Here is a 69,032-nt window from a genome sequence, read left to right on the forward strand (position 1 = left end):
AAGGCAAGCGTACAAAGTTACATCAGAGAAAAGGGCCTTTCCACCATATGAGATCATATACGGGTCTGATTCTCACATGCAAATTACCCTGGCAAATTACCACATCGCGATCGATGAGTACCTCGGTTCAGCCTCTTAGTGATCTTAGACGCGGAGAGACCGTACGATACAAAAATTTCGTTTACAGAATACAAACTGTCGGCCAGATGAAACGCGAACATCGGTAAGTCAGTGCTGAGTATAATTCCGACGCGACATACGCAGTTCGAAGGCTTAACGCAGCCCTTTTGTTTCCTAGCTGGCATTGCTCAGACTGTTCTAACGACGAAGATCCAGTCCTTTGTGTAGAGGGCGATTATGAGGCTGTTTTAGAAAGTGATAGCATACCGTTCGCTGTTTCGAGCCTGGCTGAAGTATCGGCCATAAGTATTGATTGTGACGCTACACGAAATATTTCACTAGCAGGTATGACTGGCATTACAAGAGCTCAAATAGGACGAATGCAGAGGTTTGGTAGGTGCCACTCTCTACCACCTCTGCCTTCGTGTCTCAAAGAACTATGTGTGATCAACGTTAAGGAAAACAACATTTTAACAGCAATAGAGAGGCAAAAAGAACTACGCTCTCTAACGATAAGAAAACCAATACTCGATAAGTGCACCGCGCTTCAGCTTGAAAGTCTGCCTCCAGAGAAGTGGTCGAAACTAGAAAACCTAGAGAAACTCACAATGACTTCGTCTAGCTTGAAAAAATTTCCCAAAAGCGTCACAAAAATTACAGCTCTGAAGAAGCTTGATTTGAGTGACAAAAGTGAATTAAAAAGTCTTTCTGAAGATATAGGGTCAAAACTAAAGTCCCTGGAAGAACTCTACATGAGCTTTTGTGATCTACAAAAAATTCCAATCAGTTTCGGTAACCTAAAGGCACTAAAAAAGCTTTCTTTGAGTCACAACACTAAATTAAAAAGTCTTCCTGAAGATATATGGTCAAAACTAGAGCACCTGGAAGAACTCCACTTGCGGTGTTGCGGTCTACAACAACTTCCAATTGGTTTGGGTAACCTAACTGCACTGACGAAGCTTCATCTGAGGGGAAACAGTAAATTGAAAAGTCTTCCTGAAGGCATATGGTCAAAACTAGAGCACCTGGAAGTATTGGAAATGTGGGGGTGTGGTCTACAAAAACTTCCAATTAGTTTGAGTAACCTAACTGCCCTGAAGAAGCTTGATTTGTGTAGAAACAGTAAATTGAAAGATCTTCCTGAAGATATATGGTCAAAACTACAGAACCTGGAAGAACTCGACTTGCGGTGGTGTAATCTGAAACAACTTCCAAGTAGTTTCAGTAACCTAACTGAACTGAAGAAGCTTGCCTTAAGTGGAAACAGAGAATTAAAAAGTCTTCCTGGAGACATAGGGACGAAACTACAGAACCTGGAAGAACTCGACTTGCGGTGGTGTAATCTACAACAACTTCCAAGTAGTTTGAGTAACCTAACTGCACTGAAGAAACTTAATTTGAGTGGAAACAGTAAATTGAAAAGTCTTCCTGAAGATATAGGGTCTCAATTACAGAACCTGGAAAAACTCAACTTGAAGGGGTGCGACCTTAAACAACTTCCAAATAGTTTGAGTAACCTAACTGCACTGAAAAAACTTAATTTAAGGAGAAACAGAAAATTGAAAAGTCTTCCTGAAGATATAGGGTCTAAACTACAGAACCTGGAAAAACTCAATTTGAAGGGGTGTGACCTACAACAGCTTCCAAGTAGTTTGAGTAACTTAACTGCCTTGAAGAAGCTTGATTTGAGTCGAAACAGTGAATTGAAAAGTCTTCCTGAAGATATAGGGTCTAAACTACAGAACCTGGAAAAACTCAACTTGAAAGAGTGTGACCTAAAACAACTTCCAAATAGTTTGAGTAGCCTAACTGCACTGAAGAAGCTGGATTTGAGTGGTAACTGCGAATTGAAAAGTCTTCCTGAAGATATAGGGACTAAACTACAGAACCTGGAAGAACTCAGCTTGTGGGAGTGTGGTCTACAACGACTTCCAAATAGTTTTTGTAACCTAGCTGCCCTGAAGACGCTTGATTTGAGTAAAAACGGAGTTGATCGCACCTTGCAATTCTTCTACAGCAGTAACGAACTCAAGCCCTCGCGAAAGTTGCCCGAGTGCATGAGCGATATGATATTTACCGGCGATCTACAGGATAAACTCGTGCTTAACGCCAAAGTGACGTCGATCGCCTATACGTCGTCAGGCGTGACGGTGACAACGGAATCCGGTTCGATGTACGAAGGCGACTACGCTATAGTGACGTTCAGTCTCGGCGTGCTCCAGCGTGGCGTGGTCGACTTCAAACCCCAGTTACCGTTTTGGAAACGTCTCGCCTGGAGCGAGTTCAACATGATGACGTCGACGGTCCTCTACGCCGTTTTCGACACAAAACTGTCGCTCGCAAAAGAGCACTACACGTACGTGACGCACGACCTCGATAACAATTGGATACGCGACATGACGTCGACTCTGAGTCACTTGCCCGAATACGCCAACAAGACGGTCTTTCACTTCTACGTCACGGGACGATACGCCGAACGACTGATAGATCAGCCTCTGAGTAAAACAGTCGAAGACGTCACGATCATGTTTCGAAACATGTTCGGCGAGGAGCCGTCGAACGTCTACGTGGTGTCAGCGGGAAAGGATCCGCTTCTACTCGGGGGCCATCCCGTTTGGCCCATCGGCACGTCGTGGGAGGATTTCGACGACGTGCGTCGACCCGTCGACGATCGACTCTTTTTTGCCGGCGATTTGTGCTGGTACTATCGCGCGACGCGTTCGGCGCTGATAAGCGGCGAGGAGACGGCGAACGTCGTGACGTCGTGCATGAATGGGGGATCGTGCGCCTATAGGCAGTTCGCTCAAACTGCTTCGAGTCCTCCTGAAGAGTGCCCGACAACATGTAACTTAGACTATTAGGTAAATTGATAGTTGTCGTTTCTGATGTCGTGGTTTTGTTTCTAGCGGGAGAGCGACGAGTTGGTGGTGCTGGACTGATGATGGCTGTTGTTCTTTGTCTGATTGTCATGTGGCATGGAATGGAACAATGGTCCTGAGAAAGCGCTTTAGGGAACACGGATTTTTTTCCTTTTTCTTTTTTTTCTGTTGTTGTTAATTGTTGTCTCAACTGTTCCTTTTGTTTCTCTTCTTGCCTGCACCTCGCGTATTGACGATTTACGGTGGTGTCACGTCTGCAGCAACGAAACGAGTCTCTTGGACTATAGGTACCGGTCACGCGAGAGAAACGGCGCGATCCGAGCGAGCCGTCTCCGCCCACGTACCCGCGACGCGTCACTCACCGAAATTGTGAAGAAACTCGCCTCGATCAGCCCATCCTTGCCAGCCGACTCCTTCGAACGGGCTCTATTCGATCGATGTGCGACCCTCGCCGCCTCGTCGAGCTTCGCGTTGACTTCGTACGGTCGATTGAGAGACGAAACAAGAGATAGCATACAAAAATACGGGACTTCTAACTAATCGTTCTATGTATTCTGCGCTGCCTGACAGCAGAAGCTTCGTTTCTTCGCTCGGATTCCTCGAGGCGCCCTCCTCTCCTCGCCCTTTGACATCCCTCAGAAAGACGAGAACAAACGACGTCGCAAAAATCTGTGACCAGACCTTCTCCCTTGACCCGTTAGTCTATACGGTCAGAGGCTAGCTTTTCTCTGTGCGTGCATAGGGAATTTTCCCTTGCACTTACGAATGTTCAAGTTACCGTCGAGTTGTCTTGCTCGACGCGTCCTGTAGATCTTCAGGACTTACGACGTCAGCGTTATTGAGCTCGATCTGACGAGAATTTGCAGAGGTGGCCGCGCTTGCTCTCCCAAAGTTCCTTCAGCGACATTCCCTCGACATTCCTAGCTCTCACGTGACGGTCTTACGGTACGTATGGGGAGCTGTGTAAAAGAAGAGGAGCGATTGCGTTCGTTAGTTCAATGCACAATTAGTTGTTGAAGGACGGACTACTGGCCTTATAAGACTGAAGCACTTGTCATCATTTGTTGGCAGAAATCTGAGTTTTTCCCATATATAAAGGGGCGTGTTTCAGAGACGACTAGTACTACAGCGTCAGTTTGATGAAGGGCCACAAACGATCCGTAGTATATTCGTGATTCAAATGGCACGTCAATTGACTCCGCGCTTTTGAACGGAGGCAAGCGCTGAAGATCGCCTTTTGCATCGACCCAACAATTAACGCAAATATCTCACACTCATCTGCAGCTTTGAGAAATGACTACTGCCTTCCATTCAATTCAACGTAGACTTTCGAAAGCTGTTTACGTACTTCCAATCATGGCTATATTTGGTCGGCAACTCCTCCGAACTTTCGACTTCCCACGCGCTCTAGGACACGCCTTGAAAGAGTCTCTCAATTTGCACGACAAACCAGTTGCGAGTTTGCCGCTCTGCCGGTCGGAATGGCGCGTCAGAATACCGTTCTCGACATGATTGACACAACGACTGCTGAACAGTCTCTAAAACTTGCTTTTAACGTTAGGGCGGTCAAAGCAATTGCTACCGTTCACATAAAGCTTCGAGAGATGGCTTCAAGATTCAGTTCGTCGTCGACGTTTCGAGAAAATCTTTTGGAACTTTCAAGAAAAGCGGCACTGCTTCGCCACGAATGTTACTCTTCCGCAGAGAAATCAGAAAAATGCGTTGCTTTGATCTTCAACGAACTAATACCAAAAATCAGGAAGGGTGAGGATGATAAAGAAATACTGATGCTCTTAGAACGCTTGCACAAAAAAATTGAAGAAACGAAGAAGAACGCAGAGGCAAACTTATATCAAACCATGACATTCTGCAATGACGTCGATCGAGTTTCAACAGCACGCAGCAAGGAATCAATAGATGGGGAAAGCAGAGAGCGAATTTTGAGAAAAAAGAAACTTGAGAAAGATTTTTGGATAGCAGACCAAAGCGTTAAAGAAACGGACAGGACTCTTAGGAGAGTAGAAAGAAAAAGATACGAAGCAAGAGAGAAGGCAGAATGGGCCGATTCAACATCATCTACTGTCTACGGGTTTCTATTTACGCCATTTCTGGTAGTGTATGAATGGCACCATAAAAAAAAAGCGTATGCCTTAGGTGCTACTGCTCAAGGTAGGCGACTATCCAATAGGAATTCTGCAAAATTTTACCCACAGACTTTAGACCTCCAAAAGGATCTGGCGGAAGAAGAGAGCATAGCTGCAGAATTAAAGGCCGAGTTTGAACAAGAGAAGAGACTGATAGAGAAGCTACGCAATGACATAGAAATTGCCGCGAACGAAATAAAGGATCTAAGCGGTCAGTACAATGCTCAAGCGGACTTCTGGAACTTCGTAAAGGAAGACTCATACGGCGCTAAAAGTAGCCTGGAAAGGGCAGCAACACTAAAATTCACTAGTAAAGCCAGAGAGCACAGGTTGAAAACGTTGGAAGAGAAGTGGAAACGTCTTGAGAGAAACATTAGCCAGTACAGGGAAGCCCTTGCAATGACTAGATACTAAAGAGCAAGTGAAAATATAAAGGCGGCTTCTTTCCTAGACCGCGGTGTTGCATGATATTGTTTTTCTGTAAAGAAGTGATGCTTGCTACATGTTTCAAATCAAGTGATTTCTTGAAACTACTTGTGCACGACGTCGTCAGGCCAGGGTATGCCTATTGAGGTAGCAATTAATGTTATTTAGAGTAGGTTAGGAAGACCAGCCGATGTGATGGATGGTTTCCCCTGCTAAAATATATCATTACTGTATCATCTTCATCATCCTCATCTCCTCATCATCATCATCGCGCAGTGTGCCAATCACCGCGCACTGACCGAGTCGACTCCGTGTTGGGAATCGTGAGTGTGAGGGTTGTTTATTTCTCCTACTTTGACGAACTTCGGAAGAAGGACAACGCCACGCCCACGTTGATACAGTAGAGGACAATATGCTGTACGCTCTGCAGACCATGTGCATGCTCTGTGAAGTGTCAGCCTTCTTCAAAACCCTTTCTCCGAGGCCAAATTTGCAGATAAATATGACAACAAAGACGGCGATACTGAAAAAAAACCCAGCTGCTTCGAACCTTTTCTCAGAGTCTTCTCTTCCTGTCAACGCTCGTTCCAGCAGCTGTTCAACTCCATGCATGGCGGCAGTCATACAGTACGTGTAACTTTTCCCTCGTTACTGTCGACAAGGTTCACGCTACAAACTCGATCCGCCCATGCATTAGAGGTATGACGTTCTCTGCCTTATACACGGGCATGTTTGACCATATCATTTCCATATAAAGGGGTGTAAAGGGGCATTTCCAAAAAACGGCAGCTTTCTCAGAAGCGCAGCCCTCGCTGAATTAGGATGCAAATAAATGCATTTGATAAGACAGCGTTACTCGCGCTTGACACAATTCGTGATTCGAATGACACATCAGCTCATGCTCGCAGTGCGTTTGAACGGATTTCCATAAAAGGACGCACTTCCAAGCACGGCTATACATGGACATCTGCATCTGTGGACGGCGTCTCCTCCGAATTGTTGCACGTGCGCTCCAAGACACGCGCCTTGCTAAAACGCCCATTCCATTCGCACAACGAATCAGTTGCGAGTCAGCGAGTTATCCGATCGGTGGGAATGGCGGATCAGAGTACCGTCGTTGAAGCAATCGACACAACGAGTGCCGAGAATTCGTTAAAACTTGCTTTTAACGTTGAGGCGGTAAAAAAGGTTGCAACCGTTCACGTAAAGCTCCGGGAGATGGCTTCGAGATTCAGTTCTTCGTCGAAGTTTCGAGAAATTCTCCTGGAACTTTCAAGACGAGCGGCAGACCTTCGCCGCGAATGCTATTCTTCGGCAGAAAAATCAGAAGAATGCGTTACAATCATCGTCGACGAAATAATACCAACAATAAGGGAGGGTGACGACGACGACGACGACGATTTAGATGAGCTCTCAGTCGAGTTGAACGAAAAAATTGAAGAAACGAAGATAAGAACGGATCGTAACTTGGATGAAACCAAGAAAGTTATCGCCTTTGCCGATCAAATTTCAACACATCGCCACGTAAAAGAAGAAGAAAGAGACCGAGTTCGGATGAAAGAGACAATTGAAGAAAAACATTCGATCGCAGAGCGAAGTGCTAAAGAAACGGAAAAAAGTCTTAGGCAAGCAGAAAGAGAAACAACTCACTCAAGACGAAATGCGGAGTGGGCCGAGGAAACATCGTCACCTGTCTATATGTTTTTGTTTAAACCATTTCTGACAGTGTATAAATGGCACCATGAAAAAAAAGCGTACGCTTCAGATGGTACTGTTCAAGGTAAAACAACTATCAAATAGCGATGGTGCAAAATCTTACCTACAGACTTTATAGACCTCCAGAAGGACCTAGTGGAAGAAGAGAGAATAGCTGGAGAACTCAAGGCAGAGTTTAAAGAAAAGGAAGAATTGATAAAGAAGATAAGCGGAGAGATAGAAATAGCAGCGAACGAAATTAAGGATCTAAGCGGTCAGTACGATGCTCAAGCGGACTTCTGGAAGCTCATTAGCAGCAAAAGCGCAAACACAAAAGATGTTGATAGGATTACGAAAAAGGCAGAGGAGCGAAAAGCCAAGGGTCTTAAGACCCTAGGAAAAGTCGGGGAGAGAAAGTTGAAAAAGTTGGAAACTATGTGGAGAAATCTCGGAGAAAATATTAGAAAGTACAGCGAAGCCCTTGGAATGGACAAATACTGAAACGCAAATGATGAGAGAAAAAAGACATGCATATCGTTCCCAAGTATTCTCCTGCAGCTTCTTCCCCTGAACTGTGATGTTGCATGTTTTTGTTTGTCTGTGGAGAAGTGATACTGTTCGTTGAATTCAAGTGATTTCTTTGCATATAGAGTATACGTACGCGAGCTTGCGCTGTTTAGGCACGACGTCCATAGAAGTCGTCTCAACAACCGATAAACCGGAATTCCAAACTGTCCGGAACGTCATCGCTTCGCAGGACTCGCGTACTCGAACGTCAAACAAGGCGTCCCTATAGGGAACCTCTACTACTAGGCATCCTAGCTGGCAGCTGGCAGCAAAGCATATGCTGCATTCGTAAGGTTACGGCGCCCTTCTCTTCTAGCACCGTCTTCGTTTGAGAGAACGACACATGAAAACTTCTGTGCATGCCACGTACCGATACGCGACCCTTTTGGGGCAAGCACCTGAAAACTGCTGACTCCAACGCTGGCGCTAAGCTAAACTCGTTTTTTCTGTAGAAAAGTGATTGCTGTTTGGTGAAGTCACAAGTCCAGTGATTTATACTGCAAGTGAACCGTACTGTTCATGCACGACGTCGTCACGGGCGCTCTGAGGATATAAAAATATAAAAGCACGTTACCTGCTCTCGTTCGGGACTCCATCTCATTGGAAAGGAAATTGCTCACATTCAATACATTGTGCTTACGGCTATATTAAATCCTAGCTAGGATGGTGAGAAGAACGACAGCTTTAGACGATATCATAGTTGCACAATCAGGTCTTCCTGGCGAGGAAAACTGCTGTCGATGAGAGGAATCGGTGCTGCGGAGACAGATGGCTGCGCCAACGACGGATGCTATCGCGAAAGAAGTAGCACGCATGCGCTTAGCATGGACGATCGCCGAACCGTGGAAGAACAGCGACGCAACGTTGATAGTGGAGGAGCGGAAATTTCACGTCCATCAGACGCTGCTAACACTATCGTCACCATTCTTCGAAGCCCTCTTCTCCGACACCAATTTCGCCGAAGGAACGGTACTCATTACACGGTGGAAAATGCGCCACCGTCGACAATGTTTATCGACTGGACAAAGTCGTTCTGCAGAGAGGGCGGCTGCGGCGCTTGCGTCGTCACTCTGACTAAACCCGACGGCAAGTCGATCGCCATCAATTCGGTGAGCTAAACAATCTAGTTCGCCGGATGAAGGTCTTTCTTGTTTCGCACGTAAAAAGCGGCTAATTTGGTATAGGTGCTGCGGCACTTCGTTTTCACCCTAGAGGGTGGTATGTTGGAACGTCCTAATTGATTGATTGCTACCGCTGCCTGACAGCAGAAGCTTCGTTTCTTCGATCGGATCCCTCGAGGCGCCCTCCTCTCCTCGCCCCTTGACATCCCTCAGAAAGACGAGAACAAACGACGTCGCAAAAATGGTAATAGCTAATCCCCAGGCAGCCCAATTAAAATTGGCATATTTAGCGACAGCCGTACCGCAAATAGGACTGATAACAAAACCGACCCCAAAGGCCGTACTGAAAAGCGCATAGACGCCACCGTACGTGTTCGAGTAGCGCTTCTCGACGACCTCACTGAGCATAAGACTCACAACCAAATCGACGACAGCGTAGAAAAACCCCAAGAAAAACAAGGGAATAATCGCATAGTAAAGATTATGCGACCGAGGAAAGGCGACAAGGGGAAGCAGCGCGAGACACACTGCAACGCGAGACACACTGCAACGAGTATTTGAGAGAGTAGAGCGTCAAGCCAATAACAACGTCTCCCGGAAAGTCGTCCATAGATAAATGATCCAATCGAATAGGCGAGACTAACGGCGAGCAGAATCAATCCCAGGGAATACGTAGTCGGAGTTGGGTGTCGAAACGTCGCCTTCATCCACACGGGCAACAGGGGCTCGGTGAACGCCAACGACGAATAGGTCGATACGAGCGACACGAAGCCGACGAGTACATAGGGATCGCATAGTAAACGAAGCATCGACGGTCCAGATGATTCACCTCGCGTTCTCTCCTCCCCCGGGGAGACGATCCCATAAGTAAAGCAATGAAGGCAGTCGTCAGAGATAGGAGACCTGTTGTGATAAAAGGCCATTTCCATCCGGCGTCTATTTCCCCTGGTACCGCTGAAAAGGCGCCCCCAAATGGGTACCCGATCACGAGACCGATGCCGGCGGCGGCGAAGGCGTTTCCCATCGCCTTAGCGCGTTCGTCGGGGCGCGTGTACCAAACGGCGATCATCGATAGACTGGCGACGACGGAGAAGGCGTCGCCGACTCCTTGAATGGCGCGCGTGACGAAGAGTACGATGTAGGTCTTCGTTAGGTCGTTTGACGCTATTTGTTTTGCGAATGCTGATACGAAGGAAGCGGTCGCGTAAATGAGAAGACCGCCCACGACGGGGATTTGGTAGCCGTAGCGATCCGTGACGTAGGCCGCGACGGGATTGACGACGATCGTTACGAAGGAATTTGCGGCGAGTAGGGCGCCGAGTCGAATTTCCGTGCTCTTGATGCGAAGGTAGTCGGGGACGATGGGGACGATGAACGAGTTGAGGATGCAGAGGAGGAATAGGGACAGGAAGGCGACGACTTGGACGAGTGGACGAAACGAGCGAATTCGATCGCGGAGACTGCGACGTCGCGGAGATTGCGAAGGCGCTATTGTTCCGTATTCCATTCGGCTTGACTTTTTTAGTCGCTGCGCATGCGTTTTGTACAGGTATGCATATCTATGCATACCACGGATTTCTCTTCAATCCGCGGGCGCATGTATGCTGAGGTATATCCAGGACTAATACATTGCACGTACTTGATGAAGTGGTTGTGTCTTCAGCGTAAAATAGAGGCGTACGAAGAGAAAAGAATCTAAACTTTTTTCCTATGCAACCGGCCGGCGGCTTACTTGCTTTGTTTGGCTCTCTCGCCTTTTGTTAATGTCTCTGCGCTCTCATCCAATGCGTAGATCAAGGAACAGTGGCTTTTGAAGGTCTTCGAATTTCGCGCGCTAAGATTCAGATAGTGCGCGCGTTACGACGCCGCCAGACAAGCGAAATCGCGACCATTCAACTCCGCTGGCTTACATACGATCCAATCACGAATACATGAACTCTCATACATCTATTTCTACTGTGGGCAAGCTTGTCGCTATCCAAAAAGAACGCTCTTTTGCAATCCTAGTTGGAGATCGCCAAATAATAAGGCTAGACCAACTTCTTAATTCTCAGGCTGCATGGTTGGTTAAGGAAACTAAGACTTCGAAAACAAGGCCCGCAGTGCCAAGTTGAAGCGCGATCGAGATTTAGATAAGAAACTGGCTCCGCTAAGGCGAAGAGTGACGTCAATTAATAAAGAACAAAACCGAAGACGCTGCCGACACCGTGGAATCGATTGAAGACAAATCGTCTCGAGTGTCGTTGAGAATCAATGCATGCGACTCGTACTTCAAATCGTTCTTCGACACGGTCAACGGTGCCACCATACCTGACGTTCTAGACGCGTCCGATCCTAGCTTTATCATGGATACGCTGAGCGGATTTGTCAAGACGCTCACAGTGGAGGGTTACAGCGTCAAGGACGTACTGATGGCTATCGACTATTCTATTGGCTAATCAATATGGCACTGGACGCTCTCGGAATGACTTAATTAAGACATTCCGTTGCCTTCCCTACCGTCGCTAGACGTTTCTGATCTAATTGACGTTCCCACTGTCGACTTGAGTACATTTGACGTTAGCTGCAACAGACTCACGGGAATAATCCGTGGATGGCAGGGTTTTCAGTACGGATGCTATATCCATCACAATGGTATAAAGATTGACACCGGCCGGTGTTGCGCATACACTGTACAAATGCTGTACAGTAGCTGGAAACGTCATTACTGTAGAAACAAAGAAATAAAGGCGAGAACCTCGATGACTTCTGCGCTGCTGATCGAGCAGCAGCATCATGATCGTGTGATGCTATACTCGCGATGCCTGCATGTGAGATGTTCATAGAACTTTGCGTGGCTGTTCTGCTGTAGCTGAATAAATAATAACCTTTTTCCGCGGGTACAAAACGGAGTCAAACGACAGCTCTAGTTGCACGATCAGGTCTGCCTTGCGTGGTAACTGCTGTCGATGAGAGGAATCGGCGCTGCGAAGCGCGATGGCTGCGCCAACGACGGATTGCAAAACAGCCATCGCGAAGCAGCACGCGCACGCGCACTGCACCCCGAAGGAGCTATGACGGAAGACGACTTTCCCGACTTCGCCGAACCGTGGAAGAACAGCGACGCCACGTTGATAGTGGAGGAGCGGACATTTCACGTCCATCAGACGATGCTAAAACTATCGTCACCTTTCTTCGAAGCCCTCTTCTCCGACACCGATTTCGCTGAAGGAATGACAAAAACGGCGACACTCAAGAACAAAAAAGCGGCAGACGTGTGCGATTTGCTCCAAGTTCTGTATCCTCCGCACAAGAATGTAACAGGTAATGTCATAATAAATATTGATTGGTGGAAAAAAGTGCAATTGAAAATTTCATTTCTAGTGGAAATGACGGACAGAATTCTGCCTCTTGCGGACGAGCTTCTCATGTGGGGAATAAAGAATCAATGCGAGAGAGCGTTGCTTAGCGCTGGCAAGTTCACCTTCAAGTCCGTTGCCATGGCCGATCGCTACAAGCTGCGTCATCTGAGAGAGTATGCCGTGAATTTCATAACGGTTCGCTATCCGTTTCGCACGCTTTTGAATTCCGATGCATTCACCCTGTTGGACGACTCGACTCGACTCAAGATACTCGAAGGACGAATACGCCACGTCTATAGACACCTTCCGGGTAGAATCGAAGCGCTTCTTTTGCTCTATAAAGATCAAATAAGAGCGCGTGTCGTCGCCGGCATCAAGGACTCGATGATTGAAAAGTGCGATTTATCGCCTGGGCGTGGAGGTGATGCCCTGTGAGAGCAGCTCAACTCTTGTACAGTAGCTTTGTTTGTGTAGCGCTACGGTACTTACATATTGGTTACATAAATACAATTGTGTCTAACTCACGTGATCGGTCAACCTTGATATAACCAATACCTCATTTCTTAATTAGTCAACTAAATAAGCTGCCTTTGGTGACAGAGATCAACAGACGATAAAAGAAACACAAGGGTCAAACACGCACCACATTGAATAGTACATACATATGCCAACTCTAACTGCCACCATTAATTAATTTAGGGAAAACGGATTGTTTTCCTTTACGTGTATCTTTCTTTCTGTTGTTGTTGTTGTTGTTGTTGTTGTTGTTGTTTTCTTGGCTGTGTCCCTTAACCTTGCATCTCGTATTGACGGTGGTGACACGTCTGCAGCGACGAAACGAATCTCTTGGGCTATAGGCATCGAGAGAAACGGCGTGATCCGAGCGAGCGTGGGTCTCCGCCTGCGTACCGGCGATGCGTCACTCTCCAGCAAATACGGAAATGGTGAAGAAACTCGCCTCGATCAGCCCATCCTTAAATTGCCAGCGGGCTCTGTTCGATCGGAGGGCGACGCTCGACGCCTCGTCGAGCTTCGCGTTGGCTTCGTATGGTCGAGAGAACGAAACAAGAACTAAGCATACATGAATACGGGACTTTTTCATAACTAATTAGACAAACTGCTACAACCAAAACTACCAAAGCAAAAATAACACAATTCAAATGCTACACAGTACACACAAGTCATCTAGAATTGCCTTCAATTGCTAGCTCAACATATCGCCTCAAGAAGTACATATCAAAAACAAAATCCTTGGTTCCAGCAGGAACCTGATGGCCGTAGTATAGCTTCACCGCCGAAAACGTGTAGCTGCAAATTCCGAATGAAGTGCAATTCTTTAAATCGAATTTTTTTGGAATTAGACGGTTAGGCGCGCTGTTATCATATATTCTAACTGAAATATCAGGCGTCGATGGAGTACCGTAGGTGAAATTGCTACCAATGTTCACTATCACGATGTACTGCAGGTCACTGAGGGATTGATACTCAGACACTCTTGATTCGTCAACGGGGTGCGTGACGGAGATCTCGATGACTACTGTCGTCTTGTTTGGGCGATTAATGGGCCCTGCAGCAACGTCAGGAATGACACGAAAACTGTCGTCATAATCGATGACGTGCTCGGTAGACGTCCAAAAGGTGAATGGCTTCCTCCACGAACCGAATTCCATGGCGAAAGCCTGCCCCGCCTCTTGGTGGACGGAGCCGCGCGGCATTCTAGTGAAGACGTATTCTTCGGCGATGCGTTCCACTCGATACGACTTTTCTTCGTGCAGTTTTTGCCTCAGTTCAGCAAAGTGCTCGACGGCGATGGCGCTCGACGGAATTCGATGTTGCGTTTCGCAGAAGACGAATTTTTCGTTGCGAGTCGTGACGGTGACGACGTTCTAAGCAAGACGAGGCAGAATAAGTAGGGGATCGAGCCCGAACCATATTTTCACGCGATTTCGTTGCAATCTAAGCGATTATCCGCGACTGCATAGGACACGTGCACGACTTACGTTCGACCGGTCCAACTTGACAACGAAGTCGCGATCCGTGGAAGATCTTTTGACCAAAGTCGAAAACGGCAGCAGAAGCGACGACGGCGGAGAGCCGTCGGAGCGAGGCGACTCTGACTGAGTGAAATAACCGGATTCTGAGGACTCCATTATCAGGGATATTCGGAAACCCCCGTAGTCACGTCGCGTGACATGAATCGAAGTACTGTATTTTTCAATAGTTTTACAGATACGTAGGTACACACAAACAAGCTACTGTAGTCAGTTGTTTTCACAGCTGCCCAGCCATTTGATAACTCACTCTTGGATCAACGCGTCCTTGATGACGCAGACAAAACGCTCTTCTAATTTATACAGCAAAAAAAGCACTTCAATCGCATCCGAAAGGTGTTCATAGACGTTGCTGACACCGTAGTGGAATTGGCGTTGAACGTGTGCCGCAGTGAACTCAATGCGGCCAAAGTGAATATTCGAGACATTGTCAACCCGTTCAAATCGTTTTTAGACACGCTGAACGGTGGTGCTATGTTCGACGGTCCCATCACGTATGGATTTTCAAGAAACTCACAAAGAAAATTCATTGGGACTACAGCGTCCTGAACGCTACTGACTATTTAACCATATCTGTGATTTGACCAGCTGGGCAGATTGGATGGCACTGCATGGACGCCATCCGTTGCCTTCCCTGTCGCTACTGTAGACCTTCCTGATCTAATTGACATTCCCACTGTCGATTTGAGCGATTTCTTAGACAAATTCGATGTTTCGACCGTTTCCCTTCCTTAGCTGCTGCACAATATTAAGACTCGCGGGGAAAGATGTGTACCGTAGAGGTTTTGAGTACGGGTGCTACATCTATCTATAGAGATTGGCACCGACCGGTGTTAGGCGGCGTGTTAGGCATACAAACGCCGTAGCTGGCGCCGTGAAACGTCAGTAGAGAAATGTAGGCGAGAACATTCTGCGCTGCTGCATTATGATCGATCGTGTGTTGCTATTCACGATGCCTGCATGCTTACTGCTTGTGACGTTCATAGAACTTTCTGCTGTAGCCTGAACAAAAAAACCTTTTTCCGCGGGTACGAGGAAAATGACAGCTTTAGACGGTGTAATAGTTGCACGATCGGGTCTGCCTTGCGTGGCAACTGCTGTCAATGAGAGGAATCGGCGCTGCGAAGCGCGATGGCTGCGCCAACAACGGATGCAACGGCTATCGCGAATGGCGAAGTAGCACGCACGCGCACTAGCTGGCAGCTGCACTCGGATCGGTACACCAAAGGCGGCCTTCCCCCCGATTTCGCCGAACCGTGGAAGAACAGCGACGCCACGTTGATAGTGGAGAAGCGGAAATTTCACGTCCATCAGACGCTGCTAAAACTATCGTCGCCTTTCTTCGAAGCCCTCTTCGCCGACACCAATTTCGCCGAAGGAAAGACGAAAACGGCGACACTAAAGAACAAAAAAGCGGCAGACGTGTGCGACCTGCTCCAAGTTCTTTATCCTCCGCACAAGAATCTAGCAGGTAATGTCACATGGTGGAAAAATTACAGCAATTGAAAATTTCATTTCTAGCGGAAATGACGGACAGAATTCTGCCTCTTGCGGACGAGTTTCTCATGTGGGGAATAAAGAAACAATGCGAGAGAGCGTTGGTTAGCGTTGGCGACTTCAACTTCAAATCCGTTGCCACGGCCGATCGCTACAAGCTGCGTCATCTGAGAGAGAATGCCGTGAATTTCATAACGATTCACTATCCGTTTCGCACGCTTTTGAATTCCAATGCGTTCACCCGGTTGGACGAGTCGACTCGACTCGAGATACTCGAAAGACGAATTCGCTACACCTATCAACACATTCCGGATAGAATCGAGACGCTTGTTTGGGGCAATAAAGAAAAAACGTTACGAGAGCGTTGCCAGTGTCTCAAGGAGACGTTGATCAAAACGTGCGATTTATCGCCTGGCCAGACAGCTGATCCCCTGTGAGAACAGCTCAACTCTCTTTGTACAGTAGCTTTGTTTGTGTGGCGCTACTTACATGGATATGGGTTACAATATTTCCAATTGTGTCTAGCTCACGTGATCATCAACCTTGATAACTAATAATATTAGTCAAGTAAATAAGTTGCCTTTGGCAACAGAGATCAACGATTACGATAGAAATACTTGGGAGCATTGACGGTGAGCAGAGTCCAGTGCCTTGAAAATACTTATCATAAAAACCTGAGAGAAAATTTTTCGTCGTGATTACGTACAAAAATTATAAATCAATCAAGCTTTTTTGTTCTTCGTCGTTGTCGTCGAACTCGCATCACTCCAATGTCTTTTGACGCGGAGATGGACTTGCTGGAGCCCCTCTTGACGCGAGAATTTCTCGTTCAATTCTCGCGTACGACTCGTTGTTACCATCTGCCAAACATCATCAGTAATATTACATATACACTGTATATATATTTAATCAAAATTTACCAAGACAAATAATGCTAACAATTGGCATGTACGTGTAAAAGCTCGACTCGACTCCACCACAGACAATGACGTCAGCACTCTCGTCTTCGTTCCGCACGCAATGACACGTATGATCGCTAACGTTTCCAAATTCTGGATCAACGTCCATCTAAAAAAACTAACGGTCAATAAATAATATTTAATTAATTAAAGCATCCTGCATAACAACCTGATACGCTTTGGAATTGTCACAATCTAGAATGTAAACGTAGTCGGACTTCGCTTCGTCGACCATTACACCGCCAACGAGAAGACAAATCGATTTATCTTCTAATTCTTCGGTCACTATTTGACAAAGCGTGTGGGCGTGTCTTGGCGACGGTTTCACATTGAAATCGACGATCGTCCAAGTCTATGAAAATCTATAAAAAATATTTAATTTCGATTTTTATAAGGTTTACGTTTTGAAATAAATTCATCAAATGACAGTGACTGTCTTCGTTCGCATCCTTTCCGTGAAGTAATGCTCGGTGTTCGTCGATGGTTGCCATGGCAGCGACCAGAAGAGGTTTCGGTCGCGTTCCGCTCAATTCCAAATCCAACCAATTTCCTAATTAATTTTTCGAATTTATACGAATCATGTACATGTATTGCACCTTTTTCATTTCCTTCTTCGAATTCAAATTCGTAGACTTCATTGCTCCAGAAGAATCCTTCCTGAATTGCTCCAGCCTGGAGTTGGTCAAGAGGAATCTTATAGGCGCTCCTTCCACCGTATATAATCAGTCTCGATCCAATCGCGCACAGACAGCAGAACAGACGTTCGTGCGGCTTCTTTCCTCCGATGGGCGTGGCTACTTCGATCCATGCCATTTCCTTCGAATCGAGACGATAAACGTCTCCTAGGTAACGACCCTTCTCCGTTTTTCCGCCGTACGAGTAGATCATCTCGTCTATGACGGCGCATCGCGCTCCCTGACAAGGCGGAGGAATCGTTCGGCCTCGAGTCAATCGGCCGATCCATTTCTTTTCCGCTCTTCGAACGTTCGTCGACCAGATTTTATTTCGAGGAAAGCATTTCGAGTCGTCGAAGCCGTTGAAGATGCAAAGATCGTCGTCGACCAACGCGCATTCGTGATAACGCCTTTTCTCGGGAGAGACGTCGTTTTCGCGACGAGGCGATGTCATTTATTTGTATAACAACGACTGCGCACGCGTAAACACAAACTCCCAATACATGATTCTCCAAAAATTGCGCAGCATTCGCGAATTTTTGCTGAGGCTTCCTCTTTTGTCGTTTTGTTTGATGTTCGCTGTTCTGCTGAAATAAATGTTTACCGCGCTGCTTGCATTCGATCGTCATATCGTCCCCAAGGTTTGCTAGTAAAATCATATTGGCTATTAGCTTTTGTTCTTAGACTTTGAGGGATATCGCTGCATCGTTTAAGATTAAGAGAATCGGCTCTGGATTACACAGTAGCTCGTTGGTGTAGCAACCGTTGGTAAACTGAGCAGTGCCCCATGCACTCGCGGTATCGGAGCCGTTCGCGTTCTCTCTCGCTTACCTAATGGACGAAGAAGCCAATTCGTATTTGTATCTCTGGATCTCATCATATGTCGTCCACCTCGTCGCGATTGACCGGGGAGTAGAAAATGATGCATGTCATATCTATTGCAGCTGCATGATTACAGAGATAAAACACACACAAACGAAAAGAAAGACTTTGCGAGCGTCTCTGCAGCAGATAACATCATAAGTGAACAATCATGCATTTCGATCTACGTCTAATTATGCTTCATATCATCACACACTTGTATACGAGTTTTCAAATACCCCCGCCAAAGTTTTAGCTCTATAGTCTTATAGTTTAATAAACGCCAGAAAATGCCGACGTTGCTCCTCTTTGATTTCACGCAATTTCTCCTTTGCTCTTTCTTCGTCTTTCGTCTGTTGAGCGAGCAAAGAATCGATAGATTTACTCGCCAAATCGAAAACGAAATCAGTCATGAACTGAGTAGTTAAAAAAAGAAATCCTCCAAGTCTTGTGAAAGTTCCTTCTGCTCTTTCAGTCACTGATACAGCTTCGTCAACCGTCGCTTTCACGAGTTTGCGATCAAAAGGACGCGGGTTGGACCCGCTTAGAGAATCAATGAGATTATTTACAACCGATTTGGCTTCATCTCGTATAGGTCGTAGCGTCTTTTCGACAATTTCTTTAATGATTTCAGGTAAAGACGAAGAATCATAATCATTTTCTGACCTTGAACGGTAAGTCTGCAAAGTCACGTACTTAGTCCAGCTTTTGCCCGAGAAAAAACCGCTTTGCTCAGACTGAGGCATGGATGCGACTTCGTACTTCGCGCTTGCTGCCACTTCAACAAACAGTTCCTGGACTTCTGCTCTAGTATCTGATCGTTTAAGTCTGAGTTGGACTATCGCTTTTGGCTCAAATGCATCCCACCGTTTATGAAACAAATCTTCCGCTTCTTCCGCTGATATCCCTCGTCCAGATTCTTTTCTCTTAAGCAGTTCTTCAGTGATTTCACATAAGAAGTTTGAAGTGACTTCGAAATAAAGTTCTTGTTTTCTGTGTTCTTGTTGCATCTGGAATCTTTCTTTTTGGAAATCGTACTCGCGCTTTATATTGTATTCAAAAACACCGTGACGCAACGAATTTTCAAAAGACGCTTTGACCTCTTCACCCTGCTTTTCCTCTGCCATTAGATGATATTGTTTCTTCAAACGCTGAATAACAGATTCCATTTCAACTTCTGTTTGTCTTTCAAAGTTTCTGCCTATGTGATCAATTTCTACTTCAGTTTCTGCCTTGCTCAGTTCTTCATTGAATTTTTCGAACGATAACCTCGCGCGTATTTTAGACCTTCTGCTTTCATCATCAAATAGTTGCATTGGACTCTTTGCGGAATTTCCTACACCTTTCATGAACGAGTAATAATCTCTCGAAGGCAAAGCATCTCCGATTCCGCGGATCTCATGCGGTTCCTTTACAACTATCTCCGTTTTTTCAACTGTTGCTCTTTGCGAGCTCCTCCTACTGAAGACAGACACTGAAACATAAGGAAGGTCGCCAAAACTAATCTTTGCCGACTTATCTACGTCAAGCAAAAATTTGAGAAGCTCGGCATTTTGACCGAGACCAACGAGCATACTGATTAGGCCTTGACCAGGAGCAAAGAGTGTCAATGTAATGGAGCCTTCAGTGACGTATATTTCTAAGTCAGATTCTTTCAAATCCATGATCCTGCATAGGTGTGCCTTAATCATTGCGTCGTTAGGCTGAAACTGAAAGCAGGAAACATTGGTATTCGGAAAGAGTATCCTGATCTTCACTTCAGCGCCAATTCTAAAAGTCCGCTTCCGACTTATTTCAGGAGGAAAAATAGGCTCAAGTTCGATTGGTTTAGAATACGCATTTTTCAGGCAGTGCAGCACAATTTCTCTAAGTGTCGATTCATGCTTCTTAAATTTATCTTCCAAAGACCTAACAACTTCAATGATGATAATCTGACGAGGAGCTTGGAGAGATTCGCCTCGGCGCTGACCATCTGGTTGCATCTGAGAAGGCGAGCTACTAGTAGGCGTGTGCTGGCGGCGATCGCTGTCTGCGCGAAAGGCGTTGACGCTCGAAGTTTCATCTTGTTCATGAGCGACCTGAACGGGAACGCCTTCGGTACCGGGTCGGAGATGGTCAGCCATAGATGGGTCAACGAAGTGTACTCTGACGTCAAATGAGTCCGAACTAAGGGGCGTGTCTCGTCTCTCGAGGCTCCGAAGATCGTTCCCACCGTCTATCTCGGTGCCTAAGATGATCCAAAACTCGTCGAAACTTGGACGCGGTGCGTGCCGAATAATTCGGAGAAGATCGCGAGCTGCGTCGTCGTCGTTTCGTGGGCGTATGAGACAGTCGAACTCATCAGACGTTAGTATCTTATTGGAACAAAGGCGGGACAGAAGACGGGGGAATCCAAGACGGCTTCCTATCAGGTCGGCGAGACGGGCTTCTAAGTCTTTCCAGTTGGGAACAGCCTGAGTCTGAGCCATGTCGTAGAAGATAAAAGCGCATGCGGGACTATAGCTAAACGTGTACAATTCTGATTGGCTCGCGAATTTGGCGAAGGGGGTGCTACCCACGTGCATCACCCACGTGCATCACGTTCCCTGCGATTATAAGCGTCTTGACTCGGTGCCTGTTAGTATGTACAGAAATCTGAATTCAGTCGACGGAAATAAACTATCCCCTGCTAGACGTAACTCGGAGACGTAACTCGGAACGGCGTCTTCTGGAACCCAACTTGGCAAATTATTCATGGCCGTCGAGAGCAAAACACAATGGATCGAAGAAAAGATAAGCCTATAAAGAGCGAGTGACGCAGGTGTCGATTGGAAGAAACGCGAAAGTGTTGACAAGGCCGCTCTGTCGTACGAGGGGATGCGCTTGTACGTGGGTGTAGCCTTGTTGACGGCGACAATGCAAATGTCTGGACCCACTCGAACAAACTGCTCTCGCGGACTGCAGACAGCCAGTTTGTCGTTGGTTGTTCGTTCTGCGCCGCGATGGAGCAGTGTCTCCAAAATCGGCAGCCACTTCTTTCCTACACGTACCTCTGCGTAGAGTCGAAGAGAATGTCGGTGTCTGTGCCGCTGCGTCAGGATCAACACGAGTAGATTTCAAGACAGTGAGCTGCTTCCGTAGAGATTTTAGCAAATAAGCTGGAAGCACGGCCTAACTACGACGTACGTTCCATGGATACGATGCTCGGGATGCATGTCGGACGAGTTCCAGTCTTTTTCCGCATAAAGGCAGAACCCATAGTGAATACAAGAAGCCTTAGCGACGTCGGATGGCTGCGATAACGTCGGATTTCCTCTCGCGGACGGAGAACTCCAAACACCCGGATGTTTACTATTCGAACAGATCCTTCTTCTGAAATCTTTCTGGTCGCGGTTACACACACGGTCGCAGAGGGATAAGCGAACGCTTGTACTAGATTTCAGACACTCTCAGGCGAGAGGCTCAAAAGGGAACGATGCTATATTTAGTACGCTCGTATCTCCACACGAGAAAGCGGAAAGGGACCTTAGGGCTCGTGTTACGGCGACATTCCTTTCAGTTACATCATCGCTAAAAGCTATTAACAGCGAGTCTCAGGTAAAATTAGAAACTATATACGCGACCTGTGCCAGCGAATGTATACGTACCCCTATAAAGCTAGAATTAATTAATTAATTAATTATTGTCTTACAATATCTGATCGGTGCAGTCACTGAACGGACTGAAGCTCATCACAGAGCCGGATGAAGCATCCTCTAGCACAACTGATTTAGTACCATGTCTCATTAGAGGAAGACAGCAAAGTACCATATGCCAAACAGGCATGAAACAATCCTTGGCTCCACAATCACTACTCAAAACCTTATTATTTTATTACGTAGTACCCTTAGACCTAATAAGGGCATTCGTCCTCTAATTATTGGGGAAAACGTTGCACCAGAATTCCAGCACCCGTAAGCAAAACGCGATTAATTAAATGTAAAATCAATAATTCGTTTTACTGGAAAGATTCTTTTCTAGAAAAGACGTCGAGACGATTGGTGTCTGCTCCATGTCCCGTGTCTATTTCCATTCATCACACCGAACGGGACCAGCAGTGCATCCGCCCCTGGAGTGTAGTTCTTGTTCTGGTCTTGCTCTATACACTCTACAGCTTCTAGCTGCAGCCGGAAACGTAATAAGGGTAATGCAAAATGCTAAATCTTTCCTATGTGTGTATATATATATATATGATAGGAAACAGTTCGTCATTCTTCTCTCGAGTGCGAAGTCCGCCGAAGCTCTTCTCCCCTCCAATAATACACAATGACTTCCGACTTTGAGTTCGTATTCAAGCTAGCCGAACTCTCGGAGAACGATTGCCACGACGTCGTGCGATCGAGTCTCAAAGGAACGATTCGATTCGGCGAAACAGGTGCGGTGCGATCCTCTCGCACGTACGTTCTTTCGAACGTCTCACGTACGCCCCACGTCTATATCATAGTATCCGACTTCGTAAAGAAACTCGGCCAGACGTACGAAAAATTTAGCAACGATCTAAAGAACTTAGTGAGAGGCTTCAGAAAACGCAGCGACGAGTCGAAAAAGGAAAGGTTCGTCGTATAACGGTCGTCGTTAGCGTTCACGACAAGCCTTTCATTAAAAAAATTCGAATTTTCCTACGTGGCTTTAGATTTTCCTGGCAAGGTCACTTGTATCGATTTTGGGAAGTTTTGCTCGCTGAAGTGAACGAGGAAGCGAAGGTAGGGAGGCGTAAACGTTTATTTTATCTATTACCGTGTCCGTGTCGTGGGTAGATATGACCCATACACTTACTTCCGTATATAGGATTTCTCTCGTCTGGCTTTGAATGTCGATCAGACCGTCGTTCAGCCTCTGGCCGATGCGTGCACAAGCAGAAAGCTTCTCTACAAGAAGGCATCCTTACACAAAAAGAAAACAGAACTGAATAAACATATTGAAGGGATTCCTTCCAGGTGCTGTCCTATAGGGAACCGATGGAAGAGGACGTTCGAAAGTCGTGCGAAATCGTCGCCAAGACGCTGAAGGAGCGCGACGACGAGTGGGCCGAGTGGGCGAAGAAGTCGTCAAAGGCATATCGAAAATATTTATCTAGGAACTCCCTCACTTGACTTCCCCCTTCGTAGCATGATAGTCTTGGTAGACGCTATCATCGCGCTCACAACGATTACCTTCTCGCCCTTTGGAGCTCGAACGCGCTCATTTCCAATCACTACCGATCCGAATTGCCGGATTTTCTAAGGGTACACGTATTAGCCGCGTGAACGCTATTTAATTAATATTTAATTATCGGCCATTAGGATATAATGAATATTCGTCTCGATGTGGCCGAGTTCGTTAAAGCGAAATGCGATAACATGCTTGGCTTGACAAGAAACACGGCACGACGTCGAAAAAAATATATTCTTATATATCTAATCTTCTTCTTTTAGTGGTCTACGATTTTTGAGCGTCTTGGCCACGTTTCGGCAACGTGTAAAAAATTGAATTTGGCCGGCGAAGCGAACGCGTTTATGGAATCGTGTCCCATACGTCAACTCCAACCGACGACATTGCCACTCAATGTGTATCAACAGCCGAAATCATTCAGAAGCGTAACAGAAAAACTTGTGACGGATTCTTTGTATGGCGAAGAACTCGTTGACGATCCGAGTTTGGATAGAGAGATGCTTAACGCTTCAGATCAGGTTAATAAATAAATTCATTGATATATCCTATTTGGAATATCTTGACTCTGCTTCTTTGCCCAGTCAACGACGTTAACGGCTACGCTGAAAGAGAAACAAATGGAGCTGGAATCGGCGATGGACGTGCAAAGATGGTGGATGCCCACAACCACTTCCGTTATTATATATTCAATAAAGGTTTTTTTAGTTACGCTGAGCAGCAGCACGGTCAGTCGCAATCTAGTGGGCCTCTGGAAGAGCAAGTGATGGAAATCAAACAGCAGATACGTCTCGCTCGAAGCCAACTTGTAGCCAATGGAGAAAAGGTAAAATAATAATTAATTAATTGATTAATCAAGTCGTCAATTTTTTGCGTCTAGTTGAAGAAACTTCGTAAAAGGCAGTTTTGTTCCAGCAGCCGCTTGCCTTTGGTCTCATCATCTCACACGTTCGAACAGCATAGCTATAGAAAAATGACAAATTGTTCTCACTGCGGAAACCTTCTCAAGGGTTTATAAGTCCAGACATCGTAACGTTTAAAATACCACACTGTTATTTCAGGAATTTTTCACCAAGGATTCCGATGCAAAGCGTGCAAAATTAACGTTCACGATAAATGCCGAAGCAAAGTGAAAGGATGCAAAAAACAGGCATAGATTTATTGATATATATATATATCGTTAATTAAATTCTTACCTCGCTTCGAAGGTCCTAACTGAAAGTACAATGTCCGCTTCGTCTGTAGGGGAGGCATCAGACAGATCGCCGTTGTCCGCTTCATCTCCTATTGCTCTCACTGAAAACGATTCCTATATGTCCACAGTCGAAGGCAAGCCTATAAGTACCTAAAGATTAAATACGTTAATCGATAATACTGTAGAAGGCGTCGAAACGGATGCGAAGTCGAACGAAAGCGACGACAGCTTTGAGTATTCGTACGTGGAAGTGACGAGAAAAATGGGCCCCATTCTAATTGCACGAGCAAAGTCGAATCTCCCATCGGAACAAGCGCTTCCCACGCAAAGCGAGGAGACTTCTAATAAACCGGTCGTAGGTCGGATTACATAAATATATTTATAGATTAATTAGCCGAGCCTTTTTATATCGAGCTATTGTGTAGAGAAACGCAACAGTCATCCGTTCAAAGACGAAGACGATTTGTACGATAGTGCCGTGTCTGACGGGAAGCCAACGCGCGCGAGAAGGAGGTCGAAAACTGAAGGTATAGACGAGGGATATTTGCAGCTCTTCTTCAACGTTGATTTAGGATCAGCAACATTGGGCGTATTGGCAAGGCCGAAGCCTCCTATATCTCCCAAACCTACGAAATGCGTTGCATCGAAATCGACGCCATCGCCACAAAGTAAAACTATTTAGAAATATTCGATTAGCTGTTAGCTAATTAATTTTTTGCGCAGACGGAAGTGACGTGAGTGTCTATTCGCTTTTTTCACGTCCTCTACGACGCTTTTTCGTTTAGGAAGACGGCGATAAAGAACCCGAATCCATGTCCGTCAAGTAAGTGTGATTAATAACGAAGTAAAAGAATCGGACGAGTAGAGACCCTGTATTAGAGAGAAGTTGCTTTCCTTGGAAAAAGCAATGTCCTCTCGCTCGCAGACTAAGGACGCGTTGATCTCAAAGTGGGATTTTTCTCCTGGCCGCACAGCTGATTCCCTGTGAAAACAATACTGTATTTATTTGTGTCTATATCAACGCGATTTTTCAACCTTGAATCAGTGGTACATGTCTCATACACCTCTAAAAACATATTACAACAAATGAAATTCTATTGTGCTTACACTGATCTCGCGGGTATCCTGAGAAGGGGCCTCACCTGTAAGCATAGACAAAACCCGCTTGTTTCATCACTATGCACTTTCAAGCAGTTGCAGTCCCTATTGTGTGAGTCTCATATCTTCAAACTGAATGGAAGGCCGTAGACTCGATCGAACTAAGGACACAAAGAGTAAGAATATGTTTGTTTACCTAAAGGAAGCTTCCGATGCCCTTCCGACGCCCTTCCGATGGTACGTGGGGGGGAGACAGGGAGACGGGCTAATTCAGCACTCACAAACCCGGATTGAACTCGGCACATGGACGTTCATCTCAACACGCTGTCCGATTGGGCTGTCCAAAGCCTGTGCGAAACGTTCTTCGTTCCGCGCTTGTCTTCACTGGGTGACATACCGGCTCTTCCCCTGCGTTCTGTGGCCGAGATTCTTCTCGGGGACCCCACGTGTTCAGTGTGCTTGCCTTCGAATATCGCCAACCGCATTATCGACGGACTGGCTCGACGTGGAAAGCTAACAGCAGGCGTCCTCGATATTCTACTCGATCAAAATCGCATTCGTTTGACTGCGCTGCCTCTCTACTGCATTGATATCGACCCAAACGCATTCGTCGACAAAATAGCGGAATTGGTCAACGTGACGAGCATTGACATATCGTTCAGTTCGTGTTGGGCGGATCTGTCGACTCCGTTTTTGAAAATCGTAGAGGACAAGTGCGTGACGTCATTGACAAGCTTCTGTGCTCGTCACGTCGTCGGCGAAATTGGATTAGTCGAGCTTCCGAATTTTTCAAATCTACAGCATTTGGATATTGGATTCACGTCCGTTTCTCGTGAAGAGCTGCGTACTTTCGTTTCGAGTCTACCTCTATTGGAGCATCTATGCATTTCTGGAATTCCTGTTAGCCTTTTGGAAGTGTTCTCCACGGCTGACTGTCTCGCATGTGTTCGTCTCAAACATCTCGGCCTCAATTCGTTAAAGTTCGTCCCTGTCACGGAATTGGAATTCACTCCGGCGCTACGTTCAAAGATTTCGGAATTTTTTACTAAGCTTGGTTATTTGAGCAGTGTCGATCTCTCGTATGTGTCTTGGTGCGGCAACATGTATAAAGGAAGAGCAAGCGTGAAGCAAGCTCTTTACGAAATTCTAACCTGTTCTCCTTCACTTACTCACCTAGACTCTTCGGACACTCTTTCCCTTGATTGCGTATACGACGTTCTAAGAGCCACCAATCGATTCGGTCAACTCAAATTTCTTGAGAATTTTAGCAGATGTCGAGAGTGGAGAGAACCTGGTGCAGAGGACTGTCAAATCTCTACTGGGGCAAACGTTAATGATTATCGCAGTAAGCATGCCTTGAGGAATTATGCTTCTCTTTCTCATGCTGTTATTCAATGTCACCACATGTTACCTTTCCGCCGCGACGAAGTGATTCCTGCTCCAGTTTCGTCAATGATTTACGCTGGACTTCTTCGCCTGCAGACAGAAAAGGATGTCCGGTATGGGGTGGAAGAGAACATTGCTGACTTTCTCCGCAATCTAATGAGACTGAGAAACGGGGAGCAGCTTCTCGTTTTAAGCCACTCTGCTTGTAGTCTGCTAGAATTTGCTTTTCAGCACTTTCTGAATCCAAGGATTACCCCTCTGCTTCGGGACTATTGGGACTATGGCTGGTGTGGCGCGAAAGTACAAATAGGTTTTCTTTTCGCTCTGTTGTCATTCTCGTCGCTCATTTGTCCGCATCCTCGTCTATTGCATTTGGCTATGGCAGTCTTTAGCAATATTTCGGAGAAATCGTTTTGGAAGTATAAATATCTGTTCAAATTATTCGAGAAACTGCCGGAAATTACTCGTGAACACTTGGCTATAAATCAAAGCTATCTTTCTAAAATGTGCGTTCGCCTAAGCGATGTCCTCTATTGCGACCTCTTTTGCGACGTTGTAAGATTGCGATATGATTCGTTTGACCTCTACCACGACTTTGTTCCCCAAGCTAATAACACTCTTCGTGCTCTCTGTTCGCTGTGCCGTGGGCTGCCGAATCTGTTTCAGTACTTCGTCGACGTTCCTGAAGCTGTTGACAATTTGGCAGAAGTGGCTCTGAGAAGTTCATATTTTCATTTTCATCGCGACGATCACGGCGTTTGGATAGTGGATAGCGTTTACTGCAAGGCTGTTGAATTCTTGTCGTACATCGCTGAAATTGGCGTCTTGGCTCATGTCCTGTGCTCGCGAAAGGTCATCAAGGTCTTGGTCGATGCGTCGTCTTCGTCGCCGAATGAAATAATGCGTTTCGCTTCTTCGTATTTGGCTGCACTCCTTATTGTCAACGATGAACTGGACTCAATCTGGCCTCGCGATGTCGAATCGAAAGATGCTCTGGTTGCTAAGGTGTTCGGAAACAGCGACTATGAAAAAGGCTTTTTTGAACGAACAAGTCAACCATTCTATTATTACACGACACTTGTGCCTTTAGTGAAGGTTTGCAACTGCTCTGAGTTCCCCGCTGTTTCTGCTTTTGGCTGGAAACATCTGGCATACTTTTGCAGCGACTTTGATGCTCAGGAGTATTTCGATCAAACTGGTTTGTGTCCTTTGTGCCTTCTGAGAAAAGAAGTCGGTGCCGATGTCCTTTCTAGGCTCTCAATTCCAGCGGAGTTGAAAGACCTATTCGACGCAGTAATGAAGGCTTGTCCGGTACACAAAGAAGATTGAGCAGGACGAGAGTGCATGATCAATTAAGAACCGCTTTAAAAATTTATTGCTTTATTTGTGGTAATTGGTTTCGATGTCTTGTGAGAACGATTAATTGATTATTTAAATTGGCAAAAATCGACTCGTTCTCTGCATGGTGAGAGAAATCGGTTGAGATATAAGAGGAATGGTGGCCCAGGGCTAGCCTACGTACAGCAGACAAGTGTACTCCCATAGAAGAAAGCAGTAGACTGTCCCAATTCCGTCACCACTTTCTAAAAGCGATTTTCTCAATTTTTTGATATCTGCGCTCTTGACAAAACTATAAGAGGCGTTATAGCTGTACATGAATCGTGGTCAGAATCGGGAACGAATCGCTAACTCGAGAGCAGTCGTGATCTGCGACGACGTCATGCATGCAATAAACAGCGCAACCCCCGGTCGACACCGGACACCCGTACAACCAGTCATCTAGCTGTCGCCCAAGCTGACCCTTACAATCGTCATGTTCGAGCAGATCGTCACTGAATTGGCCTTAGAGCCTTACCCTCGCAATTGCTACGGCCACTATAGAGAAGTTCATCGCGCCCAATCCTCAAACGAATCAGCGAAAGACGCTCGCGGAGCCAGCACGCACATCTACTACGCTCTGCGCAACGCAGATCGATCGTTCATGCACAAAGTTGACGCAGATGAAATGTATCATTTCTACCTCGGCTCGCCTATCGTCGTCGTTGAATTGGACGCAAACGAGAGCGGTCACGCGAGAAGCACGTCGTGGGCTCTGACGTCACTTCCGGTCAGCGACCTTTTCACGCGGTGAAGAAGGGAACGTGGTTCGGCGCGTATCTGCTCAGGGATGACACGTGGGCATTGTGTGCGGTTTGACAGTTTCGCCGGCTTTTGTCCCGGAAGGATTTGTGGCGGGAAAGATAAAGGAGCTGCCTCAAGCAAAAGAAGTCATACTCAAACTAACTGAGGGCGAGTGACTTGGGTAGAGACGAAACGGGACACGCATGCTCTCGCGCGTATGAATGCTTGCTTATACAGTTAGATAGTGCGTGCACGGTGTATCAACTTGAAGTGAGTGACTATTGTCTGCATTGTTTCTATTGTGGAGCATTGTCTTGTGGCTATTTGCAACTATCGCGCGTTAGGCTTTTTTCCCCTGGTCTTTAAATCCTAAGTGGTGGAGGCGACTTTAGGGTCAGTTATAGACGTACCTGCCTGACTGCATGAGGAGAAAGAAGAAAAACAGAAAAAAAAAGAAGAAATAAGGCAAGTAAGGAAAATTCCTGTTTTCATTCCGCCAACTGCGCGCATGCTCGTCTCGAGTTACAAGAGGCATTCACAGGCTGTGCGCGGGCAGCTACGTACAACAAAGGAACATTTACAATGCCATTCCGCTTTGCGCTCCTTCTCTGCGCTCTTCTTATCACGGCACGTTTAGCCGAAGGAAAGGTCTTGATTCTCGGAGGCGGTCTCGCCGGATTGCAAGCGGCCCAAACGCTCAAAGACAACGGCGTCGATTTTCTCCTCCTGGAGGGAAGCGATCACGTAGGAGGAAGACTCGCCGCCGCAGCAATCGACGAAGTTGCCGCCGACTCGTTCTCTTGGACGCGCGACACAACGCCCGGTGGCGATCCCTTTGGCCCGTGGTTCCAAAAGTGCAATCTCGATTGGTCGGAGCCGGGGACGATTGCACTGACTATGATAAACGACACCGGCGCCGACATCACGTCAGTGACGAATGGACGTCTAGGCGAGTTGTATTCGATTTTGACAGAGGCGGCCAGGGCGTACGACAACGGGGACATACCAGGTAAGCTTCTCTGGTGGTCGCGTTTGTTTTTTTTTTAGGTCTAGAACGCCTACTTATGATGCATATGATTACTAACGATCCCTAAATAAAGAGATGGCTGCATGATGCAAACAGGGACCTCATCTCATATTACTCTAGATTCGCGATCACCAAGTCTTGGAGCTCTACTAACTTTGTACGGATGGCATCCGACGACGCCAATCGACTGGATACTCGAGTGGTATTTCTTCGAACTCGATCACGGACTGGCGTTGCACGCTCAATCGGCCACGAATTATCTATTCCTCTTGTCTCCTACAAACGGAATTGCCAAAACCCTGCAATTCTACTACAGCAGCAACGAGCTCAAGCCGGCGCGAGTGTTGCCCAAGTGCATGAGCGATACGATATTCGCCGGCGATATGCAGAATAAACTCGTGCTCAACGCCAAAGTGACGTCGATCTCTTACACGTCGTCAGGCGTGACGGTGACAACGGAATCCGGCACGACGTACGAAGGCGACTACGCTATCGTGACGTTCAGTCTCGGCGTGCTCCAGCGTGGCTTGGTCACCTTCACACCCGAAATACCCTTTTGGAAACGTCTCGCGTGGAGCGAGTTCGACATGTTGACGACGACCGTCCTGTACGCCGTTTTCGACACGAAACTGTCGCTCGCAAACGAGTTCTACACGTACGTGACGCACGATCTCAATAACAACTGGATACGAGACATGACGTCGACACTGAGTCACTTGCCCGAATACGCCAACAAGACGGTCCTTCACATTTACGTCACGGGACGATACGCCGAACGACTGATAGACCAGGCTTGGAGTAAAACTATAAATGACATCGCGATCATGTTTCGCAACATGTTCGGCAAGGAGCCGTCGAACGTCTACATGGCGGCACCGGGAAAGGATCCGCTTCTACTCGGCGGATTTCCATCTTGGCCTGTCGGCGCTTCGTGGGAGGATTTCGACGACGTGCGTCGACCGGTCGGCGGCCGACTCTTCTTCGCCGGCGATTTGTGCTGGTACTTTCGCGTGGCGCGTGCGTCTATGATTAGCGGCGAGGAGACGGCGAACGTTGTGACGTCGTGCATGAACGGGGGATCGTGCGCCTATAGGAAGTTCGCTCAAACTGCTACGCCCAACGAGTGCCCGACAACATGTAATTGAGAATAGATGTAGATTGATAGTTACCACCTTCTGATTTCTTAGCCGAAGAGTCAAGAGTTGGTGCCGGAATGATGATAGCTGTTGTCCTTTGTCTCATTGTTATGTGGCGTGGAATGAACTAAACTTTTAGGACAATGGCCCTAAGTTAGAAAGGGCTTTAGGACAATGCTTCTTCTTTTTTGTTGTTTTCCTGTTAATTGTCTCCTTGCCTGCACGGTTTTGTTCGTTGATTTAGCTTGTACCCGGTGCAAACCATCGACTGACTGACCTAGCTTGCGAGAAAACGCATGGGTACGTGACACGTACTGAATTACTAGCTAATGCGAATTTCTGAACAAACTCGCCTCGCCATTAGCCCCTCTTTCCCAGCGAACTCCTTCGAATGGGCCTCTCTGTTCGATCCATCGAGCTTTGTGTTCGCTTTGTGGCGACGCGCCTTTTCGAGCGATGGCTTCGATACGGCACGTATTCGAAATAGATACGAGAGTTAGTATCGCCGGTCGGACTGAAGCGGCGTCCAGTCGGCGCGAGCGCGACGACGCTGGGACGCGACGGGCAGGGAAGACGGAAGACAAGGTGGAACGCCGAATACGGGACTTCTTCATCGTGCCTTCGTACATCCAGAAGGCATAGATCAGGAATATTGCGTCTCTTCTTCGACTTTGACTCTATCTCTGGAGACGGCTAATTGGGCTCTCACAAACCCGGATTGAACCAGTATCCCTGATTGAACTCGGCATATGGACGTTCATCTCAACACGCTGTCCGATTGGGCCGTCCAAAGCCTGTGCGAAACGTTCTTCGTTCCGCGCTTGTCTTCACTGGGTGACATACCGGCTCTTCCCTTGCGTTCTGTGGCCGAGATTCTTCTCGGGGACCCCACGTGTTCAGTGTGCTTGCCTTCGCCTATCGCCAACCGCATTATCGACGGACTAGCTCGACGTGGAAAGCTCACAGAAGGAGTCCTCAATATTCTACTCGATCGCAATCGCATTCGTTTGACCGCGTTGCCTCTCTACTGTATTGATGTCGATCCAAACGCATTCGTCGACAAAATAGCAGAATTGGTCAACGTGACGAGCATTGACATATCGTTCAGTTCGTGTTGGGCGGATCTGTCGACTCCGTTTTTGAAAATCGTCGAGGACAAGTGCATGACGTCATTGACGAGCTTCTGTGCTCGTCACGTCGTCGGCGAAATTGGATTAGTCGAACTTCCGAATTTTTCAAATCTACAGCATTTGGATATTGGATTCACGTCCGTTTCTTGTGAAGAGCTGCGTACTTTCGTTTCGAGTCTACCTCTATTGGAGCATCTATGCATTTCTGGAATTCCTGTTAGCCTTTTGGAAGTGTTCTCCACGGCTGACTGTCTCGCATGTGTTGGTCTCCGACATCTCGGTCTCAATTCGTTAAAGTTCGTTTCTGACAAGGAATCGGAATTCACTCCGGCGCTACGTTCAAAGATTTCGGAATTTTTTACTAAGCTTGGTTATTTGAGCAGTGTCGATCTCTCGTATGTGTCTTGGTGCGGTGACAGGCATAATAAAGGAGAAGCAAGCGTGAAGCAAGCTCTTTACGAAATTCTAATGTGTTCTTCTTCACTTACTCACCTAGACTCTACGGACACTCTTTCCCTTGATTGCGTATGCGACGTTCTAAGAGTCACCAATCGATTTGGTCAACTCAAATTTCTTGAGAATTTTAACGGGCTTCGAGATTTGACAAAATATGGCGCTGAAAACTGTCAAATCTCTACTGGGGCAAACGTTGATGATTATCGCAGTAAGCATGCCTTGAGAAATTACGCTTCTCTTTATAATGCTGTTAATCCATGTTACCACATGTTATTTTTCCGCCGCGACGAAGTGATTCCTGCTCCAGTTTTGTCTATGATTTACGCTGGACTTCTTCGCCTGCAGACAGAAAAGGATGACTGGCATAAGGTGGCAAACGCTACCGGTGCATTTCTCAGCGACCTAATGGACACTCATCCTAGACTGAGAAAAGGGAAGCAACTTTTCGTATTAAGCCACTCTGCTTGTAGTCTACTAGAATTTGCTTTTCAGCACTTTCTGAATCCAAGGATTTGCCCTCTGCTTCGGGACTATTGTAACTATGGTGGGCGCTGGGGCCGGTTAGAAGAATCTTTTCTTTTCGCTCTGTTGTCATTCTCGTCGCTCGTTTGTTCGCATCCTCGTCTATTGCATTTGGCTATGGCAATTCTTAGCAATCTTCCAGAGAAATTGTGTATGAAGTATAAGTTTCTGGGGAAAGTATTCGAGAAACTGCCAGCAATCACTCGTGAACACTTGGCTATAAATCAAAGCTATCTTTCTAAATTGTGCGTTCGCCTAAGCAAGGCCCTCTATTGCGACGTTGAAAGATTGCGATATGATTCGTTTGACAAATCTCACTTCAAGTTTGCTCTCCAAGCTTACACAACTATTCGTGCTCTCTGTTCGCTGTGCCATGGGCTGCCGAATCTGTTTCATTATTTCGTCGACGTCCCTGAAGCTGTTGACAATTTGGCAGAAGTGGCTCTGAGAATCTCATATTTTTATTTTCATTGCAACGATCTGAACAAAATTCGGGTGGAAGACGTTTACTGCGCGGCTGTTGAATGCTTGTCTTACATCGCTGAAATTGGCGTCTTGGCTCATGTTGTGTGCTCGCGAAAGGTCATCAAGGTCATGGTCAATGCGTCGTCTTCGTCGCCAACTGAAAGAATGCGTTTCGCTTCTTCGTATTTGGCCGGACTCCTTGTTGTCAACGATGAACTGGACTCAATCTGGCCTCGCGATGTCGAAGCGAAAGATGCTCTGGTTGCTAAGGTGTTCGGAAGCAGCGACTATGAAAAAGGCTTTTTTGAACGCACAAATCGACACTGCTATTATTACACGACACTTGTGCCTTTAGTGAAGGTTTGCAACTGCTCTGAGTTCCCCGCTGTTTCTGCTTTTGGCTGGAAACATCTGGCATACTTTTGCAACCGCTTTAATGCTCGGGAGTATTTCGATCAAACTGGTTTGTGTCCTTTGTGCCTTCTGAGAAAAGAAGTCGGTGCCGATGTCCTTTCTAGGCTCTCAATTCCAGCGGAGTTGAAAGACCTATTCGACGCAGTAATGAAGGCTTGTCCGGTACACAAAGAAGATTGAGCAGGACGAGAGTGCATGATCAATTAAGAACCGCTTTAAAAATTTATTGCTTTATTTGTGGTAATTGGTTTCGATGTCTTGTGAGAATGATTAATTGATTATTTAAATTGGCAAAAATCGACTCGTTCTCTGCATGGTGAGAGAAATCGGTTGAGATATAAGAGGAATGGTGGCCCAGGGCTAGCCTACGTACAGCAGACAAGTGTTCTCCCATAGAAGAAAGCAGTAGACTGTCCCAATTCCGTCAACACTTTCTAAAAGCGATTTTCTCAATTTTTTGATATCTGCGCTCTTGACAAACTATAAGAGGCGTTAGCTGTACATGAAACGTGGTCAGACTCGGGAACGAATCGCTAACTCGAGAGCAGTCGTGATCTGCGTCGACGTCACGCATGCAACAGCGCAACCCCCGGTCGACACCGGATGTTAGAAAAGACACCCGTACAACCAGTCATCTGTCGCCCAGCTGACCCTTACAGTCGTCATGTTCGAGCAGATCGTCACCGAATTGGCCTTAGAGCCTTACCCTCGCAATTGCTACGGCCACTATAGAGAAGTTCATCGCGCCCAATCCTCAAACGAGTCAGCGAAAGAAGCTCGCGGAGCCAGCACGCACATCTACTACGCTCTGCGCAACGCCGATCGATCGTTCATGCACAAAGTTGACGCAGATGAAATGTATCACTTCTACCTCGGCTCGCCTATCGTCGTCGTTGAATTGGACGCAAACGAGAGCGGTCACGCGAGGAGCACCGTTGTGGGCTCCGACGTCACTTCCGGTCAGCGACCTTTTCACGCGGTGAAGAAGGGAACGTGGTTCGGCGCGTATCTGCTCAGGGATGACACGTGGGCATTGTGCGGTTTGACGGTTTCGCCGGCTTTTGTCCCGGAAGGATTTGTGGCGGGAAAGAGAAAGGAGCTGTTGGAAGAATATCCCAAAGCAAAAGAAGTCATACTCAAACTAACTGAGAGTGAGTGAATTTGGGGCAGAGACGAAACGAAACCGAAACAAGCATTTTTGCACGTTTTTTGCGAGCTAAAAACGCACTGATGATGCAAAACTACTGATGTCAGTGTACTTACTACTAGTAGAGCGAGTAACCAACCCGGAGAGCACCAAGTCATACACTGGTACTAGGAGGGTCTCGTTATTAAACGCTTTGAGGCCCGGAAGAGATAATGTCACTCGGCGTTTGAGCAGATCTCTCTTATAGCAGTATGGACAACTCGATCAAAATACGCACATAGTAGGACGCCTGGCTTTACCGTTACAATATGAATGCTTGCATGGCTGTACGCGCATCAACTTGAAATAGTATGCATTGTTGCTATTGTGAGGATTGTGCCTATTGAGGCTATTGAGGCTATTGTTACATTTCGTGATTAGCCTCGCGTGACGGGCCACGCCCTACCTGACAGTCGTGAACTGTTCCGGTCCATTCCGCTGCTGCGCGCATGCTCGTCTTGCTCTAGACCGGCGGCATTTGCTACAACAAAGCAACAATGGCATTCTGCTTTTCGTTCCTTCTTTTCGCTCTCCTATACTCGGTGCGTTTAGCCGAAGGAAAGGTCTTGATTCTCGGAGGCGGTCTCGCCGGATTGCAAGCGGCCCAAACGCTCAAAGACAACGGCGTCGATTTTCTCCTCCTGGAGGGAAGTGATCACGTAGGAGGAAGACTCGCCGCCGGAGCAATCGACGAAGTTGCAGCCGACTCGTTCTATTGGCCGCGTGACACCACGAAGCCCGGTGGCGACCCTTTGGGCCCCTGGTTTGCAAAGTGCAATCTCGATTGGTCGGAGGCCGGGTCGTTTGCACTGACTATGATAAATGGCACCGGCGCCGACTTAACATCAATAGCGAATGAACGTCTGAACGAGTTCTATTCGATTTTGACGGAGGCAGCCAGGGCGTACGACAACGGAGACATACCAGGTAATTAAGCTTCGCTGGTGGTCGTTTGTTTGTCTATAGAGCGCCTACTTTGGATGCACATGCATGATTAACGATCCCTAAGTAAAGAGATGGTTGCATGATGCAAACAGGGACCTCATCTCATATATAGGCCTACGTGACTAACTTTTATACTCTAGATTCGCGATCACCAAGTCTTGGAGCTCTTCTGACCCTGTACGGATGGCATCCGACGAAGCCAATCGACTGGATCCTCGAGTGGTTGTTCTTCGAACTCGATCACGGACTGACATCGCACGCTCAATCGGCCGCCCACTATCTATTCCTCGCTTCTCCTACGAACGGTGTCGACGGCACCACGCAATACTACTACAGCAGCAACGAGCCCAAGCTCTCGCGAGCGTTGCCCAAGTGCATGAGCAATACGATATTCGCCGGCGACCTGGAGAACAAACTCGTGCTCAACGCCAAAGTGAAGTCGATCACCTACACGTCGTCAGGCGTGACAGTGACAACGGACACCGGCTCGACGTACGAAGGCGACTACGCTATCGTGACGTTCAGTCTCGGCGTGCTCCAGCGCGGCTTGGTCACCTTTACACCCGAGATACCCTTTTGGAAACGTCTCGCGTGGAGCGAGTTCAACATGCTATCGGCGACCGTCCTGTACGCCGTCTTCGACACGAAATTGTCGCTCGCAAGCGAGCACTACGCGTACGTGACGCACGATCTCGATAACAACTGGATACGAGACATCACGCCCGTACTAAGTCACGTGCCCGAATACGCAAACATCATTTATACACGACGGGCAGATACGCAGAACGACTGACAGATCAGGCTTGGAGTAAAACTACGAATGACGACGTCACGACTATGCTACGCAATATGTTCGGCAAGGGGCCGTCAAACATCTACATGGCGGCACCGGGAAAGGATCCGCTTCTACTCGGCGGATTTCCAGTTTGGCCTGTCGGCGCTTCGTGGGAGGATTTCGACGACGTGCGTCAACCGGTCGACGATCGACTCTTTTTCGCCGGCGATTTGTGCTGGTACTATCGCGGGCCGCGTTCGGCTATGAATAGCGGCAACGAGACGGCGAACGTCGTGACGTCGTGCATGAATGGGGGATCGTGCGCCTATAGGCAGTTCGCTCAAACGGCACCGTCCAACGAGTGCCCGACAACATGTAATTGAGAAGATTCCATAGTTTGCTACCTGATTTTCGTTTCTTTTTTTATTTAGCTGAAGAGTCGAGAGTTGGTGCCGGAATGATGATAGCTGTTGTCCTTTGTCTGATTGTTATGTGGCGTGGAATGAACTAGGACAATGGCCCTTAGAAAGCGTTTCGTTGTTCCTTTTCGTTTCTCTCCTTGCCTGCACGGTTTTTCTTCGTTGATTTACCTTGTACCCGGTGCAAACCGCCGACTGACTGACCTAGCGTGCGCTGTAGCTACTTTTTCCGTGACGGTCACGCGAGAAAACGCCTGGGTACGTGACACGTACAGACTCACCAGCTAACGCGAATTTCTGAAGAAACTCGCTTCGCGATTAGCCCCTCTTTCCCAGCGAACTCCTTCGAATGGGCCTCTCTGTTCGATCCATCGAGCTTTGTGTTGACTTGTTGTGGCGACGCGCCTTGTCGAGCGATGGCTTCGATACGGCACGTACTCGAAATAGATACGAGGGTTAGTATCGACGGTCGGACTGAAGCGACGTCCGGTCGGCGCGAGCGCGACGACGCTGGGACGCGACGGGCAGGGAAGACAAGCTGGCACGCCGAATACGGGACTTCTTCATCGTGCCTTCGTACATCTAAGTACCCTGATGCATCCGGTACAAAACAGGTACAAATCTGTCAAAGAGATTAGACAGACTAGGCTAATGCATATGAGTAGACGCAATTACATTAGGTATAAGGCCGTTTAGCGATGTCGATCAAGAGCTCAGGCTTCAGTACGCGTCTCCCCGACACTCAATATATATTTAGGGCCTAACCATGCTCTTCTTTTGCTGTGTTCGTGGAAAACAATAATGACGCAACACAAACTTCGATCACGCACTAGTAGTGACGAACGATTGATGACAACTGAAAGAAAGATATACCATGCATTCAGTCGTCTACACTGTACTAAGCTGCAGTTATTCTAGGCAGAAGATTCTGCACTGCCTGAGAGAAGCTTCGTTTTCTCGGTCGGATCCCCGACTGCCGCCGCCTCCGAGGCACCTTCCTCTTCTCCTCTGCCCTTGATGTTTCTCAGAAAGACGAGAACAAACGACGTTGCAAAAATGAAAATGGCCAATCCCCACGCCGCCCAATTAAAATCGACATATTTAGCGACCGTCAAACCGCAAATAGGACTAATAACGAAACCGACCCCAAACGCCGTGCTGACGAGCGCATAGACGCCGCCGTACGTGTACGTGTAGCGCTTCTCGACGATCTCGCCGACTAGAAGACTCACAACCAAATCGACGACAGCGTAGAAAAATCCCAAGAAAAACAAGGGAATAATCGAGTAGTAAAGATTATGCGAATGAGCCAAACCGACGAGCGGAAGGAGCGCGAGACACACCGCAACGATGATCTGAGAGACAAGAGCATTGAGCCAGTAACATCGTTCACCGGGAAGTCGTCCATAAACCAATGATCCTATCGTATATGCAACGGTGAGCGAGAGAAGAATCAATCCAACAGAATACGTCGTCGGAACGGGATCTTCAAAATTCCCTTTCATCCACACAGGCAAAAGTGGCTCGATAAACGCCAATGACGAATATGTCGATACGAGAGATACGCAGCAGACGAGCACATAGGGATCGCATAGTAACCGAAGCATCGACGGTCCGGACTCGCCTTAGCCTCGTCCCCAGGCCCTTCACCAGCTAGCGCGCTTGGGGCGCACTCACTGGTGGAAGGGTTAGTGCGCTAGCTGGTGAAGGGCCTGGGGACGAGGCTAGACTCGCCTCGCGCTCTCTCCACCCCAGGGGGCGACGATCCCATTAGCAATGCAATGAGCGCCGACGCCAGAGATATGAGACCTGTTATTATAAAGGGCCATTTCCATCCGGCGTCGATTCCGCCCGGTACCGCCGAGAAGGCCCCCCCCAAAGGGGTACCCGACCACGAGACCGATTCCGGCGGCGGCGAAGGCGTTTCCCATCGCGTTAGCGCGCTCGTCGTCGCTCGTGTACCAAACGGCGACCATCGATAGACTGGCGACGACGGAGAAAGCGTCGCCGACGCCTTGGATTGCGCGCGTGACAAAGAGTACGATGTAGGTCTTTGTTAGGTCGTTTGCGGCTATTTGTTTTGCGAATGCCGATACGAAGGAAGCGGCTGTGTAAATGAGAAGACCTCCTACGACGGGGATTTGGTAGCCGTAGCGATCGGTGACGAACGCCGCGATGGGATTTGCGAAGATGGTTACGAAGGAATTTGCGGCGAGTAGGGCGCCGATTTGGATTTCCGTATCGTTGACGCCGAGGTAGTCGGGGACAATGGGAACAATAAAAGAATTGAGGATGCAGAGGAGGAATAGGGACAGGAAGGCGACGACTTGGACAAGTGGACGAAACGAGCCAATTCGATCGCGGAGAGTGCGACGACCCGGAGATGGCGAGGGCGCTGCTGTTCCGTACTCCATTCCACGCGTGTAGCTCAATTAGCTGCGGCGCACGCGTTTCCAGACAGGCACGTTGGACAAGATCTAATTAGTAGTCACTTCTAAGAGTTCCTGTACATTGCTTTTTGGTTACACTTGCCGGAGTGCAAGCCGCGTAAGAAAACCGCGCTTATTTTCCTGTATTTGATTCGCCGGTTTTTTTCACCTAAAGATTCTAGGTGGGTGGGTATGAATTCAAGTTCCCGCCAAGCTAGTACAGTAATTTCAGCCAAAGCTTAACAGCCCCAGCCAGGAGGCTCTCTGCATGCCAAGTGCCCATGTGCTGTTACCTTTCTGCGTGTACATTCTTCACGTTTGCCTTTGCCCGTAACGTATCAATGCGCGCTGAATCGCTGCAATCGCCAATTTCCATTCGCAAGCATTCTCACGAAAACTGACGCTGTGAAAATGGCCCCCTCAGTCGTTGTCACCGCAGCCTCAACTCATATCAAAGGAGCGAGACGAGAGACTCGTCTTCCGACGACGCGCGCGCGCGCTAACACGATGACTTCCTCCGCTTCTGCATCGCCTCTCGACCTTCCCGTCGTCCTTTACGAAATTTTCCGTCATTGTAACGCTCGCACGCTCGCCAGAGCGAGTTGCGTCAATCGCCTATGGCGCGAAACGGCTCAACGCGTGACGTCAAACGCAGTCAGAGCGTTCTCGACCCACTTTACTGCGCGTTCGACGTACGCCGAATGCCTACTCGACGTCGCTTCTCACATCGACACGCTCCAACGCGCACCAGCAGCTCTCCTACTATTCATTTCGCAGGACGACGATGACGATGACGTCGACGTAGTGACGTCATTTTGCAGTAGAATACCATCAAATTGCATAGCAATATTCTGCCACAACGAAGAAGTTGGCGTCATCGGCAAAGACGGACGCGTTTTCGAGTCGGACGATAAACAACCGGTCGTCGTGACAACGCTCGTCGTTCCTCGATTAAATAATATGTCCGTTCAACTGCTCGGCTTGAACGGATACGAGAGTCCGAAAAAATTCACCGAGAACGCGATTCGCAGTCTCTTTGCTAGTAGCAACGTCGACCGGAGCCGCCGAAGACCCAAGCAGGAACTCGTGAATTTATTCCCCGGCGGCGTCATCGATTACGAGTCGTCGCGTCTCGTTCTCTGCTTGACGTCCAGCGAAAGTCAATACTCCCCCGGTTGCAGTCAGCCGTTCTATCGCGGACTTCTTCGTTGTCGTCGTCGTCGTCATGGTAACGCACTAACTGGCGCTCTCGTCGGCGGTACGGTCATAGGGGGTATTCGCTGCTACGTCGGTGCGACACCGATTCCTTATCCTAATTCGTCCCTTCTCGGATTGGCACTCGGAGGAGTCGGTTTTCGGCCCGCTACCGTGGTGTCACGTGACGTTCGAGACGTTCGAGACTTGATGGCGAGAGTTCGTCGAGATTTGAGTGGTGGCGCGTCGACGCTTCTATCCGCCGCGTGTTTCGCGTGTATTTGCGTCGGGCGACGAGATGACGTCGTACCCGGATCGTCGTTGGATCCTTTGCACTCGATGCGAGCGCTCTTTCCCGGCGTTCCTGTCGTCGGTTTTTTGGGCAATGGCGAGTTTGGCGAATTGGGTGCCTGCGGTTGCGAGGATGAGGCTGGCGCGGGTGGCGACGACGACGACGACGATCAAGGAGATCACAAGCACTCTGAGAAGCGCAAGCGTCTTGAAACGTTTCAGCATGCTTTCACGTTTGCTTTTGGATTTCTGACGTTACCCAGCTAAGTTTATTGCCATTCTGATGGCAGTTTTGTAGATTTTTGCGTAATACCAGCTGGTGTACTTTTAGGACGTTAGGTGGCTTAGAGGCAGCGTGCAGTGAATTCCTCGCGAGAGAATATCTGTAGTCGACACCGAGTCATGTGAGAGAATATAGTTCAATTTCCCTTTTGTTTCGCCTACCAAGAAGACGTGCAGCTTTACGTGTGACGAGGATGGTAAGTTTGTTCTAGACGAAAACCCGTCCGCGCATTAAATAACATAATTTAATTAACAAAAACATCATATTAACACACGAAACGAGATTGCGAAGACCAACCCACAACGATAAACTTATCAAACACAAAAAATTGGTCGCTCTCGTCCGGCTCAGTCTTCTTTGTGCACCGGACATGCCTTCATTACTGCGTCGAACTGGTCTTCCAACTCCGCTGGAATTGAGAGCCCAGAAACCACATCGGCACCGACTTCTTTTCTCAGAAGGCACAAAGGACACAACCCGGTTTCGGCGAAATAGTTATGAGCATGAAAGTAGCTGCAACAAAAGTATGCCAGATGGTTCAAGCCAAAAGCAGAGACAGCGGGGAATTCAGAGCAGTTGCAAACATTCACCAAAGGCACAAGTGTCGTGTAATAATAGCAGTTTAGTTCGGCTTTAGTTGTGCGTTCAAAAAAGCCTCTTTCATAGTCGCTGTTTCCGAACACCTTAGCAACCAGAGCATCTTTGCTCTCGACATCGTTAGGCCAGATTGAGTCCAGATCGTCGTTGACAATAAGGAGTGCAGCCAAATACGAAGAGGCGATACGCATTCTCTCGGTTGGCGGCGAACACGACGCCGCATCAACAATAGCCTTGATGACTTTTCGCAAGCACACTGTATGCGCCAAGTCGCGAATCAATGTACGACAGGAATTCGACAGCCACGCAGTAACTCGACTTACCCCTACCAGCATGAAAATAAAAATACGAGCCTCTTTGGGCCACTTCTGCCAAATTGTCCACAGCTTCAGGAACTTCGACGAAATCACGGAACAGACTCGGCAGCCCATAGCACAGTGAACAAAGAGCCCGAACAATTGTAGAAGCTCCGATAAGAAAGTCGCTGAGGTACTGATCCCTTAGCATTATTTCAACGTCAGGATAGCAATTGATGAAATAGCTTAGGCGAACGCACAATTTAGAAAGATTGCCTTTATTTCCAGCCAAGTGTTGACGAACGATTGCCGGCACTTTTTCGAACAATCTTCTTAGCGTGCTGTACTTCGAATACGAGTCGTCTGGAAGATCGCTAATGAATGCCACAGCCAAATGCAAAAGAAGAGGTTGTGAACAAATAAACGGCGAGAAACGATAAACACTTGAGACTAGGGCTTGGACAAAACAGATCATATCTCTCGTACCATGAAAAGCAGCTCTGTCTGAAAATTCCCGAAGTAGAGGAAAAATCTTTGGATTAAGAAATTTCCGAAAAAAATATTCTAGCAGACCACAAGCATGGTGGCCTAAAACAAGTGGCTTCTTGTCTTTAATACTATACCATTCCATTTGGCTATCCAATTCCATTCTGCTGAACAAGCTGTTGAAAAACTTAGCGATCACCTTTGCTGTCTTAGAATCCTTTTCAGTCTGCATGCGAAGCAGTCCCGCGTAAAGCATTGACGAGACTGGAGAAGGAATCACCTCGTAACTGCGCCGCAATATTCTATGGTCATAAAGAGTAACGACATCAGAAAAAGCAGCGTAATTTCTCAAAGCGTGCTTGCTGCAATAATCATGAACGTTCTCCCCAGTCGAAATTTGACAGGTCTCAGCGCCAAGATCATATTTATTATTATATTCATCCATTTTCTCAAGAAATTTGAGTTGACTGAATCGATTAGTAGCTCTTAGAACGTCGCATACGCAATCCATGGAGAGAGTGTCTGAGCATTCAAGGTGAGTAAGCGAAGAAGAACTGGTTAGAATGTCGTAAAGGGCCTGTTTTACGCTTGCAGCTGATTTGCCGTCACGGCGCCAAGAAACGTAAGAGAGATCAAGACTGCTCAAAAGGCCAAGCTTGGAAAAAAACGCTGAAATGTTAGAACTTAGCGTTGCAGTGAATTTCGATTCTGTGACAGGGACGACGTACAACGAATTGAGGCCGAGATGTTTGAGACGAACACATGCGAGACAGTCAGCCGTGGAAAACACTTCCAAAAGGCTAACAGGAATTCCAGAAATGCATAGATGCTCCAGTAGAGGTAGACTCGATACAAAAATACGCAGCTCCTCAAGAGAAACGGACGTGAATCCAATGTCCAAATGCCTTAGATTTGAAAAATGCGGAAGTTCGACTAATCCAATTTCGCCAATGACATGACGAGCAGAGAAGCTTGTCAATGACGTCATGCACTTGTCCTCGACGATTTTCAAAAAAGGAGTCGACAGATCCGCCCAACACGGACTGAACGATATGTCTATGCTCGTCACGTTGACCAATTCTGCTATTTTGTCGACGAATGCGTTTGGATCGACATCAATACAGTAGAGAGGCAACGCAGTCAAACGAATGCGATTTCGATCGAGTAGAATATTGAGGACGCCTGCTGTCAGCTTTCCACGTCGAGCCAGTCCGTCGATAATGCGGTTGGCGATAGGCGAAGGCAAGCGGATTGAAAACGTGGAGTCCCCGAGAAGAATCTCGGCGAGAGAGGGCAAAGGAGACGCTGGTATGTCACCCAGTGAAGACAAATGCGGAACAAAAAACGTTTCGCACAGACTTTGGACGGCCCAATCGGAGAGCGTGTCGAGATGAACGTCCATGTCGAACTGTATAATCCGGGTTTGTGAGAGCCGACTCGATCACGTGCCAAGCCCCTACACCACGCGGGTCACCACGCGACGGATTTTTTGCTCTGTGCAGCAAGAGGAATGACGGTGAGCGTTTTCTCGGCTGCATTTTTACATCAAAAGCTGCTTGGAAATTAGGAGTGACAAATTTGAATTTATCGAATCTTACGACATCGGTCTGAAAATCGAATGGGTAATTTTGCTGAGAAAGAAATACCTCTGATGCAACGGAGAATCTATCAAGCTAACTATGTTACTTAGAAGAATTGTAATTTCAGCCAAGCCTAACAGCCCCGGCCAGGAGGCTCTCTGCATGCCAAGTGCCCATATGCTGTTACCTTTTTCTGCGTGTACATTCCTCACGTTTGCCTTTGCCCGTATCAATGCGCGCCGAATCGCTGCGATCGCCAATTTCCATTTGGAAGCATTCTCACGAAAACTGACGCTGTCGTGTGCTGTGAAAATTGCCCCTCAGTCGTTGTCACCGTAGCCTCAACTCTATCGTCGCCCAAAGGAGCGAGACGAGAGACTCGTCTTCCGACGACGCGCGCGCGCTAACACGACGACTACCTCCACTACCTCCGCTTCTGCATCGCCTCCCGTCGTCCTTTACGAAATTTTCCGTCATTGTAACGCTCGCACACTGGCCAGAGCGAGTTGCGTCAATCGCCTATGGCGCGAAACGGCTCGACGCGTGACGAACGCAGTCAGAGCGTTCTCGACCCACGTCAGTGCGCGTGCGACGTACGCCGAATGCCTTCTCGACGTCGCCTCTCACATCGACACGCTCCAACGCGCACCAGCAGCTCTCCTACTATTCATTTCGCATTACGACCACGATTACAGTGTCGTCGACGAAGTGACGTCATTTTGCCCTAGAATACCGTCAAATTGGATAGCAATATTCTGCCGCAACGAAGAAGTTGGCGTCATTGGCAAAGACGGACGCGTTTTCGAGTCGGACGATAAACAACCGGTCGTCGTGACGACGCTCGTCATTCCTCGATTAAATGATATGTCCGTTCAACTGCTCGGCTTGAACGGATTGGAGAGTCCGGAAAAATTCACCGAGAACGCGATTCGCCGTCTCTTTGCTAGCAGCAACGTCGAGTTCGAGATCTGCCGAATACCCAAGCAGGAAGTCGTGAATTTATTCCCCGGCGGCGTCATCGATTACGAGTCGTCGCGTCTCGTTCTCTGCTTGACGTCCAGCGAAAGTCAATACTCCCCCGGTTGCAGTCAGCCGTTCTATCGCGGACTTCTTCGTTGTCGTCGTCGTCGTCGTCATGGTAACGCACTAACTAGCGCTCTCGTCGGCGGTACGGTCATAGGGGGTATTCGATGCTACGTCGGTGCGACACCGATTCCTTACTCGGAGGAGTCGGTTTTCAGCCCGCTACCGTGGTGTCACGTGACGTTCGAGACGTTCGAGACTTGATGGCGAGAGTTCGTCGAGATTTGGGTGGTGGCGCGTCGACGCTTCGATCCGCCGCGTGTTTTGCGTGTATTTGCGTCGGGCGACGAGACGACGTCGTACCCGGATCGTCGTCGGATCCTTTGCACTCGATGCGAGCGCTCTTTCCCGGCGTTCCTGTCGTCGCTTTTTTAGGTAATGGGGAGGTTGGCGAATTGGGTGCCTGCGGTTGTGAGGATGAGGCTGGCGCGGGTGGCGACGACGACGACGACGACGATCAAGGAGATCACAAGCACTCTGAGAAGCGCAAGCGTCTTGAAACGTTACAGCATGCTTTCACGTTTGCTTTTGGATTTCTGACGTTACCCAGCTATGTTTATTGCCCTTCTGATGGCAGTTTCGTAGATTTTTGCGTAATACCAGCTGGTGTACTTTTAGGACGTTAGGTGGCTTAGAGGCAGCGTGCAGTGAATTCCTCGCGAGGGAATATCTGGAGTCGACACCGAGTCATGTGAGAGCATATAATCCTACCACTAGAAGCAGACGTGCAGCTTTACGTGTGACGAGGATGGTAAGTTTGTTCTAGACGAAAACCCGTCCGCGCATTAAATAACATAATTTAATCAACAAAAACATCATATTAACACACGAAACGAGATTGTGAAGACCAACCCACAAGGATAAACTAATCAAACACAAAAATGCGATTCTTTTGGTCGCTCTCGTCCGGCTCAGTCTCCTTTGTGCACCGGACATGCCTTCATTACTGCGTCGAACTGGTCTTCCAACTCCGCTGGAATTGAGAGCCCAGAAACCACATCGGCACCGACTTCTTTTCTCAGAAGGCACAAAGGACACAACCCAGTTTGGGCGAAATACTTCTGAGCATCAAAGTCGCTGCAAAAGTATGCCAGATGGTTCAAGCCAAAAGCAGAGACAGCGGGGAATTCAGAGCAGTTGCAAACATTCACCAAAGGCACAAGTGTCGTGTAATAATAGCAGTCAGGATAATTTAGTTCGGCTTTAGTTGTGCGTTCAAAAAAGCCTCTTTCATAGTCGCTGTTTCCGAACACCTTAGCAATCAGAGCATCTTTGCTTTCGACATCGTTAGGCCAGATTGAGTCCAGATCGTCGTTGACAATAAGGAGTGCAGCCAAATACGAAGAGGCGACACGCATTCTCTCAGTTTGCGAACACGACGCCGCATCAACAATAGCCTTGATGACTTTTCGCGAGCACACTGTATGCGCCAAGGGGCGAATTTCAGCAATGTAAGACAGGAATTCAACAGCCACGCAGTAACTCGTCTTACCCCTACCAGCATGAAAATAAAAATACGAGCCTCTTAGAGCCACTTCTGCCAAATTGTCCACAGCTTCAGGAACTTCGACGAAATCTTGGAACAGACTCGGCAGCCCATAGCACAGTGAACAAAGAGCTCGAACAGAAGAAGAAGCTCCGAAAAGAAAGTCGCTGAGGTAATACCCCCCCTTATATAGCATTCTCTCAACTTCAATTTCAGAATAGACGACACGGCTTAGGCGAACGCACAATTTAGAAAGATTGCTTTTATTTTTAGCCAAGTGTTGACGAACGATTGCCGGCACTTTTTCGAACAATCTTTTTAGCGTGTGGTACTTCGAATACGAGTGGTCCGGAAGATTGCTAATGACTGCCACAGCCAAATGCAAAAGAAGAGGTTGTGAACAAATAAACGGCGAGAAATGAAAAACACTTGACACTAGGGCTTCAACAAAACAGTTCACATCTCTCATACCATCACTCACGGCAAAGTCGTCTGAAAATTCCCGAAGCAGAGGGAAAATCCTTGGATTAAGAAATTTCCGAAAAAAATATTCTAGCAGACCACAAGCATGGTGGCCTAAGACAAGTGGCTTCTTGTGTTTCTCAATATCCGTTTTCATTTTGCTGGACAAGCTGGCGAAAAACTCAGCGATGACCTTTGCTATCTTAAAATCCTTCTCAGTCTGCATGCGAAGCAGTCCCGCGTAAAGCATTGACGAGACTGGAGAAGGAATCACCTCGCCGCTGCGCCGCAATACTCTTTGGTCATAAAGAGTAACAACATCAGAAAAAGCAGCGTAATTTCTCAAAGCGTGCTTGCTGCAATAATCATGAACGTTCTCCCCAGTCGAAATTTGACAGGTCTCAGCGCCAAGATCATATTTATTATTATATTCATCCATTTTCTCAAGAAATTTGAGTTGACTGAATCGATTAGTAGCTCTTAGAACGTCGCATACGCAATCCATGGAGAGAGTGTCTGAGCATTCAAGGTGAGTAAGTGAAGAAGAAATGGTTAGAATTTCGTAAAGGGCCTGTTTTACGCTTGCATCGGATTTGCCGTCACGGCGCCAAGAAACGTAAGAGAGATCAAGACTGCTCAAAAGGCCAAGCTTGGAAAAAAACGCTGAAATGTTAGAACTTAGCGTTGCAGTGAATTTCGATTCTGTGACAGGGACGACGTACAACGAATTGAGGCCGAGATGTTTGAGACGAACACATGCGAGACAGTCAGCCGTGGAAAACACTTCCAAAAGGCTAACAGGAATTCCAGAAATGCATAGATGCTCCAGTAGAGGTAGACTCGATACAAAAATACGCAGCTCTTCAAGAGAAACGGACGTGAATCCAATGTCCAAATGCCTTAGATTTGAAAAATGCGGAAGTTCGACTAATCCAATTTCGCCAATGACATGACGAGCAGAGAAGCTTGTCAATGACGTCATGCACTTGTCCTCGACGATTTTCAAAAAAGGAGTCGACAGATCCGCCCAACACGGACTGAACGATATGTCAATGCTCGTCACGTTGACCAATTCTGCTATTTTGTCGACGAATGCGTTTGGATCGACATCAATACAGTAGAGAGGCAACGCAGTCAAACGAATGCGATTTCGATCGAGTAGAATATCGAGGACGCCTGCTGTTAGCTTTCCACGTCGAGCCAGTCCGTCGATAATGCGGTTGGCGATAGGCGAAGGCAAGCGGATTGAAAACGTGGGGTCCCCGAGAAGAATCTCGGCGAGAGAGGGCAAAGGAGACGCTGGTATGTCACCCAGTGAAGACAAATGCGGAACAAAAAACGTTTCGCACAGACTTTGGACGGCCCAATCGGAGAGCGTGTCGAGATGAACGTCCATGTCGAACTGTATAATCCGGGTTTGTGAGAGCCGACTCGATCACGTGCCAAGCCCCTACACCACGCGACGGATTTTTTGCTCTCTGTGCAGCCCTGCTCACCACGCGACTGATTTCCGCTTTCTGAGTCTCTGCAGCAAGAGGAATCATGGAGGTATGCATTTCTCGGCACGCATTTGTTCACTAGATGGGCTTGTAAGCATATTGGCTCGTTGCGAAAGTCGTTTTGGCGGGTCCCATTGGGGGCCCTGTCCGTCTGCAAGTGCAGTATGATATGATAGAGTCGTGTACGCACGACGATGTTGAATCTAGCGACGTTGGGCATGGATTCGCGAATTTTCTATTTCTCTCTCTTTCAGGATTCTTGTATAGTGTACGGCGAACTGTCTGAAAAGAGCGGAGCGGACTACAGGCTCTATATCCAAAGCCTCTTCCAAAGCGATGATGGATTCGAGCCGCTAAACGTCAAATCTTACGAAATCGGTTTGCACCGGAAACACGCCTTACAAACTCTAGGGCGTCATCTCGGAGTTATAAATCAATGGGATCCAATTTCGTCTGAACAAGGTGCAATACCTTATCGCGCACATGTTAACCTTCATTGAGAGAATAATTGTATTATTCGCAATAAAATAGGCAAAATTGAGCCGGCTATTTGCCTCCTAACTGGCCAAAGGACTCGCATTGGTCTTTTCAAGCCGCGCGATACAAAGTTTTGGTCGTGCAAAAGCGTAAATCCAGAACGAATTGAAATGATCTCGATTCCAGCGCACAACTACTTTTTCGCCGAGATATCCGAGTCCACACGACCGGAATTGCTGTGGGAGAAGGCGTTTGCAATAGAGAAGAATGCCACGGCAATCGATCACGCTTTTTCATCGAATCACTCTCTATTTCCAACAAGCGTCAAGAGCGTCTTTGCCGCGGTTTTTCTGAATACAGAAAACATATTGAGTACCTACAACAGAAAACAGAAAACATATTGAGTACCTACAACAGAAAACAGAAAACATATTGAGTACGTTCAACAGAAAACATATTGAATACGTTTAACAGAAAACATAATGAGTACCTTCAACAGAAAACATATTGAGTACCTTCAACAGAAAACATAATGAGTACCTTCAACAGAAAACATATTGAGTACCTTCAACAGAAAACAGAAAACATATTGAGTACGTTCAACAGAAAACAGAAAACAGATTGAGACCTACAACAGAAAACAGAAAACATTGAGTACCTACAACAGAAAAAGAAAACAGATTGAGTACACTGTACCTACAACAGAAAACAGAAAACATATTGAGTACGTTCAACAGAAAACATATTGAATACGTTTAACAGAAAACATAATGAGTACCTTCAACAGAAAACATATTGAGTACCTTCAACAGAAAACGTAATGAGTACCTTCAACAGAAAACATATTGAGTACCTTCAACAGAAAACAGAAAACATATTGAGTACCTACAACAGAAAACAGAAAACATATTGAGTACGTTCAACAGAAAACATATTGAATACGTTTAACAGAAAACATAATGAGTACCTTCAACAGAAAACATTTTGAGTACCTTCAACAGAAAACATAATGAGTACCTTCAACAGAAAACATAATGAGTACCTTCAACAGAAAACATATTGAGTACCTTCAACAGAAAACAGAAAACATATTGAGTACCTACAACAGAAAACAGAAAACATATTGAGTACCTTCAACAGAAAACATAATGAGTACCTTCAACAGAAAACATAATGAGTACCTTCAACAGAAAACAGAAAACATATTGAGTACCTACAACAGAAAACAGAAAACATATTGAGTACGTTCAACAGAAAACATATTGAATACGTTTAACAGAAAACATAATGAGTACCTTCAACAGAAAACATATTGAGTACCTTCAACAGAAAACATAATGAGTACCTTCAACAGAAAACATAATGAGTACCTTCAACAGAAAACATATTGAGTACCTTCAACAGAAAACAGAAAACATATTGAGTACCTACAACAGAAAACAGAAAACATATTGAGTACCTTCAACAGAAAAGATAATGAGTACCTTCAACAGAAAACATAATGAGTACCTTCAACAGAAAACAGAAAACATATTGAGTACCTACAACAGAAAACAGAAAACATATTGAGTACGTTCAACAGAAAACATATGGAATACGTTTAACAGAAAACATAATGAGTACCTTCAACAGAAAACATATTGAGTACCTTCAACAGAAAACCGAAAACATATTGAGTACGTTCAACAGAAAACAGAAAACAGATTGAGACCTACAACAGAAAACAGAAAACATTGAGTACCTACAACAGAAAAAGAAAACAGATTGAGTACACTGTACCTACAACAGAAAACAGAAAACATATTGAGTATGTTCAACAGAAAACATATTGAATACGTTTAACAGAAAACATAATGAGTACCTTCAACAGAAAACATATTGAGTACCTTCAACAGAAAACGTAATGAGAACCTTCAACAGAAAACATATTGAGTACCTTCAACAGAAAACAGAAAACATATTGAGTACCTACAACAGAAAACAGAAAACATATTGAGTACGTTCAACAGAAAACATATTGAATACGTTTAACAGAAAACATAATGAGTACCTTCAACAGAAAACATTTTGAGTACCTTCAACAGAAAACATAATGAGTACCTTCAACAGAAAATATAATGAGTACCTTCAACAGAAAACATATTGAGTACCTTCAACAGAAAACAGAAAACATATTGAGTACGTTCAACAGAAAACATATTGAATACGTTTAACAGAAAACATAATGAGTACCTTCAACAGAAAACATATTGAGTACCTTCAACAGAAAACGTAATGAGTACCTTCAACAGAAAACATATTGAGTACCTTCAACAGAAAACAGAAAACATATTGAGTACCTACAACAGAAAACAGAAAACATATTGAGTACGTTCAACAGAAAACATATTGAATACGTTTAACAGAAAACATAATGAGTACCTTCAACAGAAAATATTTTGAGTACCTTCAACAGAAAACATAATGAGTACCTTCAACAGAAAACATATTGAGTACCTTCAACAGAAAACAGAAAACATATTGAGTACCTACAACAGAAAACAGAAAACATATTGAGTACCTTCAACAGAAAACATAATGAGTACCTTCAACAGAAAACATAATGAGTACCTTCAACAGAAAACAGAAAACATATTGAGTACGTTCAACAGAAAACATATTGAATACGTTTAACAGAAAACATAATGAGTACCTTCAACAGAAAACATATTGAGTACCTTCAACAGAAAACGTAATGAGTACCTTCAACAGAAAACATATTGAGTACCTTCAACAGAAAACAGAAAACATATTGAGTACCTACAACAGAAAACAGAAAACATATTGAGTACGTTCAACAGAAAACATATTGAATACGTTTAACAGAAAACATAATGAGTACCTTCAACAGAAAACATTTTGAGTACCTTCAACAGAAAACATAATGAGTACCTTCAACAGAAAACATAATGAGTACCTTCAACAGAAAACATATTGAGTACCTTCAACAGAAAACAGAAAACATATTGAGTACGTTCAACAGAAAACAGAAAACATATTGAGTACCTACAACAGAAAACAGAAAACATATTGAGTACGTTCAACAGAAAACATATTGAATACGTTTAACAGAAAACATAATGAGTACCTTCAACAGAAAACATATTGAGTACCTTCAACAGAAAACGTAATGAGTACCTTCAACAGAAAACATATTGAGTACCTTCAACAGAAAACAGAAAACATATTGAGTACCTACAACAGAAAACAGAAAACATATTGAGTACGTTCAACAGAAAACATATTGAATACGTTTAACAGAAAACATAATGAGTACCTTCAACAGAAAATATTTTGAGTACCTTCAACAGAAAACATAATGAGTACCTTCAACAGAAAACATATTGAGTACCTTCAACAGAAAACAGAAAACATATTGAGTACCTACAACAGAAAACAGAAAACATATTGAGTACCTTCAACAGAAAACATAATGAGTACCTTCAACAGAAAACATAATGAGTACCTTCAACAGAAAACAGAAAACATATTGAGTACGTTCAACAGAAAACATATTGAATACGTTTAACAGAAAACATAATGAGTACCTTCAACAGAAAACATATTGAGTACCTTCAACAGAAAACGTAATGAGTACCTTCAACAGAAAACATATTGAGTACCTTCAACAGAAAACAGAAAACATATTGAGTACCTACAACAGAAAACAGAAAACATATTGAGTACGTTCAACAGAAAACATATTGAATACGTTTAACAGAAAACATAATGAGTACCTTCAACAGAAAACATTTTGAGTACCTTCAACAGAAAACATAATGAGTACCTTCAACAGAAAACATAATGAGTACCTTCAACAGAAAACATATTGAGTACCTTCAACAGAAAACAGAAAACATATTGAGTACGTTCAACAGAAAACAGAAAACATATTGAGTACCTACAACAGAAAACAGAAAACATATTGAGTACGTTCAACAGAAAACATATTGAATACGTTTAACAGAAAACATAATGAGTACCTTCAACAGAAAACATATTGAGTACCTTCAACAGAAAACATAATGAGTACCTTCAACAGAAAACATATTGAGTACCTTTAACAGAAAACAGAAAACATATTGAGTACGTTCAACAGGAAACAGAAAACAGATTGAGACCTACAACAGAAAACAGAAAACATTGAGTACCTACAACAGAAAACAGAAAACATATTGAGTACGTTCAACAGAAAACATATTGAATACGTTTAACAGAAAACATAATGAGTACCTTCAACAGAAAACATTGAGTACCTTCAACAGAAAACGAAATCAGTACCTTCAACAGAAAACATATTGAGTACCTTCAACAGAAAACAGAAAACATATTGAGTACGTTCAACAGAAAACATATTGAATACGTTTAACAGAAAACATAATGAGTACCTTCAACAGAAAACATATTGAGTACCTTCAACAGAAAACAGAAAACATATTGAGTACCTACAACAGAAAACAGAAAACATATTGAGTACGTTCAACAGAAAACATATTGAATACGTTTAACAGAAAACATAATGAGTACCTTCAACAGAAAACATATTGAGTACCTTCAACAGAAAACATAATGAGTACCTTCAACAGAAAACATATTGAGTACCTTCAACAGAAAACATATTGAGTACGTTCAACAAAAAACATATTCAATACGTTTAACAGAAAACATAATGAGTACCTTCAACAGAAAACATAATGAGTACCTTCAACAGAAAACGTATTGAGTACCTACAACAGAAAACAGAAAACATATTGAGTACGTTCAACAGAAAACATAATGAGTACCTTCAACAGAAAACACATTCAGTACCTTCAACAGAAAACATATTGAGTACCTAAAACAGAAAACATATTTAGTACCTTCAACAGAAAACATATTGAGTACCTACAACAGAAAACACATTGAGTACCTACAACAGAAAACACATTGAGTACCTTCAACAGAAAACACATTCAGTACCTTCAACAGAAAACATATTGAGTAACTAAAACAGAAAACATATTGAGTACCTACAACAGAAAACGCATTCAGTACCTTCAACAGAAAACACATTCAGTACCTTCAACAGAAACATTGAGTACCTACAACAGAAAACACATTGAGTACCTGCAACAGAAAACATATTGAGTACCTACAACCGAAAACACATTCAGTACCTTCAACAGAAAACATTGAGTACCTTCAACAGAAAACACATTGAGTACCTTCGACAGAAAACACATTCAGTACCTTCAACAGAAAACATATTGAGTACCTAAAACAGAAAACATATTGAGTACCTACAACAGAAAACACATTCAGTACCTTCAACAGAAAACACATTCAGTACCTTCAACAGAAACATTGAGTACCTACAACAGAAAACACATTGAGTACCTGCAACAGAAAACATATTGAGTACCTTCAACAGAAAACATATTGAGTACCTTCAACAGAAAACAGAAAACATATTGAGTACGTTCAACAGAAAACATATTGAATACGTTTAACAGAAAACATAATGAGTACCTTCAACAGAAAACATATTGAGTACCTTCAACAGAAAACGTAATGAGTACCTTCAACAGAAAACATATTGAGTACCTTCAACAGAAAACATATTGAGTACCTTCAACAGAAAACATAATGAGTACCTTCAACAGAAAACATATTGAGTACCTTCAACAGAAAACATATTGAGTACGTTCAACAAAAAACATATTCAATACGTTTAACAGAAAACATAATGAGTACCTTCAACAGAAAACATAATGAGTACCTTCAACAGAAAACGTATTGAGTACCTACAACAGAAAACAGAAAACATATTGAGTACGTTCAACAGAAAACATAATGAGTACCTTCAACAGAAAACACATTCAGTACCTTCAACAGAAAACATATTGAGTACCTAAAACAGAAAACATATTTAGTACCTTCAACAGAAAACATATTGAGTACCTACAACAGAAAACACATTGAGTACCTACAACAGAAAACACATTGAGTACCTTCAACAGAAAACACATTCAGTACCTTCAACAGAAAACATATTGAGTAACTAAAACAGAAAACATATTGAGTACCTACAACAGAAAACGCATTCAGTACCTTCAACAGAAAACACATTCAGTACCTTCAACAGAAACATTGAGTACCTACAACAGAAAACACATTGAGTACCTGCAACAGAAAACATATTGAGTACCTACAACCGAAAACACATTCAGTACCTTCAACAGAAAACATTGAGTACCTTCAACAGAAAACACATTGAGTACCTTCGACAGAAAACACATTCAGTACCTTCAACAGAAAACATATTGAGTACCTAAAACAGAAAACATATTGAGTACCTACAACAGAAAACACATTCAGTACCTTCAACAGAAAACACATTCAGTACCTTCAACAGAAACATTGAGTACCTACAACAGAAAACACATTGAGTACCTGCAACAGAAAACATATTGAGTACCTTCAACAGAAAACATATTGAGTACCTTCAACAGAAAACAGAAAACATATTGAGTACGTTCAACAGAAAACATATTGAATACGTTTAACAGAAAACATAATGAGTACCTTCAACAGAAAACATATTGAGTACCTTCAACAGAAAACGTAATGAGTACCTTCAACAGAAAACATATTGAGTACCTTCAACAGAAAACAGAAAACATATTGAGTACCTACAACAGAAAACAGAAAACATATTGAGTACGTTCAACAGAAAACATATTGAATACGTTTAACAGAAAACATAATGAGTACCTTCAACAGAAAACATTTTGAGTACCTTCAACAGAAAACATAATGAGTACCTTCAACAGAAAACATATTGAGTACCTTCAACAGAAAACATATTGAGTACCTTCAACAGAAAACAGAAAACATATTGAGTACCTACAACAGAAAACAGAAAACATATTGAGTACCTTCAACAGAAAACATAATGAGTACCTTCAACAGAAAACATAATGAGTACCTTCAACAGAAAACAGAAAACATATTGAGTACCTACAACAGAAAACAGAAAACATATTGAGTACGTTCAACAGAAAACATATGGAATACGTTTAACAGAAAACATAATGAGTACCTTCAACAGAAAACATTTTGAGTACCTTCAACAGAAAACATAATGAGTACCTTCAACAGAAAACATATTGAGTACCTTCAACAGAAAACAGAAAACATATTGAGTACGTTCAACAGAAAACAGAAAACAGATTGAGACCTACAACAGAAAACAGAAAACATTGAGTACCTACAACAGAAAAAGAAAACAGATTGAGTACACTGTACCTACAACAGAAAACAGAAAACATATTGAGTACGTTCAACAGAAAACATATTGAATACGTTTAACAGAAAACATAATGAGTACCTTCAACAGAAAACATATTGAGTACCTTCAACAGAAAACGTAATGAGTACCTTCAACAGAAAACATATTGAGTACCTTCAACGGAAAACAGAAAACATATTGAGTACCTACAACAGAAAACAGAAAACATATTGAGTACCTTCAACAGAAAACATTTTGAGTACCTTCAACAGAAAACATAATGAGTACCTTCAACAGAAAACATAATGAGTACCTTCAACAGAAAACATATTGAGTACCTTCAACAGAAAACAGAAAACATATTGAGTACCTACAACAGAAAACAGAAAACATATTGAGTACCTTCAACAGAAAACATAACTAGTACCTTCAGCAGAAAACATAATGAGTACCTTCAACAGAAAACAGAAAACATATTGAGTACCTACAACAGAAAACAGAAAACATATTGAGTACGTTCAACAGAAAACATATTGAATACGTTTAACAGAAAACATAATGAGTACCTTCAACAGAAAACATATTGAGTACCTTCAACAGAAAACATAATGAGTACCTTCAACAGAAAACATATTGAGTACCTTGAACAGAAAACAGAAAACATATTGAGTACGTTCAACAGAAAACAGAAAACAGCTTGAGACCTACAACAGAAAACAGAAAACATTGAGTACCTACAACAGAAAAAGAAAACAGATTGAGTACACTGTACCTACAACAGAAAACAGAAAACATATTGAGTACGTTCAACAGAAAACATATTGAATACGTTTAACAGAAAACATAATGAGTACCTTCAACAGAAAACATATTGAGTACCTTCAACAGAAAACGTAATGAGTACCTTCAACAGAAAACATATTGAGTACCTTCAACAGAAAACAGAAAACATATTGAGTACCTACAACAGAAAACAGAAAACATATTGAGTACGTTCAACAGAAAACATATTGAATACGTTTAACAGAAAACATAATGAGTACCTTTAACAGAAAACATTTTGAGTACCTTCAACAGAAAACATAATGAGTACCTTCAACAGAAAACATAATGAGTACCTTCAACAGAAAACATATTGAGTACCTTCAACAGAAAATAGAAAACATATTGAGTACGTTCAACAGAAAACAGAAAACATATTGAGTACCTACAACAGAAAACAGAAAACATATTGAGTACGTTCAACAGAAAACATATTGAATACGTTTAACAGAAAACATAATGAGTACCTTCAACAGAAAACATATTGAGTACCTTCAACAGAAAACATAATGAGTACCTTCAACAGAAAACATATTGAGTACCTTCAACAGAAAACAGAAAACATATTGAGTACGTTCAACAGGAAACAGAAAACAGATTGAGACCTACAACAGAAAACAGAAAACATTGAGTACCTACAACAGAAAACAGAAAACATATTGAGTACGTTCAACAGAAAACATATTGAATACGTTTAACAGAAAACATAATGAGTACCTTCAACAGAAAACATTGAGTACCTTCAACAGAAAACGAAATGAGTACCTTCAACAGAAAACATATTGAGTACCTTCAACAGAAAACAGAAAACATATTGAGTACCTTCAACAGAAAACAGAAAACATATTGAGTACGTTCAACAGGAAACAGAAAACAGATTGAGATTTACAACAGAAAACAGAAAACATTGAATACCTACAACAGAAAACAGAAAACATATTGAGTACGTTCAACAGAAAACATATTGAATACGTTTAACAGAAAACATAATGAGTACCTTCAACAGAAAACATTGAGTACCTTCAACAGAAAACGAAATGAGTACCTTCAACAGAAAACATATTGAGTACCTTCAACAGAAAACAGAAAACATATTGAGTACGTTCAACAGAAAACATATTGAATACGTTTAACAGAAAACATAATGAGTACCTTCAACAGAAAACATAATGAGTACCTTCAACAGAAAACGTATTGAGTACCTACAACAGAAAACAGAAAACATATTGAGTACGTTCAACAGAAAACATAATGAGTACCTTCAACAGAAAACACATTCAGTACCTTCAACAGAAAACATATTGAGTACCTAAAACAGAAAACATATTTAGTACCTTCAACAGAAAACATATTGAGTACCTACAACAGAAAACACATTGAGTACCTACAACAGAAAACACATTGAGTACCTTTAACACAAAACACATTCAGTACCTTCAACAGAAAACATATTGAGTACCTAAAACAGAAAACATATTGAGTACCTACAACAGAAAACGCATTCAGTACCTTCAACAGAAAACACATTCAGTACCTTCAACAGAAACATTGAGTACCTACAACAGAAAACACATTGAGTACCTGCAACAGAAAACCTTTTTAGTACCTACAACCGAAAACACATTCAGTACCTTCAACAGAAAACATTGAGTACCTTCAACAGAAAACACATTCAGTACCTTCAACAGAAAACATATTGAGTACCTTCAACAGAAAACATAATGAGTACCTTCAACAGAAAACATATTGAGTACCTTCAACAGAAAACATATTGAGTACGTTCAACAAAAAACATATTGAATACGTTTAACAGAAAACATAATGAGTACCTTCAACAGAAAACATAATGAGTACCTTCAACAGAAAAGGTATTGAGTACCTTCAACAGAAAACATATTGAGTACCTTCAACAGAAAACAGAAAACATATTGAGTACGTTCAACAGAAAACATATTGAATACGTTTAACAGAAAACATAATGAGTACCTTCAACAGAAAACATATTGAGTACCTTCAACAGAAAACGTAATGAGTACCTTCAACAGAAAACATATTGAGTACCTTCAACAGAAAACAGAAAACATATTGAGTACCTACAACAGAAAACAGAAAACATATTGAGTACGTTCAACAGAAAACATATTGAATACGTTTAACAGAAAACATAATGAGTACCTTCAACAGAAAACATTTTGAGTACCTTCAACAGAAAACATAATGAGTACCTTCAACAGAAAACATATTGAGTACCTTCAACAGAAAACAGAAAACATATTTAGTACCTACAACAGAAAACAGAAAACATATTGAGTACCTTCAACAGAAAACATAATGAGTACCTTCAACAGAAAACATAATGAGTACCTTCAACAGAAAACAGAAAACATATTGAGTACGTTCAACAGAAAACATATTGAATACGTTTAACAGAAAACATAATGAGTACCTTCAACAGAAAACATATTGAGTACCTTCAACAGAAAACGTAATGAGTACCTTCAACAGAAAACATATTGAGTACCTTCAACAGAAAACAGAAAACATATTGAGTACCTACAACAGAAAACAGAAAACATATTGAGTACGTTCAACAGAAAACATATTGAATACGTTTAACAGAAAACATAATGAGTACCTTCAACAGAAAACATTTTGAGTACCTTCAACAGAAAACATAATGAGTACCTTCAACAGAAAACATAATGAGTACCTTCAACAGAAAACATATTGAGTACCTTCAACAGAAAATAGAAAACATATTGAGTACGTTCAACAGAAAACAGAAAACATATTGAGTACCTACAACAGAAAACAGAAAACATATTGAGTACGTTCAACAGAAAACATATTGAATACGTTTAACAGAAAACATAATGAGTACCTTCAACAGAAAACATATTGAGTACCTTCAACAGAAAACATAATGAGTACCTTCAACAGAAAACATATTGAGTACCTTCAACAGAAAACATATTGAGTACGTTCAACAAAAAACATATTGAATACGTTTAACAGAAAACATAATGAGTACCTTCAACAGAAAACATAATGAGTACCTTCAACAGAAAACGTATTGAGTACCTTCAACAGAAAACATATTGAGTACCTTCAACAGAAAACAGAAAACATATTGAGTACCTTCAACAGAAAACATATTGAGTACGTTCAACAAAAAACATATTGAATACGTTTAACAGAAAACATAATGAGTACCTTCAACAGAAAACATAATGAGTACCTTCAACAGAAAACGTATTGAGTACCTACAACAGAAAACAGAAAACATATTGAGTACGTTCAACAGAAAACATATTGAATACGTTTAACAGAAAACATAATGAGTACCTTCAACAGAAAACATTTTGAGTACCTTCAACAGAAAACATATTGAGTACCTTCAACAGAAAACATAATGAGTACCTTCAACAGAAAACATATTGAGTACCTTCAACAGAAAACAGAAAACATATTGAGTACGTTCAACAGAAAACATATTGAATACGTTTAACAGAAAACATAATGAGTACCTTCAACAGAAAACATATTGAGTACCTTCAACAGAAAACGTAATGAGTACCTTCAACAGAAAACATATTGAGTACCTTCAACAGAAAACAGAAAACATATTGAGTACCTACAACAGAAAACAGAAAACATATTGAGTACGTTCAACAGAAAACGTATTGAATACGTTTAACAGAAAACATAATGAGTACCTTCAACAGAAAACATTTTGAGTATCTTCAACAGAAAACATAATGAGTACCTTCAACAGAAAACATATTGAGTACCTTCAACAGAAAACAGAAAACATATTGAGTACCTACAACAGAAAACAGAAAACATATTGAGTACCTTCAACAGAAAACATAATGAGTACCTTCAACAGAAAACATAATGAGTACCTTCAACAGAAAACAGAAAACATATTGAGTACGTTCAACAGAAAACATATTGAATACGTTTAACAGAAAACATAATGAGTACCTTCAACAGAAAACATATTGAGTACCTTCAACAGAAAACGTAATGAGTACCTTCAACAGAAAACATATTGAGTACCTTCAACAGAAAACAGAAAACATATTGAGTACCTACAACAGAAAACAGAAAACATATTGAGTACGTTCAACAGAAAACATATTGAATACGTTTAACAGAAAACATAATGAGTACCTTCAACAGAAAACATTTTGAGTACCTTCAACAGAAAACATAATGAGTACCTTCAACAGAAAACATAATGAGTACCTTCAACAGAAAACATATTGAGTACCTTCAACAGAAAATAGAAAACATATTGAGTACGTTCAACAGAAAACAGAAAACATATTGAGTACCTACAACAGAAAACAGAAAACATATTGAGTACGTTCAACAGAAAACATATTGAATACGTTTAACAGAAAACATAATGAGTACCTTCAACAGAAAACATATTGAGTACCTTCAACAGAAAACATAATGAGTACCTTCAACAGAAAACATATTGAGTACCTTCAACAGAAAACAGAAAACATATTGAGTACGTTCAACAGGAAACAGAAAACAGATTGAGACCTACAACAGAAAACAGAAAACATTGAGTACCTACAACAGAAAACAGAAAACATATTGAGTACGTTCAACAGAAAACATATTGAATACGTTTAACAGAAAACATAATGAGTACCTTCAACAGAAAACATTGAGCACCTTCAACAGAAAACGAAATGAGTACCTTCAACAGAAAACATATTGAGTACCTTCAACAGAAAACAGAAAACATATTGAGTACCTTCAACAGAAAACAGAAAACATATTGAGTACGTTCAACAGGAAACAGAAAACAGATTCAGATTTACAACAGAAAACAGAAAACATTGAGTACCTACAACAGAAAACAGAAAACATATTGAGTACGTTCAACAGAAAACATATTGAATACGTTTAACAGAAAACATAATGAGTACCTTCAACAGAAAACATTGAGTACCTTCAACAGAAAACGAACTGAGTACCTTCAACAGAAAACATATTGAGTACCTTCAACAGAAAACAGAAAACATATTGAGTACGTTCAACAGAAAACATATTGAATACGTTTAACAGAAAACATAATGAGTACCTTCAACAGAAAACATAATGAGTACCTTCAACAGAAAACGTATTGAGTACCTACAACAGAAAACAGAAAACATATTGAGTACGTTCAACAGAAAACATAATGATTACCTTCAACAGAAAACACATTCAGTACCTTCAACAGAAAACATATTGAGTACCTAAAACAGAAAACATATTTAGTACCTTCAACAGAAAACATATTGAGTACCTACAACAGAAAACACATTGAGTACCTACAACAGAAAACACATTGAGTACCTTCAACATAAAACACATTCAGTACCTTCAACAGAAAACATATTGAGTACCTAAAACAGAAAACATATTGAGTACCTACAACAGAAAACGCATTCAGTACCTTCAACAGAAAACACATTCAGTACCTTCAACAGAAACATTGAGTACCTACAACAGAAAACACATTGAGTACCTGCAACAGAAAACATATTGAGTACCTACAACCGAAAACACATTCAGTACCTTCAACAGAAAACATTGAGTACCTTCAACAGAAAACACATTCAGTACCTTCAACAGAAAACATATTGAGTACCTTCAACAGAAAACATAATGAGTACCTTCAACAGAAAACATATTGAGTACCTTCAACAGAAAACATATTGAGTACGTTCAACAAAAAACATATTGAATACGTTTAACAGAAAACATAATGAGTACCTTCAACAGAAAACATAATGAGTACCTTCAACAGAAAACGTATTGAGTACCTTCAACAGAAAACATATTGAGTACCTTCAACAGAAAACAGAAAACATATTGAGTACCTTCAACAGAAAACAGAAAACATATTGAGTACCTACAACAGAAAACAGAAAACATATTGAGTACCTTCAACAGAAAACATATTGAGTACCTTCAACAGAAAACATAATGAGTACCTTCAACAGAAAACATATTGAGTACCTTCAACAGAAAACAGAAAACATATTGAGTACGTTCAACAGAAAACAGAAAACAGATTGAGACCTACAACAGAAAACAGAAAACATTGAGTACCTACAACAGAAAAAGAAAACAGATTGAGTACACTGTACCTACAACAGAAAACAGAAAACATATTGAGTACGTTCAACAGAAAACATATTGAATACGTTTAACAGAAAACATAATGAGTACCTTCAACAGAAAACATATTGAGTACCTTCAACAGAAAACGTAATGAGTACCTTCAACAGAAAACATATTGAGTACCTTCAACAGAAAACAGAAAACATATTGAGTACCTACAACAGAAAACAGAAAACATATTGAGTACGTTCAACAGAAAACATATTGAATACGTTTAACAGAAAACATAATGAGTACCTTCAACAGAAAACATTTTGAGTACCTTCAACAGAAAACATAATGAGTACCTTCAACTGAAAACATAATGAGTACCTTCAACAGAAAACATAATGAGTACCTTCAACAGAAAACATATTGAGTACCTTCAACAGAAAACAGAAAACATATTGAGTACGTTCAACAGAAAACATATTGAATACGTTTAACAGAAAACATAATGAGTACCTTCAACAGAAAACATATTGAGTACCTTCAACAGAAAACGTAATGAGTACCTTCAACAGAAAACATATTGAGTACCTTCAACAGAAAACAGAAAACATATTGAGTACCTACAACAGAAAACAGAAAACATATTGAGTACGTTCAACAGAAAACATATTGAATACGTTTAACAGAAAACATAATGAGTACCTTCAACAGAAAACATTTTGAGTACCTTCAACAGAAAACATAATGAGTACCTTCAACAGAAAACATATTGAGTACCTTCAACAGAAAACAGAAAACATATTGAGTACCTACAACAGAAAACAGAAAACATATTGAGTACCTTCAACAGAAAACATAATGAGTACCTTCAACAGAAAACATAATGAGTACCTTCAACAGAAAACAGAAAACATATTGAGTACGTTCAACAGAAAACATATTGAATACGTTTAACAGAAAACATAATGAGTACCTTCAACGGAAAACATATTGAGTACCTTCAACAGAAAACGTAATGAGTACCTTCAACAGAAAACATAATGAGTACCTTCAACAGAAAACATAATGAGTACCTTCAACAGAAAACAGAAAACAGATTGAGTACCTACAACAGAAAACAGAAAACATATTGAGTACGTTCAACAGAAAACATATTGAATACGTTTAACAGAAAACATAATGAGTACCTTCAACAGAAAACATATTGAGTACCTTCAACAGAAAACATAATGAGTACCTTCAACAGAAAACATAATGAGTACCTTCAACAGAAAACATATTGAGTACCTTCAACAGAAAACAGAAAACATATTGAGTACCTACAACAGAAAACAGAAAACATATTGAGTACCTTCAACAGAAAAGATAATGAGTACCTTCAACAGAAAACATAATGAGTACCTTCAACAGAAAACAGAAAACATATTGAGTACCTACAACAGAAAACAGAAAACATATTGAGTACGTTCAACAGAAAACATATGGAATACGTTTAACAGAAAACATAATGAGTACCTTCAACAGAAAACATATTGAGTACCTTCAACAGAAAACATAATGAGTACCTTCAACAGAAAACATATTGAGTACCTTCAACAGAAAACAGAAAACATATTGAGTACGTTCAACAGAAAACAGAAAACAGATTGAGACCTACAACAGAAAACAGAAAACATTGAGTACCTACAACAGAAAAAGAAAACAGATTGAGTACACTGTACCTACAACAGAAAACAGAAAACATATTGAGTACGTTCAACAGAAAACATATTGAATACGTTTAACAGAAAACATAATGAGTACTTTCAACAGAAAACATATTGAGTACCTTCAACCGAAAACGTAATGAGTACCTTCAACAGAAAACATATTGAGTACCTTCAACAGAAAACAGAAAACGTATTGAGTACCTACAACAGAAAACAGAAAACATATTGAGTACGTTCAACAGAAAACATATTGAATACGTTTAACAGAAAACATAATGAGTACCTTCAACAGAAAACATTTTGAGTACCTTCAACAGAAAACATAATGAGTACCATCAACAGAAAACATAATGAGTACCTTCAACAGAAAACATATTGAGTACCTTCAACAGAAAACAGAAAACATATTGAGTACGTTCAACAGAAAACATATTGAATACGTTTAACAGAAAACATAATGAGTACCTTCAACAGAAAACATATTGAGTACCTTCAACAGAAAACGTAATGAGTACCTTCAACAGAAAACATATTGAGTACCTTCAACAGAAAACAGAAAACATATTGAGTACCTACAACAGAAAACAGAAAACATATTGAGTACGTTCAACAGAAAACATATTGAATACGTTTAACAGAAAACATAATGAGTACCTTCAACAGAAAACATTTTGAGTACCTTCAACAGAAAACATAATGAGTACCTTCAACAGAAAACATATTGAGTACCTTCAACAGAAAACAGAAAACATATTGAGTACCTACAACAGAAAACAGAAAACATATTGAGTACCTTCAACAGAAAACATAATGAGTACCTTCAACAGAAAACATAATGAGTACCTTCAACAGAAAACAGAAAACATATTGAGTACGTTCAACAGAAAACATATTGAATACGTTTAACAGAAAACATAATGAGTACCTTCAACAGAAAACATATTGAGTACCTTCAACAGAAAACGTAATGAGTACCTTCAACAGAAAACATATTGAGTACCTTCAACAGAAAACAGAAAACATATTGAGTACCTACAACAGAAAACAGAAAACATATTGAGTACGTTCAACAGAAAACATATTGAATACGTTTAACAGAAAACATAATGAGTACCTTCAACAGAAAACATTTTGAGTACCTTCAACAGAAAACATAATGAGTACCTTCAACAGAAAACATAATGAGTACCTTCAACAGAAAACATATTGAGTACCTTCAACAGAAAACAGAAAACATATTGAGTACGTTCAACAGAAAACATATTGAATACGTTTAACAGAAAACATAATGAGTACCTTCAACAGAAAACATATTGAGTACCTTCAACAGAAAACAGAAAACATATTGAGTACCTACAACAGAAAACAGAAAACATATTGAGTACCTTCAACAGAAAAGATAATGAGTACCTTCAACAGAAAACATAATGAGTACCTTCAACAGAAAACAGAAAACATATTGAGTACCTACAACAGAAAACAGAAAACATATTGAGTACGTTCAACAGAAAACATATGGAATACGTTTAACAGAAAACATAATGAGTACCTTCAACAGAAAACATATTGAGTACCTTCAACAGAAAACATAATGAGTACCTTCAACAGAAAACATATTGAGTACCTTCAACAGAAAACAGAAAACATATTGAGTACGTTCAACAGAAAACAGAAAACAGATTGAGACCTACAACAGAAAACAGAAAACATTGAGTACCTACAACAGAAAAAGAAAACAGATTGAGTACACTGTACCTACAACAGAAAACAGAAAACATATTGAGTACGTTCAACAGAAAACATATTGAATACGTTTAACAGAAAACATAATGAGTACCTTCAACAGAAAACATATTGAGTACCTTCAACCGAAAACGTAATGAGTACCTTCAACAGAAAACATATTGAGTACCTTCAACAGAAAACAGAAAACGTATTGAGTACCTACAACAGAAAACAGAAAACATATTGAGTACGTTCAACAGAAAACATATTGAATACGTTTAACAGAAAACATAATGAGTACCTTCAACAGAAAACATTTTGAGTACCTTCAACAGAAAACATAATGAGTACCATCAACAGAAAACATAATGAGTACCTTCAACAGAAAACATATTGAGTACCTTCAACAGAAAACAGAAAACATATTGAGTACGTTCAACAGAAAACATATTGAATACGTTTAACAGAAAACATAATGAGTACCTTCAACAGAAAACATATTGAGTACCTTCAACAGAAAACGTAATGAGTACCTTCAACAGAAAACATATTGAGTACCTTCAACAGAAAACAGAAAACATATTGAGTACCTACAACAGAAAACAGAAAACATATTGAGTACGTTCAACAGAAAACATATTGAATACGTTTAACAGAAAACATAATGAGTACCTTCAACAGAAAACATTTTGAGTACCTTCAACAGAAAACATAATGAGTACCTTCAACAGAAAACATATTGAGTACCTTCAACAGAAAACAGAAAACATATTGAGTACCTACAACAGAAAACAGAAAACATATTGAGTACCTTCAACAGAAAACATAATGAGTACCTTCAACAGAAAACATAATGAGTACCTTCAACAGAAAACAGAAAACATATTGAGTACGTTCAACAGAAAACATATTGAATACGTTTAACAGAAAACATAATGAGTACCTTCAACAGAAAACATATTGAGTACCTTCAACAGAAAACGTAATGAGTACCTTCAACAGAAAACATATTGAGTACCTTCAACAGAAAACAGAAAACATATTGAGTACCTACAACAGAAAACAGAAAACATATTGAGTACGTTCAACAGAAAACATATTGAATACGTTTAACAGAAAACATAATGAGTACCTTCAACAGAAAACATTTTGAGTACCTTCAACAGAAAACATAATGAGTACCTTCAACAGAAAACATAATGAGTACCTTCAACAGAAAACATATTGAGTACCTTCAACAGAAAACAGAAAACATATTGAGTACGTTCAACAGAAAACATATTGAATACGTTTAACAGAAAACATAATGAGTACCTTCAACAGAAAACATATTGAGTACCTTCAACAGAAAACGTAATGAGTACCTTCAACAGAAAACATATTGAGTACCTACAACAGAAAA

General features: G+C 43.2%; 11 protein-coding genes, 1 long non-coding RNA gene and 1 pseudogene across 16 annotated transcripts; 11 read left to right on the top strand and 2 right to left on the bottom strand.

Moving 5' to 3' along the window:
* Positions 1-98: 98 nt before the first annotated feature.
* LOC136191177 (leucine-rich repeat protein soc-2 homolog) lies at positions 99-3,133 on the top strand. The gene is made up of 3 exons (XM_065979480.1): positions 99-223; positions 299-2,964; positions 3,027-3,133. The coding sequence occupies exons 1-3, from the start codon at positions 114-116 to the stop codon at positions 3,116-3,118; spliced, it is 2,868 nt and encodes a 955-aa protein (XP_065835552.1). The 5' UTR covers positions 99-113; the 3' UTR covers positions 3,119-3,133.
* Positions 3,134-4,481: 1,348 nt separating this feature from the next.
* LOC136191219 (kinesin-like protein KIF3A) lies at positions 4,482-5,593 on the top strand. The gene is made up of 2 exons (XM_065979526.1): positions 4,482-5,168; positions 5,220-5,593. The coding sequence occupies exons 1-2, from the start codon at positions 4,508-4,510 to the stop codon at positions 5,555-5,557; spliced, it is 999 nt and encodes a 332-aa protein (XP_065835598.1). The 5' UTR covers positions 4,482-4,507; the 3' UTR covers positions 5,558-5,593.
* A 1,049-nt stretch (positions 5,594-6,642) lies between these two features.
* Positions 6,643-7,909, top strand: LOC136191144 (uncharacterized). Its single transcript, XM_065979442.1, has 2 exons — positions 6,643-7,349; positions 7,404-7,909. Exons 1-2 carry the CDS (start codon positions 6,665-6,667, stop codon positions 7,763-7,765), a joined length of 1,047 nt encoding a protein of 348 aa, XP_065835514.1. The 5' UTR covers positions 6,643-6,664; the 3' UTR covers positions 7,766-7,909.
* A 4,096-nt stretch (positions 7,910-12,005) lies between these two features.
* Positions 12,006-12,783, top strand: LOC136191442 (BTB and MATH domain-containing protein 38-like). Its single transcript, XM_065979766.1, has 2 exons — positions 12,006-12,255; positions 12,316-12,783. Exons 1-2 carry the CDS (start codon positions 12,006-12,008, stop codon positions 12,726-12,728), a joined length of 663 nt encoding a protein of 220 aa, XP_065835838.1. The 3' UTR covers positions 12,729-12,783.
* Positions 12,784-15,475: 2,692 nt separating this feature from the next.
* On the top strand, positions 15,476-16,659 carry LOC136191443 (BTB and MATH domain-containing protein 38-like). The gene is made up of 2 exons (XM_065979767.1): positions 15,476-15,815; positions 15,866-16,659. Exons 1-2 carry the CDS (start codon positions 15,476-15,478, stop codon positions 16,276-16,278), a joined length of 753 nt encoding a protein of 250 aa, XP_065835839.1. The 3' UTR covers positions 16,279-16,659.
* On the bottom strand, positions 15,770-17,928 carry LOC136191444 (uncharacterized). Its single transcript, XM_065979768.1, has 9 exons — positions 17,397-17,928; positions 17,202-17,350; positions 16,970-17,152; positions 16,762-16,909; positions 16,459-16,701; positions 16,331-16,391; positions 16,199-16,272; positions 16,059-16,136; positions 15,770-16,008 (listed from the first exon to the last, which is right to left on the bottom strand). Exons 1-5 carry the CDS (start codon positions 17,926-17,928, stop codon positions 16,604-16,606), a joined length of 1,110 nt encoding a protein of 369 aa, XP_065835840.1. The 3' UTR covers positions 15,770-16,008; positions 16,059-16,136; positions 16,199-16,272; positions 16,331-16,391; positions 16,459-16,603.
* A 2,969-nt stretch (positions 17,929-20,897) lies between these two features.
* LOC136191133 (uncharacterized) lies at positions 20,898-25,793 on the top strand. 5 transcript variants are annotated; one of them, XM_065979430.1, is made up of 24 exons: positions 20,898-20,955; positions 21,008-21,911; positions 22,024-22,135; positions 22,196-22,267; positions 22,335-22,497; positions 22,551-22,728; positions 22,798-22,906; positions 22,987-23,056; positions 23,142-23,231; positions 23,291-23,407; positions 23,462-23,578; positions 23,636-23,716; positions 23,768-24,022; positions 24,086-24,156; positions 24,210-24,327; positions 24,382-24,511; positions 24,563-24,651; positions 24,710-24,830; positions 24,882-25,055; positions 25,122-25,223; positions 25,269-25,364; positions 25,420-25,430; positions 25,482-25,519; positions 25,576-25,793. In XM_065979430.1, exons 6-24 carry the CDS (start codon positions 22,620-22,622, stop codon positions 25,682-25,684), a joined length of 2,007 nt encoding a protein of 668 aa, XP_065835502.1. In that variant the 5' UTR covers positions 20,898-20,955; positions 21,008-21,911; positions 22,024-22,135; positions 22,196-22,267; positions 22,335-22,497; positions 22,551-22,619; the 3' UTR covers positions 25,685-25,793. The 5 variants fall into 5 exon arrangements, with proteins under 5 accessions (XP_065835502.1, XP_065835501.1, XP_065835500.1 ...); XM_065979429.1 differs by having other exon boundaries at positions 20,912-21,911; positions 22,323-22,497; XM_065979428.1 differs by having other exon boundaries at positions 20,912-21,911.
* Positions 25,794-29,835: 4,042 nt separating this feature from the next.
* On the top strand, positions 29,836-31,731 carry LOC136191220 (uncharacterized). Its single transcript, XM_065979527.1, has 3 exons — positions 29,836-30,310; positions 30,449-31,465; positions 31,516-31,731. The coding sequence occupies exons 1-3, from the start codon at positions 29,884-29,886 to the stop codon at positions 31,593-31,595; spliced, it is 1,524 nt and encodes a 507-aa protein (XP_065835599.1). The 5' UTR covers positions 29,836-29,883; the 3' UTR covers positions 31,596-31,731.
* A 3,384-nt stretch (positions 31,732-35,115) lies between these two features.
* Positions 35,116-35,610, top strand: LOC136191445 (uncharacterized). The gene has a single exon (XM_065979769.1). It carries the CDS (start codon positions 35,116-35,118, stop codon positions 35,608-35,610), a length of 495 nt encoding a protein of 164 aa, XP_065835841.1.
* A 521-nt stretch (positions 35,611-36,131) lies between these two features.
* LOC136191053 (uncharacterized) lies at positions 36,132-37,986 on the top strand (annotated as a pseudogene).
* A 592-nt stretch (positions 37,987-38,578) lies between these two features.
* On the bottom strand, positions 38,579-40,586 carry LOC136191446 (chromaffin granule amine transporter-like). Its single transcript, XM_065979770.1, has 2 exons — positions 39,507-40,586; positions 38,579-39,395 (listed from the first exon to the last, which is right to left on the bottom strand). Exons 1-2 carry the CDS (start codon positions 40,188-40,190, stop codon positions 38,691-38,693), a joined length of 1,389 nt encoding a protein of 462 aa, XP_065835842.1. The 5' UTR covers positions 40,191-40,586; the 3' UTR covers positions 38,579-38,690.
* A 50-nt stretch (positions 40,587-40,636) lies between these two features.
* LOC136191052 (F-box only protein 22-like) lies at positions 40,637-42,122 on the top strand. Its single transcript, XM_065979341.1, has one exon. The coding sequence runs from the start codon at positions 40,713-40,715 to the stop codon at positions 41,955-41,957; it is 1,245 nt and encodes a 414-aa protein (XP_065835413.1). The 5' UTR covers positions 40,637-40,712; the 3' UTR covers positions 41,958-42,122.
* Positions 42,123-49,443: 7,321 nt separating this feature from the next.
* LOC136191118 (uncharacterized) lies at positions 49,444-50,257 on the top strand. Its single transcript, XR_010670746.1, has 3 exons — positions 49,444-49,511; positions 49,717-49,924; positions 49,994-50,257. It is a non-coding gene; the product is annotated as an uncharacterized lncRNA (long non-coding RNA).
* The last annotated feature ends 18,775 nt before the right edge of the window (positions 50,258-69,032 follow it).

Source organism: Oscarella lobularis, chromosome 9, assembly GCF_947507565.1.
Source record: "Oscarella lobularis chromosome 9, ooOscLobu1.1, whole genome shotgun sequence".
NCBI lineage: Eukaryota > Metazoa > Porifera > Homoscleromorpha > Homosclerophorida > Oscarellidae > Oscarella > Oscarella lobularis.

Coding starts and splice junctions, on each gene's coding strand:
- LOC136191177 (XM_065979480.1), top strand. CDS start 114: ATGAGTACCTCGGTTCAGCCTCTTAGTGATCTTAGACGCGGAGAGACC. Junction 224..298: donor CAGATGAAACGCGAACATCG/GTAAGTCAGTGC, acceptor TTTGTTTCCTAG/CTGGCATTGCTCAGACTGTT. Junction 2,965..3,026: donor TGAAGAGTGCCCGACAACAT/GTAACTTAGACT, acceptor TTTTGTTTCTAG/CGGGAGAGCGACGAGTTGGT.
- LOC136191219 (XM_065979526.1), top strand. CDS start 4,508: ATGATTGACACAACGACTGCTGAACAGTCTCTAAAACTTGCTTTTAAC. Junction 5,169..5,219: donor CTTAGGTGCTACTGCTCAAG/GTAGGCGACTAT, acceptor CACAGACTTTAG/ACCTCCAAAAGGATCTGGCG.
- LOC136191144 (XM_065979442.1), top strand. CDS start 6,665: ATGGCGGATCAGAGTACCGTCGTTGAAGCAATCGACACAACGAGTGCC. Junction 7,350..7,403: donor TTCAGATGGTACTGTTCAAG/GTAAAACAACTA, acceptor CAGACTTTATAG/ACCTCCAGAAGGACCTAGTG.
- LOC136191442 (XM_065979766.1), top strand. CDS start 12,006: ATGACGGAAGACGACTTTCCCGACTTCGCCGAACCGTGGAAGAACAGC. Junction 12,256..12,315: donor TCCGCACAAGAATGTAACAG/GTAATGTCATAA, acceptor TTTCATTTCTAG/TGGAAATGACGGACAGAATT.
- LOC136191443 (XM_065979767.1), top strand. CDS start 15,476: ATGGCTGCGCCAACAACGGATGCAACGGCTATCGCGAATGGCGAAGTA. Junction 15,816..15,865: donor TCCGCACAAGAATCTAGCAG/GTAATGTCACAT, acceptor TTTCATTTCTAG/CGGAAATGACGGACAGAATT.
- LOC136191444 (XM_065979768.1), bottom strand. CDS start 17,928: ATGACATCGCCTCGTCGCGAAAACGACGTCTCTCCCGAGAAAAGGCGT. Junction 17,351..17,396: donor CGAAGAAGGAAATGAAAAAG/GTGCAATACATG, acceptor AAAATTAATTAG/GAAATTGGTTGGATTTGGAA. Junction 16,702..16,761: donor TGTTAGCATTATTTGTCTTG/GTAAATTTTGAT, acceptor GATGTTTGGCAG/ATGGTAACAACGAGTCGTAC.
- LOC136191133 (XM_065979430.1), top strand. CDS start 22,620: ATGACTTCCGACTTTGAGTTCGTATTCAAGCTAGCCGAACTCTCGGAG. Junction 23,057..23,141: donor AAGTGAACGAGGAAGCGAAG/GTAGGGAGGCGT, acceptor TTCCGTATATAG/GATTTCTCTCGTCTGGCTTT. Junction 24,328..24,381: donor TTGTAGCCAATGGAGAAAAG/GTAAAATAATAA, acceptor TTTTGCGTCTAG/TTGAAGAAACTTCGTAAAAG.
- LOC136191220 (XM_065979527.1), top strand. CDS start 29,884: ATGCCATTCCGCTTTGCGCTCCTTCTCTGCGCTCTTCTTATCACGGCA. Junction 30,311..30,448: donor CGACAACGGGGACATACCAG/GTAAGCTTCTCT, acceptor ATATTACTCTAG/ATTCGCGATCACCAAGTCTT. Junction 31,466..31,515: donor CAACGAGTGCCCGACAACAT/GTAATTGAGAAT, acceptor CTGATTTCTTAG/CCGAAGAGTCAAGAGTTGGT.
- LOC136191445 (XM_065979769.1), top strand. CDS start 35,116: ATGTTCGAGCAGATCGTCACCGAATTGGCCTTAGAGCCTTACCCTCGC.
- LOC136191446 (XM_065979770.1), bottom strand. CDS start 40,190: ATGGAGTACGGAACAGCAGCGCCCTCGCCATCTCCGGGTCGTCGCACT. Junction 39,396..39,506: donor GTGGAGAGAGCGCGAGGCGA/GTCTAGCCTCGT, acceptor GGCTAAGGCGAG/TCCGGACCGTCGATGCTTCG.
- LOC136191052 (XM_065979341.1), top strand. CDS start 40,713: ATGACTTCCTCCGCTTCTGCATCGCCTCTCGACCTTCCCGTCGTCCTT.